Below are 72,089 nucleotides of genomic sequence, written 5' to 3'. Positions count from 1 at the left end.
ATATGCATAACCCATTTTAACCTGTTTTGTTTGATAACTTAAACATTGGGGGTTAACACGTTCGTGTCCTCGGCTCATTTAAGTTACTAATGGCCATTACTTACGCACGAGGTGTAGGCAGACACCTGACAGATGCAAATGCTAAAAATATACTTTTACCCACAAGTTTGGGATAACTCCTTTGTAGGTTTATAAAGTGGTGTGTCGGTTAATCATGTCTCGGTTTCTATACTAGGCCCCATATGTATATGTATTGACAAACATGTAAAACTGTGTACAAGATTAAATTTCTTAATTGTCACATGTTATAAAAGATATTTCGTGCCTTGTGCACCTAAATCAATTTTTGAAATATTTTCAAATGTGTCAGTTAATTGTATTTACCAGTGTAAACTGACGTATTTTCAAAAGACTAAGTGACAGGTACTAAACGCAATAGGCCGGGAGCTGCTTGGTATCAATAGAGGATCTTGCAAATCCTTAGGATGCCCAAAAGTCTGTTAAACATCATTTTATACATTTATTAGATCTGTGGATCCTTTAATACCACCGTCTGTATAATTATTATTTTGAACTTTGAACATTCGGTCTGTAATAATAATTTCATTCCAAGCCTTCCACTGTGCTATATCTATGTTTAATTGTCTATGATGATATCAACTACGTCACGATACTCTCCACCGGGCCCACCGGGTTATGTGGAAATATCGGGGAGTGACAACTCATATACAAGAAAGCGATGTGCACTACTTTGATGCGTATACACAATGAATATGCAATCAACAGTTTTGGGTCCTATCCTAAGAGCCTTAGGAGGTGGTACAATCACCTTTGCTAGGAACCCCAACACTTTCAAGTATTTGTATGAAGGTTTTCTTCCTTTTCCATAACTCATATGGAGTTTCGTCCCTCTTTTTTAGTGGTATCTTGATTAAATGATAATTGGCCGAGAGAAAGGCTTCCCCTCACATGTTTTGGCTCACCCTAGAACTGATTAACATGGCGTTCATCATTTCTTTCAATGTACGGTTCTTTCGTTCCGCCACGCCATTTGATTGTGGAGAATAAGGAGGTGTACACTCATGAATAATGTCAGTTTTTGCGCATAAATCAACAAAAGGTGCAACATATTCGCCCCCTCGATTGCTTCTCACAGCTTTTATCTTCTGTTGAAGTTGATTCTCAACTTCTTTTTTACACAAGATAAATTTATTTATTGCTTCGTTTTTACTTTTTAGTAAATATACATAGCAGTATTTAGTACAATCATCAATAAACGTGATAAAATACTTATTTCCTCCTCTTGTGGGTACCGCTTTTAAATCACAAATATCAGTGTGAATTAAATCAAGGGGTTCGGTTATTCGTTCAACCGATTTTGATGATGATCTTGTAAGTTTGGATTTTACACATGTTTCACATTTTGAATGTGATTCAGTATGGAACATTGGTATACATTTTAAATTGATCAAACGACGTATTGAATTAAAATTTATGTGACCTAATCTATCATGCCATTTAATCGAATTGAAAAACTTAAACATATAAGTAGACGTAGTCGCAATTTTATTCACGTTCTTTTTTCCCGCCATTACATTCAATTTAAACATCCCATTAAGGGCATAGCCCTTACCAACATAGGTGCCACGTTTAGTAAGAACAAACTTGTCACTTTCAAATACTAAATGAGATCCAAACTTATTAAGCAACCATCCCGAGACTAGGGCCTTGCACAAGTCCGGAATGTACAAAACGTTGCTTAGAGTGAGCTCCTTCCCCGAAGTTCACTTCAAAAACACTGTGCCTTCACTCTTGATGTCCGCGGTAGCTGCATTTCCCATGTACATCTTCTCATCTCCCCCAAGCTCCCTGAAGGTGCTAAAGAGTCTCCTGTCTGGGCATACATGACGGGTCGCGCCCATATCAACCCACCATCCTTTTGGAGCGTTGGTCATAGTATTGACCTCATCCATCATGGCGGTTTTGTCAGAAATCATTGCCACCAAAGGCATTCCATCTTCATCTACCATGTGCGTGCGCTCACGCTTTGGTTTCTTGCGTTGGTTAGCCCGATGCCCCGGCTCGTTATAGTTGTAACAAGTCCATTGGAACGCTTGAGGCTTCCTTTTCGCAGCCCCTTTCTTCGGTCCAAGCTTATTAGCCTTTTTCTTTCTCTTTGTCCTTCTTCCCCTTTCCCTTGTTGCCTTTAGAGGATTGCCCATGTTCAACCATATTTGCGCTAGCAGTTGTTTGTGCAAGGCTGCCTTTTTGGGAAATTCTATTGTCATCTTCAATCTGAAGACGAACAATAAGATCCTCTATAGTCATCTCCTTTCGTTTGTGTTTAAGATAATTCTTAAAATCCACCCAACTAGGAGGTAACTTTTTAATCATTGCTGCCACTTGAAATGTCTCGCTAAGTGTCATGCCTTCCGCGAGGATGTCATGTAGTATAATTTGCAACTCTTGGACATGATTCATAACGGTTTTTGAATCAACCATTTAGTATTTCAAGAAACGGGCTACCACAAATTTCTTTGTGTCAACATCCTCCGTTTTGTACTTTTTGTCCAAGGCATCTCATAAATCTTTGGAAGTCTTGACATTGTAGTACACATTATACAATGCATCCCAAAGGTCTTTTAACACATAGCCTCGGCAGATGAAATCCGAATGCTTCCAAGCATCCACCGCGCACTGAGTTTGGGCGTCGATCTCCCCTTCCGCGGGTTGGGGGCAGTTTCAGTCAAGAACATCGCAAGGTTCATGGTGGTCAAGTAGAAGTATATCTTCTGTTGCCACCTTTTGTAGTGTAAACCCGAGAACTTCTCGGGTCGTTCAGTGTGACTGGCCACTGTGGACGCTCCCACAGTGTTGGCGTTCAAAGGGGGTTCCCGTGACAACGTTCATAGTGTTGTTGACATTAACATTTTCAGTCGACATTCTGAAAATTAAAAATCCAAGTTTAGTCCAAATTTTCTGTTTTACACAACTAAAAATAGAAGTAAACTATTAAATTTAATTTTTAATGTCAAGTGGGGTACACCTTCAAGGTTTTGCACGTTGATTTAACAATCAGAGACAACCCGCGGGTTAGGTCTTAGTGCGAACAACCAAGGTGTTTTTAGTCAGTGTTAAACAAACTTACTGTTCTGCTTCTAAGTCCAACTTTGAAGACCAAAACAGAAAGTTTTACAAGTATTTAGGACATAACTGTAAGTAACCAGTATTGTTATCAAATAAAGTCGCTCATTTGAAGATGAAAACAGATAAAATCTGTTTTTAAAACCATTATGCGCGCGCTAGTTTGGCCCACTTTCATGCGCGCGTGCACCAGTCACCAGTGAACCTATACGAGCACGACACACAGTCGCGCAGACCAACCTGGTCATGCCCTGTGTACCCGCGCGTCTGCCTGCCATGTCATCCTCCAAGGTTTACATGTCACCTGGTCCTTGCAGCTCATGTGCTTCAACACGCGCGCGCGGTCAAAAATATAAAATGAAGTGCACGGCGCGCGAGAGTGCTACTGGTGTGTGCTTCCATGAAACATTAAGGATGGAGTGTTCCCACATAAATACCCCTATAAGTTCCATCTATCCTCCTATATGGGACAATGTGCCACTTTCCCATTATTTTAGCATTTAATGTTTCAGACACCAAACTTTGAGTATCGATAACTCATTCATCTTATCTCCGTTTTGAGCGCGGTTTAGTTCGTTGCGAAACTCTTCCAACATAGAACACAAACCAACAAATAAATATATGAAATCTCCTTCGTTTCTTATAATAATATCTAGTACAAAATTAGGAAAAATTCATTTCCTATATTTTTGAAAATTCATATTTTCACAAAATTTCCAACAAATTAATGATGCAATTATAAATTGTGTCAAAATTACAGTTTCGGTTAACCAATTAAAATGCTTTTTGTGCATTAAAATCTTGTTTATTAGCTGAATGTACATGCTAATTTCTTGTTTATTTGATTATGCATGTTACTTCAGAGTTCATTTCTAGAGAAAAAGAAGTCACACTCACATATATATTGTAGAAAGAAGTCACACTCACATATATATTGTAGAGAAACTTTGTAGCAAACTTGAGAAAAAAATTCTCTGATTCATTTCTGTTGGTGCACTTGTGTCTGTACTTTGTCTGTATTAGGTCTGTATGCAAACGATGTCCTTGGTAGTCTGTAAGTTGACCAAGTCAACCATCCTCCGGATTGACTTGGCCAACAGTTAGAATATGTTTGTTGTTTGTCTGTCTCGAAGGATGAGTGATCGAAGGATAATGTAGATCCTTCGATCACCTCGAAAGATATGTTTCGAATGATAGATCTCGAAAGGTGATCTTTCGAGGTCCCTGCTGATCCTTCGAATGCTTTGTCATCGATAGATGATCCTTCGGACCATCTATCGGATCCTTCGGACCAGACATCATGGGCTGGGTATAAATACCCATGCAGTGTGTTGTGTTTCATTTAGACTTGTTAGACACTGATGCACACAGACAAGAGACTTGAGAGCTTGAGAGCATTCTGTCCGAAACACACACACACACATAGTGAGAGTTTGCAAGTTAGATTTGTAAACATTGTGCTTGTAACTGGAACCTTCATACGTATTAATACAGTGGTGTTAATCGGTGAACTCTTGTGTGTTTGTTTCTCTACTTGCTTCATCCCGGTTTGCTTGCTAGCTTGGATTCCGCACTCGCTAGTAGGTTTGTATAACAAGGTTTAGGTTCGTCATCCTCCGGAAAGGGACCTACAAGTGGTATCAGAGCTTTGGCTCTTTACCTTGTTTAAAACCGGGTTTGTTCAAGTTCTTGGTGTGTTTGGACACTAGGTTTAGCACCCGTTTTTGGTAGTTTTTCTTGCATTTTAAACTGGAAAACGTGTTCTAAACTTTCGGGAGTGTTCAAGGTTGGGTTGGGTAACTTGAAAACTTGTTTTTAAGTGACTTTGATTTTTCCGGCCATATCTCCGGTCATATTTTCCGGTACTGGATCTGGATAAGATCTTTCCTTTTTGGGCTTATTTTTTGAAAAGTCAACAAGTTTGGTGAAAAGTTGGTGCCTGCACATCCCTTCTGCCGAAAGTTGTGCACCAACCCATCACCTTTTTCACCAACCTGTCCCATCGTGTCAGTTGTGTCAGAGCAATCGAAAGACATCCTTCGACATCGAAAGATAATCTTTCGATCAAGGAGGCTCGACAGATACCCATCCTTCGAATATCCTTCGAAGCCTGTGTTCTATCTTTCGAGCCAAGGAATCTTGTCGTAGGATACATCTTTCGAGCTACTGTTACTCTACGAAAGATAAGGATCCTTCGTGTTGGTGAATCTTTCGAGATCTGTGTTCGAAATATCAGGAGAATCTTTCGAAATTATCCTTCGAGAGATAAGGATCCTTCGTGTGGTCAATCTTTCGAAGTCAATCCTTCGAAATCATTGTTCGAAACTCAACAGGGATCTTTCGAACCTTGTTGATCGTTCGAACAAGTGTTGATCCTTCGAACAAGTCTTGTATCTTTCGATTTGTGTTTGTGTACACTTAACAGTTTGTGCTTGTGTAGATCTTCAATTAATATTTGATCAAAATGAGTTGTACAAGTCCCTGGGATTGGAGTTTGGACTCACGATCCAATCAAGAGCTAGTCACTGCTGCAGATTGGGCAAAGAGTATGTTACCTTCTCCATCAATCAGTCCAAGTCAATGGGCTTTGGTATCCAATCAAAGTCAAAGCATTCAAAACCTTTTGATCAGTGAAAGCGAAACGGGCAGTAACAATCGTCCACCAAAGCTAAATCATATGAATGAGTTTCCATCATGGAAAAACCGCTTTCACACGTATGTCCAAGGGCAAAGCACCGATCTTTGGACGTGTTTCATCAATGCATTCAATGAAAATCTGGAGACTGCTGCGTCCACTTCTGAGGGTTATGCCAATATGCTTGAAAAAGACAAGAAGGCTTATGAATTGGAGAAAAAGGCCTTTGCCACACTTACTCAAGCACTCAACAAAGACATCTACCATCAGTTCTCATACTGCAAGACCACGAAAGCATTGTGGGATTGTTTAGTTGCTAGAGGAGAAGGCAATGCAGCTGCTCGAAAGTCTCGGCATGATTTGTTGAAGAAAGAGTTTGAATCTTTTCAGTTTTTGGAAAACGAGACTCTGAATGATATGACCACACGTTTCTATCATTTGATTAGTGAAATGTGTGCTTATGGAGTTGTCTCTACTCAACAAGACATGGTGAGCAGGTTTGCTGACGCCTTACCTCCAAAGTGGAGCTCTTTCATTGAGCTGTTGAAGCATACTGGAACTCTAGATCAAGTTAACATCTACGAGTTCATTCAAAAGCTGGAACACAAAAATGATGAAGAAATCAGGAAAGCCAAGAGAGCTCCCGCCCCTCAAAATACAGAAATGTATCTTCCGGGTTTCGATGCTCTAGCTAGAGCAGCTGCAGCCCAGCAACCTAAACTGCAGACTGCATTTGTCTCCAACACAAGTTCCTTTCCATTTCCTCAATCAACAGCTGCTCCACCACAACCTCAATTTGATCCGAGGTCTTACACTCCTGTCCCAACACAGCCACAACCACAACCTCAACAACAACAACAACAGCAAGCTCATTATACAAGCAATCCTCAACCTCAAAATCCTAACACAATCCGAGTCGACAACTCAAATCTTTCACACCTTAGCATTGAAGTTGCTAAGGAGCATATGGAAATTATTAATACCATGGTCAGTGCTTACTGTGGTTTGGTAGCAGGTCAGCTTGGAAACATCAATATGACCAATGAAGACTACCAACAGATCGACAAGGAAATGGAGTTGATGGATATCAAGTGGGCTTTTGCAAGTGCGGTTAGAAGGGCCAAAGACTTCATGGCTCGTACTGGTAGAACTTCGTTAGAAGGAAAGAAAGATACGAAGTATGGGTTTGATATCAATGCCGTTACATGCTTCAACTGTGGTAATAAAGGGCACTTCAAACGTGAGTGCACTCTACCAACAAAACACGGCAATCACAACCCTTTCAGAAACCAAACGAATGTGAATGCCCAACAAGAAAACCGTGAACGGAGGATGGTGGCAGTGAATAACAATCAGGGACAGCCTGGAACTACAAATCACAATCGGGCTTTGGCTGTTCAAGCTGATGAAGGATGTGACTGGTCAGTGCAGTTTGGTGAAGGTGATCAGGGAAGTGGAACAGCTTTGTATGCTAAGGTCATCGAGCATGTTCATAAAGAAGAGTCTTCTGGAAGTGATGACAGTTCTGGTTATTCTGGAAGTTCGGATGAAGAAGGCTCTGTTTCTGGGGATAATCACTCAGAGCCTGGAGTGAAGGAGGAAGGAATTGATGATATTCAGGATCTACTGAATGAAGCTGATGAGCTTAAATGTCAGAAATCAATTCTGATTAGAAAGGCGGCTACTGCATCAAAGGAAATGGAAAAGCTATTTTCTGAAGATGGAGCTTTTTCTTTTCAAACTGCCTTTATGGCAAACGGTTCAGCCTCTTCTAGTCAGGTAAATTCTGAACCTCCTGCTCCTAGTATTTGTAAATCATGTGCTGAGATGAAGCTTGAATCAGAAAAGCTTCATAGTCATAACCAGAATTTGGTTATTGAACTGTCGAAATGCAAAGAGGCAAACATGGCTTTAACCCGGAATGAAAAAGAATTTAAATCTGTAATAGAAACATTAAAGAAAAATGTGTCCGAGGTTAACAAAGTAGTTTACCACAAGCAAGTAAGTATAAATGAATATATTAACATTGTGGAAGAAACTAAAAAGCAATTAGCCATTGCCCAATGCGAGCATGATGCGATCAAACAGAAATTGGATAGTTATTCTAACTCCCAATTTGTGCTTGATCACATCATCGAGGTTCAACAACCGAAAGGAAATCAGAAAGGCATAGGGTATAAGAAATGTCCGCCCCCTTGATGAACAATTATATCAAGATGCCTGATGAGGAAGAAATGCCTCGGTATGAACCCAGTGTGCCTCTTGATGTTGAGGAATTTGCTGCTGGCCTAGGGTTCAAACCGGACAATTCTCCAAATACATCTTCTGAGCAACCGGAAACTTCATCATCCGTGAAGCAAAGTCCTCCAATTATCGAGGACTATGAGACATCGGATGATGAGTCAGAAGTGGATGTAGGTGAACAGAACAAATCACTTAACAAGATGAAAGGAGTAGTTATTCCACGAGAGAATCACATTCTTTGTGATCCTGATGCTCCTGATGTTCCATCTGTTAAGAAGCAAGTGATTGATTCTGTCAAAGTTGATGAGACATGTGTGTCTACTGTTAAAAGCAGTAATGTGTTGTATACACTGGTTGGAGATAATAAAATCTACTCAGATCAAGTTTTTCCAATTAAAAATGTAAATCAATCTTTGATTGACAAAGTCTTTGAAGACAACACAAACAAATTTTTGGGAAAAACACTTCCAGGAATTGTGGTAACACAATGTGATCCAATTCCTAAGGCTGAGATTAGAAAACAGTTTGGTAATCAAAAATCTCCAACCACTCAACAACCTGCTGCTTCTAAGGGTAAACAACAACAACGAGCTCCAAAGCCAAAGGCTAAGGTTGAATCAAAAGGAGCTCGTTACAAGAAGAAAGCAAAAGATGTTCAATTTGTAGCATCAAAAGGTACAGATAAAATTGAGACTTTTGAAAACAAATCAAACACTGATTTTGTACAACAAGTCAAGATTTTGAAACGTAACAGTGATAACAATTACACCCAACACACAAACGGGTGTGATGAAAAAGCAAGTACCTCAGGTTCTACAAGTTCAACATCTGCTAGTCGATCAAGTTCTCCTAAGTCTGTTGAAAGGAGAACTTGTTTCAAATGTGGAGAAATTGGGCACATCATCAGAAACTGCCCAAATGCTCCAAAGAAGAAATTTGTTGAGAAAGCTCCACCTGAAACAGTTCACCCTCAACGTCAGTCAGTTTCATCTAAACATGATAAACGAACTGTAAAAGAACAAGAAACTAAACAACGACGTAAGAACATAAAAAGTGTTGAAAAAGCTTTAAAATCTGAAGTTAAAACAGTTCAAAAGGAACCAAGTGTGTCACAACCTATAAAACCAGAATCTTCAAAAACTGGTAGGCAAAAACGAACTTGGTTACCTAAGTCGGGTGACAATTCAGGGGGAGCAGTTGTTCTTGAAAACCATCAAGAGATCGAGCTCACGTTTCGTGATGCTAAGGGACGACCCAAGACCACTAAGGCTTGGGTCCCCATTCTCAACTGATGTTCTTATGACATGTGCAGGATGTTCTAGGAGGAACTATTAATAGTCATTGGATTGTTGATAGTGGAGCATCTAGGCACATGACTGGCGACTTACGGCTCCTATACGACGTGAGAAATATTAGAGGAGGGTATGTTGCTTTTGCGGGTGACAAAGGCGGTTTTATCACTGGAGAGGGAAGTATCTCCAATGGCATCGTGTGCTTTGATAAGATCAATTATGTGAAGCAAATTGATCACAATCTTCTCAGTGTCTCGCAAATCTGCGATAAGAAATTCACCGTGCATTTTGATGATGCCGGCTGCTATGTGCTGAAACCTGGATTCAAAATTCCACAAGAATGGATTCTCTTATCGGCTCCGAGAGTTAATGATCTTTATATTCTCGACATGAGCCAAGCGATTACAACATCTGCACAAGTCACTTGCTTTGTCTCAAAAGCCACAGAAAAGGAGTCTATATCTTGGCACAGAAGAATGGGACACATTCACTTGAGAAAGATGAACCATTTGGTGAAAAATAATCTTGTGAATGGTGTGCCTGTGAGAAGTTTTCATCTACAAGATATCTGTGTCTCGTGCCAAAAGGGGAAGCAAACGAAGAAGTCTCACCCTTTGAAGAAAATCAACACTGTCAGCATGCCTCTCGAACGTCTTCATATGGACCTTTTTGGACCTATGAAGCACAAGACAACGTTTGGTGATGCCTATTGTTTAGTAGTTACTGATGACTACTCTAGATTTTCTTGGGTATCCTTTATGGCACACAAGAGTCAAACTCCTGGCATCCTCAAGGATCTTCTTACAATGTTGGAGAACCTCTATTCGTTAAAAGTAAAGAGGATCCGAAGCGACAATGGTACTGAATTCAAGAATCAAGTTATGGATGAGTTTTGTACTTCTAAAGGCATTCTTCATGAGTACAGTTCTCGATATACTCCACAACAAAATGGTGTCGCGGAGAGGAAGAATTGGACGATTATAGAAACTGCAAGAACAATGTTAGTAGAGTCGGAACTCCCTATTCAATTCTGGGGGGAGGCTGTATCGGCTGCATGCTACACGTTAAACAGAGTTCTTACAGTAAAGAGACATGGCAAGACTTGCTTCGAACTCCTTCAGAAAAGGAAACCGGATCTTTCTTACCTTGAACCGTTTGGTGCTCCATGTACTATGATTGAGCCGGATGGAAAGTTTGGTGCAAGAGCTATCGAGGGTTTCTTCCTTGGATATGCTACTCCGAATTTTCGTGTTTGGAATCTAGCTACCAAAAAGATTGAGCTTTGGAGCGAAGTTAGGGTTCAAAGGTACACGAGTCCTGTTAGGGCTCCGGGTGATCCGTGGATGTTCGATTATGATGGGCTATTTGACTCCTTCAATCTGCCAACCTTTGACGAAGAATCAGCAGCGGCTAGGATGTTGCTAGAAAGTGACAATGCTGCTGTCTCGCCTTTGGTTAGACCTATTGTTGTTGATCCTCAAGTTTCTTCGTCTGTCAACAATATGGTTCAAAATGAGGTTTATGAAGATGCTGCTGATTATAATGAATCTTCTGAAGATGATGAATATCATGATGCAGCCGAAGGATCCTCAGCTCCAGCTGCTCCTGTTCAAGGTGCCTCTGGTGATACACCTCATACGCAGAATATAGACACTGCTGAAGGGAATGCATCCACCTCTACCCACATTCCTGGTGTGGAGTTGGTTGTTGATCTTAATCTGAACAATTTGGGTATTAATGCTCGTGTGCCAGATAATCCTGAAATGAGGATTCATGATACCCATCCCCAGCAGAATATCATAGGAGATGTCCATCGCGGTGTGCAGACGCGTAATCAGCTGAGAAACAACCGGAATGCTGGTTTGTATTCAGCTATAAGAGAATCTGGCCAACAAAATGACTGGTCCTTCGCGTGTTACGTGTCACAAGAAGAACCAAAGTCGTGGAAAGAAGCGTTGAAAGACAGTGCTTGGGTTGAAGCCATGCAGGAAGAATTACAGCAATTTCACAAGCTTGGTGTTTGGAAGCTTGTTGAAAAGCCTGAGAACTACAAGAAGATTGGCACCCGATGGGTCTTCAAATGCAAGAAAGACGACCGTGGAGTGGTTATTCGGAACAAAGCTCGTTTAGTCGTTCAAGGTTTTCGTCAGATAGAAGGGATCGACTACAACGAAGTCTATGCACCAGTTGCACGTCTGGAAGCTATTCGGATCTTTCTGGCTTATGCCTCATTCAAAGGATTCAAGGTTTACCAGATGGACGTCAAAAGTGCATTTCTACATGGTGTGGTTGAAGAAGAGGTGTATGTCGAACAGCCTCCAGGTTTTGAAGATCCTGTCCATCCTGATCGGGTTTGGTTGCTCAACAAAGCTCTCTATGGTCTTCATCAAGCGCCACGAGCTTGGTATGCAACCTTATCTACATATCTGCTGGAGAATGGTTTTCGAAGAGGTCTCATCGATTGTACTCTCTTCATCAAAGAACAAGATGGAGATCTTCTTCTGGTTCAGGTATACGTTGATGATATTATTTTTGGTTCTACTAATGATGTTTTGTGTAGGAATTTCGAGCGCATCATGCAGGATAAGTTCGAGATGAGTGCTATGGGGGAAATGAATTTCTTCTTGGGCCTACAAGTGCAACAAACGGAGTCTGGGATATTCATCCATCAGACTAAATATGTTGGTGACATCTTGAGCCGGTTCCAGATGTCCGATGCAACGCCCATTGGTACCCCATTGCCAACTAATCATGGAATTACTCCTGACTTGAAGGGTGAACCTGTTAGCCCCTCATACTATCGCGCAATGATCGGATCACTTATGTACCTCACAGCATCAAGGCCAGACATAATGTACCCAACGTGCCTGCTTGCCAGATATCAAGTTAATCCGAAGGCCTCACATCTTGCAGCTGTCAAAAGGATTTTTCGTTATTTGAAGGCTTACCCCGACACCGGTCTGTGGTATCCTAGGGATAATAACTTTGACTTGGTCGCATTCAGTGATTCTGATTTTGGCGGATGCAAAATCGACGGCAAATCCACAACGGCTGGATGTCAGTTTTTAGGAAATCGCCTAGTCACATGGCAGTGCAAGAAGCAGACATGCGTCGCTACATCAACATGCGAAGCTGAATACATTGCTGCCTCAAGTTGTTGCTCCCAAGTTCTTTGGATCCAACAACAATTGCGGGACTATGGTTTTGAATTCCTAACTACTCCTATTTACGTTGATAATTTTGCTGCTTTAGATATCACTAAAAATCCTGTGCAGCATTCAAAGACCAAACACATCGAAATCAAATATCACTTCATACGTGATTGCTTTGAGAAAAGGCTAATCGATGTTGTTAAGGTCCACACCGATGACCAACGTGCCGACTTATTTACCAAAGCTTTTGACAAATCTAGATTTGACTTCTTATTATTGGTAAACGGCATTAAGGTCAAGCAAGAGTAATACCAACATCGGAAAATCATTTTTGTAAATACCTTTGTGTTTTTAAATTTGTCTTAGTTTATTGATTTTAGGGGGAGTAAATCCAAAAATCTGAAAATCCAAAAACATCGAAAAATTTCAAAAACACAAAAACAATAGAAAAACAAAAATGAGTTTCCTGGCGAGCAAAAGAGAAAATGATAGTTCATCAGTGGTCTATCCAAACCTCTTTAAACCTTAAATGAAAAACGATAAGCAGCTCTATATAAGATGTATCGGTAGGCTCACAATCATTTTAAAGTGTGCAGGGTGATATAAATCTTAATCGACTGAAGACCAGGTGGGAACCATTCATTGGCATATGGTCTTAGTACCGAAATTTCGTTTGATAGATTGCCGAGGTTCTGAGATATTCGGTCTTTATGCTGCTTATCATCTGGGTATCATGGTTGTATCTTTTACCGAAAAATAACGGGGACGCAAGTCTAGATCTTCCATGATACTATACATACGTGTACATAATACATACTGCATTCGACCTCAATAAGTGATAAACAATCACATGTCCCTACAAATAAGTGATAAAATATCACATTTATCTGGGTGTCAAGTTCGTCTCTCTGCTGTACGGAAGTACTGAACTGTTCACGTACTTGCACCTGTGCCCTCATGCATATGAAAATCAAGTTCCTCATCAATAAGTGATTATATCACATAGGGCTTGTTTTCAAATCAAAATAAGTGAGAATCTCACATTTTATACGGTCAAACAGATGATAATCGGTATACTCACCGGTAAGATGAACTCTCGTGCATACCTTGATACGGGAATGTGTCGTGATGTGGATGAACACCGGTCGGTAAGTATAAATCATACCTTAACGTATCCCCTCGTCATGATTACATCTGATAAGTTGAGCTTAAGTGGACAACAATACCGATAATTGTTATAGGATGCTTATCTTAATGTTAACTAACTGAACAACAAGAGTGTTTTGGCATGACCGTACACTGATATGATTCTCTTACCCTCGAAACTCGCAAAAAGAATGTTTGTGTATATTTATCTTTTTACTGCTTAACTTTTATTGTTTTCTTTTAAACAGTTTCGTCGTTTGGTGCATATCAGCACTACATTAGCGGTGATGTCGTTTGATAACACTCAAAGGATTTTAAATTGTTGTCTTTTAACTTCAAAAATACCAAAAAGATTTTATGTGTGTTCTAATATAAACTTTATAAAAGACAAAAAGATTTTATTTCTACTTTATTTTCGATCGTACGATGTTGGAGCTCAAGTCTTCGTTACCTGAAACCTGAACGAAAACCAAACTGACTAAATCTTCATAAACGGTCGAAATTTGCATGTTTTGAAAGTTAAAGACTAAAATTGGCAAATTTATTAAACTTTCAAACTGTCGGACGATGGTTGATTGTGACATGGTCATCCGTGTGTCACTTGTTTATATTAACTATTCCAAGCAGTTGTTCTCATTTCACGTTTAGATTTCTTGCATGTGCAGATTCTAAAGGCTAGGAGAACATGGTCGATGACAAGCTTTGGAATGAAGACACGTCGAGAAGGCGCTCAAAAGATGAAGATGATCGAGTTGCCGCTGGCCATCATCAACACCACAAGGATCTCACTTCATAAAGATCAAGTCATTCACGAGCATAACTCAAGGGGGAGCTTGTGTTAAGGGGGAGTTTGTCAACACACTTCCTACATGATTCGGGTAGTTTGTTGATACACTCTCTGCTTTCAAGACGTGAAGACTTTAAAGATCCTCCGACATTGAAGACTTGAAAGGACATCAGAGTTTTGAGAACTCGAAGACCAAAGACCATCGAAGTTCGAGACGAGTCTGCAACTATAGAAGATAAAGACAAAGCTACAGCCAAGGGGGAGTTTGTTGGTGCACTTGTGTCTGTACTTTGTCTGTATTAGGTCTGTATGCAAACGATGTCCTTGGTAGTCTGTAAGTTGACCAAGTCAACCATCCTCCGGATTGACTTGGCCAACAGTTAGAATATGTTTGTTGTTTGTCTGTCTCGAAGGATGAGTGATCGAAGGATAATGTAGATCCTTCGATCACCTCGAAAGATATGTTTCGAATGATAGATCTCGAAAGGTGATCTTTCGAGGTCCCTGCTGATCCTTCGAATGCTTTGTCATCGATAGATGATCCTTCGGACCATCTATCGGATCCTTCGGACCAGACATCATGGGCTGGGTATAAATACCCATGCAGTGTGTTGTGTTTCATTTAGACTTGTTAGACACTGATGCACACAGACAAGAGACTTGAGAGCTTGAGAGCATTCTGTCCGAAACACACACACACACATAGTGAGAGTTTGCAAGTTAGATTTGTAAACATTGTGCTTGTAACTGGAACCTTCATACGTATTAATACAGTGGTGTTAATCGGTGAACTCTTGTGTGTTTGTTTCTCTACTTGCTTCATCCCGGTTTGCTTGCTAGCTTGGATTCCGCACTCGCTAGTAGGTTTGTATAACAAGGTTTAGGTTCGTCATCCTCCGGAAAGGGACCTACAATTTCTCCACACATTTTCTTTTCTTTTTTTTTTTTTTTACGACAAATACTCAAACACCAAATAATCCAGGGCAATATCGACCATTTTGTTCATATCTATGAGAACATATCTTGTAGGGTGTTGATGTTGATTTACACTTGAATTCATATCGCTGTTGAATTACCCTTGAATTTATGACTTCTTGTGTTCGTGAAACTTCTCCTAGTGATTGTACGGTTGGACCATGCCATCGACCATAGATCTAATAGCCCAAGTAAACCGTGCCAAGATATTGTCCGCTTTGCCCCCGATGAGTTTGCCCATCAGCTTTGTTTTCACACGACGCGTTGCTCGCCCAGGCAAAACGCATCTTGGTAGAGAAGGTTTCCACCCCTTATAAGGAAGGCTTCATTCTCCTCAACCGACATGGGACTTACAATAGACCTGCTATGCTTTCCAGGTCCTATAATTATTAAAGGGTCAATGCACGGCTCGGAAATAATATGTGATTAATAGTCGACTATTTCTATTGGTATGCATGGGCTGAGATGTAAAGAAAGACTTAACTTAACGGTCATCAATTGACCTTAAGGTAAAGACGTGATTACATTCAAGAAATGTTTATCAAAAATGCTTTGTCGACACGTGCTATTATATTCTAACAGCGAAAAATGAAATTCTTACATCCATCTACATAAATAAACGGACGTAAATTTATTTTCAAGCTAAGACTTTAACGTGTAAGGTGTCCTCCGATGCTTCAACCACAAAATGCTGAGCCATCTGTGTTAGATTCATATCTTTTTCACTTTGGTATTGATCTGCAAATGAAACTTCATAATCCCCATGAATGAGCGAAGTCTCATAGAACCCGTTAACATCTGTGGTTGCGGTTACTTCAACATTGAAAAATTGTCGAATGATCGTGTCCACAACATTACCCGTGGGTAAGTTGTTAAAGTTGTTATCAGTTAAGCACATTCTATAGCAGCCTTGAGGACTCCATGCTGACCATAAAACTATCCCATGTACCGATGGATGTGCATGAGCTTCTCGTAAAACTTGATCCAAAACTGCAGCCTGTTTGATGTTAAATTAAGACCAATTAAGGTGGATAAGAAAAATAGGGTGTTACTATACAAACACCACCCAAAAAGTGTACATCAGACGTGTTGTCACATCATACGAATACGAGCCATATATGATGTTATAGGGCAAAAAATGGTGATACAATCCATATGACTTTGTCAATGATCAAATTAGTAATTTCTTTTTAGTCAAACAAGTCAGACTAGCCTTATGATTTGTCCCTCATACAACCCATACGGCCATTTTTTCCCTGTCATAATGCACATATGAACCATACATGATACAACGATTGTAACACCTGACTGGTATATATAGTGTGCCAGCGGTGCAGGGGCGGATGTAGCTTTATACTAGGGGTAGCCCTGCCAGTGGCGGAACTAGAACATTAATTCAGGGGTATCCAAAAAAAATTTTTTTTACCGTGCAATCATACAATATTAAAAAAAAAAACAATAATAAATAAATAAAGTAAAACAAATACCTAATAGGGTATTATTTGGTTATTTGGGCTAATCTAATATGCTATTATTTGGTTATTTGGGCTAATCTAATGTGCTATTATTTAGTTATTTGGACTTATTATTTGGGTTTGTATCATCATCAATCAACTGGGCTTATTATTGGTTTGTAAAATTTTTTTTGAGGGGTCTCCTCGTAGTTGTTTAGGGGTGTCCATAGTATAAAAATCGAAAAAAAAAATTAACACTACCGGAAAAAAGTTGAGCCGTAGCCCGTGCTACACCTGGACCTACACTAGGTCCGCCCCTGGCACCCGCTACCCCTTGACGCTCCAGAGGTGGTGTAAATTTTGGGAAAATTTGAGGTTTTTTCGATTTCGCTGCCCATATAGAAAAGAAAATTTTGAAACGTTGCCCCTTGACGTTTTTCTAGATCCACCACTGCAGTGGTGTTTGTTTAGTTGTCCCCGGAAAATATATGTAGATGGACTAATTAAGCGCTATAGTTGTCACTTCATATAAAAGTGTGTGTTTGTTTAGAAATTGAAAATAAATACCTGATTCGGACCAGCTTGAACATCTACTTCAGTGATCCAAATAGGCAGTCCTGAACTTGCAACCTTATCAATTGCGGATCTCATGTAAGGAATGTTGGCATATCGGAAATGACCTTCTAACCCGATTGATAAGGGCCCATGGTAACCCCCTGCCCGAATCTGTCTGATTTTTGATAGGTAACTATCAGGAGAAGACGCTTGGTCCCCAGGTGATTCGATAGTATTAAAATCATTCAAGAACAAACCAGCGGTTCTATCTAAAGCTCTAGCCGTTGCATAGAACTTTGAAGCAGCTGTCCAACCAAGTTTTCTTTCAAAGAAATTAAAATGCAAATTCTCATTCAAAACATCCCAAGCAATCACTTGGCCCGAGTATCGGCGCATGACGGAGCGTATTCTAGTGGTGGCTGCAGCCGCTAGACGTTTTGGTCCAAGATTGTGAACCCAATAAGGTTGATACTTGGGGTCGTCCCAGAACACATTGTGGCCTCGAACCGAAATGCCATTTGATTTTGTGAACTGAAGTAACGCATCTGATGTGTTGTAGTCCTCGCGATTTTGGCGAGCTTCGTTTGAGTACCATTTCATTTCGTTTTCGAATGTGGTGTATTTGAATCTAGAAATGAACCAGTTTTTATAGGCTTGGTTGGTTAAAATGTTCTTGTTAATGGCACATCCAAATGGGAACCTTGCAAACTTTTGAGCAATGATTAGTGTCCTATTTCCCTGAGGTTTCCCTTCACCATCAACTGCTTGAATTTTCACCTTACTTCTCCTCACCTGCCATTCAAAATTAGATTAGAGTGGAACCTTTAAACCCTTTAGGCTTTAGTGTTTCTTTTGAATATATGATTCCAAAACAAAAACCAACATCAAAAAATAAAAGTTATTAATAGTTACTATGTTCCATTTAAGAGTCCCTATATCAGTGTATATAAGGCCCAAGTTGGCCCGATACCCTTGAACCTCGCGCATGCGAGAGCCCTGCTCACTGGGTTTGCTCTTTATATTCCATTTATGTTAACTTGTACTAATAAGATATTTTTTTTTTCGGGGGGGATTTAACCTTCTCAATGCTCTGATACTGGTGAGATTTCCATTCTTCAGGTGTGAAGGGTTGTAATGAAACGCTATCGACCCATATATCAACCAACGGATTTTCACTCTGTAAAGAAACCAAATGTATGCTTAATAACGATGCATCATGTAACATCTCCATCTCTCTTCTAGTTAGAATGAAAAGATTATATATGGATCAAACCCGACCCTGACTGCTAATGCTACAATATACCTGAAAATAGAGATGGGCCGGGCCAGACTTGTTCACGGTCAGGCCGCCTTTAAGCATGGACCAGCAACCAGATTTAGCTCTGGTGGAGCCAGCATCATGATACCCTGTTGGTGTTTTAAATGTAGCAACAACAGCAGCATCCCCATTGCTTATTTGCAACCAAGCTGCATGCATGTGTTCCAAATTCAAATATAATCAACACAAAAAAAAAATGAAGTTGAATATTTTCTTGTTATCAAATTACACCATACCAGAAAATGTGTAGAGTTTATCCTTGTCCAAGAAAAACTCTTGGGAGACACTATCAAATGATCGATTCCTTTGACGAGCAACAACGAATTCATTTCCAGTTTCTGAAACCCGTAATTGTAGTTTTGCGTTGCCGAAAGAAGTCCAACCAGTTGATCCTTGTTTCAGCTCGGGGTTTACAACTATTCCGCCATCATATTGAGGCTTCTTAGGGTTTTCTAAGCACTGTCAGTTTTCCAACAAAATGATCATCAACTACGTTTGGACATTATAGGGTGGTGTGCATGCATATGGTTTCGGTTTTTTGGGATATTAAAAATCGTTTGGTTTCGGTTTTTTAGTTTTCGGTTTAGTTTTCTTTGGGTTTTGTCATTTGAGCGGCAAGTTTTTAGGCTAATTTTTATTTTATTTTTACTTATCACACTCCCCTCTAAAATTTTCAAATAAATACATTCAAACCTTTTATTTTGTATTTCTTATTAACTAAATTTACCTTTTTAAATGATTCAAAAAAGATAAATTAAATTATATAGTCAAAACTCATCTGAAATTTTATACATACTGAATGTGTATCAATTATTTATGTACAATATCTTTTAGTTAAATTTACTAGTATCATCTAAGTGTCAGTTTTTTTCTATTGATTATATTTTTCAAATATACCAATTTTATTTTCAGTCTAATCATACAAACATTTTTTTTTTTGAATTAGAATCATAGTTTTTCTTTCTAGCTTCTCTTTTTTATTCTAATTCATATTTGTTTCTACTCTTAATTACAAACTAGACGCTTTTAGTTCAGTTTTAAATTGTTAAATATCACTTTTACCTTTATGAAGTTCACGTAATATCACGAATGTGAAATTACTATACAGTATGATGACATTAGAAACAGTTCGACATTCTAACCAAATCCTATGAATGGTTTAATGCAGCTATTCATTTATATTTTAATTTGAAATCACTATACATATATAAATTAAATTTTAATATGTATTTATAAATAAAAATATGAGTTAAATGCCATTTTAATCTCTGTGGTTTGGTCCATTTTGTCAGTCTAGTCCAAAGGTTTCATTTTTCACCTGTTGATCTAAAAAGGTTTCACCGTTGCCATTTTAGTCTACTGGGTTAACTTTAACGATTATTTATGTTAACGAGAAAGGCAATTCGGTCATTTTATATAGCCGAATTGCCCTTCTAGTTCACAGAATTACATATAAAATGATCTAATTGCGCTTTTCGTTAACAAAAAAATGGATGATGTTAACTCAGTGGTCTAAAATGGCAACGATGAAACCTTTTTGGACCCACAAGCAAAAAATAAAACCTTTGAACTAAGCTGACAAAATGGTACAAACCACAGGAACCAAAATGGCATTGAACTCTAAAAATATAGTTACACAAGTTTTTTAGTTATTCAATTTCAACTCAATTTATTAAATTATATAACTAAGTCTTATCCAAAGTTTTGTACGGATTCATTGCATATCAACTATTTATGTATAGTATGGTAAAGTAGATCAATGTTAGATTCAAGAACGAGCCTTCACAACTTTGAGCACGTGTCATACGGCTAAACTTCCTTCCTATATCCTACTAAAAAGCTGGATTGGTGGGGTTTCGAAAAGTATTGTAAACATGGGTCGAGCGTCGGGGAACAACTTGAACGTTATAAAAAATAGACTAAGGTTCAACTAAGCAGTGGCGAGAAAACATACTTCTGGTTGGATAATTGGCGTTGCAATATTCCGTTACGAGAACTATTTCTGTACCTCTTAACCCTCGAGGGAGACATATACTACACGGTATGACAGAAATACTCAACTCTCACGGACTGCATCTCATGGAATTTGGGCAGCGTGGAGGTGTCAGAAGACCCCACTACTGCTAAAATGGATGTACTTGTCCAACTGTTGGAGAATCAAAAGATTGAGACGCTTGGTTATGGGCTTCGGGTAGACTAAATGTGGAGTTTCAGGTATGCGACTTAAGGCGTGAGCTCGATAGCATCCCAAAAATTCAGGAAACAAAACATCTGAAGTGGGTCATTGAATCCCAAAAAAAATAAATTGTTTTTATGGAGAATAATGTTGGACTGAATACCTACTTCGGAGGCCTTAATCAAGAGGAGGGTGCAGCTACTTTCTAATCGCTGTGTCATGTGCAGTTGAGCATCCAAATCCGTAGACCATTTTTTAATCACTTGTGAATTTGCTCAGCAAGTGTGGACTGCAATTTCATTTTGGCAAAAAAAATTCCACTTCCGAGGTACCTCTTAAGCGTGGTGGAACTATTGGAATTCTTTGGGAGTCTCCAGATGACCGAAAACAGGAAGAAGGCAATTTATTCTGTGGTGGCCGTTGTATGTTGGTCTCCGTGGTTGGCTCGGAACGATACAGTTTTCAAAAATAAGGTGTATCATGTCTTTAAACTAATGGGAGATATCAAAGCCTTAGCATTTATGTGGGTTACTTCAAGGGTTGCATCGATTAAAACGGAGTGGAAAATTGGTGTGATTTTAGTTTGTAGTCTATTCTGGTAATATGTTTCTTTTCATTTCCTTGTACTGTTTTCATGCTTGAGCATCTTGCTTAAGTTTGATCCTTGTTTTATAAAATTGTTGCCTTTAAAAAAGAAAAACTAAAAAGGGATTTTATAGGGGTAGAATTTGAAAACTTTAAAACTATTATTTTTGGAAAGGTGGTGTGAAAAGTAAAAAGAGATGAAGCATTTAAAAGTTTTTTTCCCAAACTAGTATAGGTGAAAAACTTATTTACCAAAATGGGTTATTTGAAAAATATTTACCAAAATAGGTGTTTTTTAAAAACTTCATTTTTCTCACTCTTAATCTTATTGAATAAAAACTAATTTGATTGTAGAAATTATTCTTTTCAAAAACATAAGAAAAGAGTTTTACAATAAATAACAAAAATATATATATTTTTTTTGTTGGATCGTGATAGTTTGGAAAAAAAATTAAATACTTTTTTAATTCTGTTATTAATATTTTGTTTTAACTCTTTTAAAATAGAAATATGTTTAGTCTTTGCTAAAATTTTTCTACTTATTTTATAAATACTTATTTATAAAGTTTTTTTTTTCAACCCAGTAACTCTACATATGGTTATAACATAAAAAGTGTATATGAAAATATAAGATTTCTCTATTTTAAAAGAGTTAAAACAAAATATTAATAACAGAATTAAAGACACATTAATTTTTATTTTCCAAACTATCATGATCCAACAAAAAAATATATATATTTTTATTATTTATTGTAAAATTCTTTTCATATGTTTTTGAAAAGAATAATTTCTACAATCAAATTAGTTTTTATTCAATAAGATTAAGAGTGAGAAAAATAAAGTTTTAAAAAATACCTATTTTAGTAAATATTTTTCAAATCACCCATTTTGGTAAATAAGTTTTCCATCTACACTAGTTTGGGAAAAATACCTATTAACCCATCCTATTTTTTTCTATTATTAACTTATTGTTTTTGGACTGCACCATTTATTAATTTTCTTATAATTGAACGTAACAGTCAAAACTATTAATTATAATCCACAAATTCAATAATAAGCATTAAAAATAAACTGGTTATTTTTTCTGTTTTTCCAGTTGTTCGGTTAAGTTTTTTTTTTTTTTTTTTTTTGGTTTTCAGAAAACACAAAACTAAAATCAAATCGTAAACTTTGGTTTTCAAAAAATACCGACCGAAGGTTTTTAGTATGAATGTGTTGGCTATTTTTGATTATTGTGTTAAAAATTTAATTAAATGATTTTCTTTTGAAACGCTTTTTAAATTTATCTAGAATGTTAATTTTTTGCATATTCGAGAAAAAAAAATCCGAAGTATCTTTTTTTCTTTTGACAAAAAACATTCTTTTTCTTTAAAACAATTCAAACGAATAACTACTTTGAAATATTATTATAAACTCACAAATTACCTCATTTGTATAGCTGTAATCATACGATACCGCGTCTACAATAAACCCTGTGCACAAAATAATAGTATGATGAAACAATGATAATTTTCTAGTAAAATAAAAGGGGGGAGGGGGTGAATAAGATATAGATATTTCCTTGTCAAACGGTGTGGTTTGACGCGTTGTCCATATTTCGAAAGTTTTCATTGGCACATAGGAATGACATGGGGGTTCACACAATCACCTCCTCTTTCGTGCCTATTACCCTACTCACAAGAGAGTCTTTGGCGCTCCCGGGGTTGTGTTTAGGACGTTAAAAGGATATGTAACTGGGAGCGCTAGAACATATTGACCATCCTTAAAAAACAAATACTTCTAGTTTCTTTTTAATTTAGACTATGTGTTCACTCATCCTTTTATTAAATTCAATTGATTATTAGTTAAATATATAAAATACCTTCTATATAAAAGTAAAAATAAACAAGTTGTGTTTTTAATCATTTATGCTTACAAATAACAAAAAGAAGAAGAAGAAGGAAAAAAAAAAAAAAGAATCATCTTGCCTGTAAGGATGAAAGAGTAGAACACTGTTAAAAAGGTCTTCATGGTAGCAAGTCTCCAAAACAATAATTTTGCAAAAAATACAAAAAAAAATTGTTTTGTTTAGGTGATAATAGCATATTGAAGAATTGGGCCATGGTTTATGTCATATTTATACTCTATACTTTATGCGTTTGTAAATAGCTCGATCAAATATAGACCTTATTTAACAAGATTAATTATAAATACTACAAAACTTTAGTTGCCCCATATCATCGTTACATAATAGGAATATTAGAGTTATTCTTTTACCTTTATTGTAACTAAATGAAATAATATAATCTGTGCGTATATTAAATTATATATCATTGCAAATAAGTTTTTGCTTGATTTGTCGATTGAATTTGATTATTCTCTAAGCTAATTTAGAAATGAATAATTTGATTATTTACGGTCCATATAAAGGCTTGCTATTTGAAAAAGAAAAGGGATAATGGACTCGCTACTTGACAATTGACATACATATTTTCGTTTTTTCTTTAAATTTTTATTACACAATTGGTCTACCAAATATTTTTATTATCATTTATAAGTTAAACATGATGATAACATGTTGCGACCGGTTTAACTGTAAGTTTACCCACTACGACAACTCTATAAAATAATCCGCACTAGTCATAATCTGGTCAAAACATTTTTACTTTCGTCTAATTCGGTCGGGTTGGAGTGGGTTATATATGTCATGCCACAATAGTAATCTTGATATCAAAAGAATATTTAATCTTTCTGTTTTTCTGAAAACATAGTTTTATTATGTTTAAGTGGGTTAATCATGTATAAAGTGTATTGTTTAGATTTAAAGTACAGGATTTAATTTTTAGCATCATATGTTGAAGTCATATATGAAATTTTTGGTAAAATTGGTTAATAGAAGGTTTTCAGATAAAAATCGTATATCCTTTTTATTTGAAACATTGGCACAGATCTAAGCTACGACTCTTTGATAGAGATTGAAAGCAACAAGATGATTTTGATTCTTGTTTTTTAACCGTTTTGGGAATGGAAAGCAAGAAATAATATATTCTGTTAAAGAGATTCCTTCGCATAAATTGTTTTGAATCGGTAAATCAATCATTTGCCTTTGGGGATCCGACATTAATGTGGCCTCTCGGTAGAATCGATGACAGCATCTTTAGAATCGATGACTGCATCTTTGATGCACTGCTAGTACTAGTACATCTGAGAATTCTTAAATGCATAGATGTAAATAGCCCCTATGGAACAAAGGAGTATCCCGGACCTACACTTGGGAGTTAACGGTGATTTTCAAATCTCCCCAAGTAGGATTCGAACCTACGACCAAACGGCTAACAACTGACCATCCCTAAAAACCATATTTTGACTGCGCTTCAACTATATTAACTGTACTTGAACTGTTAGATAATCATAGTAGATGATAACATCACTGTTCTTATCCTTATTTCAGAACGGTACATAAAAATGGCTCGGTGGTATGTTAACGAATTGGTCCACTACAGAAACGAGACTTCATAAGTTTAGAGACTTGAGAACTAAAAAAACAGGGGACTCAAGCATGACGAAACCAAGAAATAACCCCTCACGTGCAAAATTATAGAAGATCCCCTTTAAGATCAAATAATTCCATCGAATTGAGCCTGCCAGAAGTAATGAGAAAAATGATAGAATTGATTGCTACCTATGTTTGGATCGCGGATAAATGGAAATTTATTGATAAAACATTTTCAATTGTAGCCAATATCTTATTACGAATAATTCCGAAAACTTCACGACTAGTCGCCACCGCAGCCACAAAGGACTATGATGAAACAGTGGTTAACCAAGAGAGGTTAATTCACTGGTCTCGTCAAGTAGGGTTATTCCCTTCTTTCCGAGGATCGGTGGCTGGACCGTCAGCTGGGTTGTCTCCTGCACAAGGAAAACACACCATGACTCGTAACAAGGAGGAAGGGGTGGGGGTGCTCCTTGTTACCACTCTCCGGCGTGAGAATCAGTAATTTGCTTGAGAAGCAAAGTGTGTGATAGTAGTAGTTGTGAGAGAGTTGAGAAGAGATACCTCAAACCTGGTTTGGGATCGGTATTTATAGCCGAGGAATGAAGGAGGGTAATCGAGTGGCTAGACTGACAACGTGCCGCCCCTTGCAGGTGTGTCAGGCTTGTCGGTCGCGGAGGTGAAGCCACGTCTTACTGCGATGTCAGTCTATTGCTTACGTATGGGCTGACAGGCGACTGTCATTGGTGCCACTTGCTCTGTGGTGTCAGTCCCACTTGCCTCGTGGGCAGGATGCGGTGCCGCGCCGCATCGCTGCCTGCAGTAACTGCTGTTGTTTCCGCATTCTCACTCTGGCTAAGACTGCGGGATGCGGTGCCAGGCCGCATCGCCACTTGTGGTGACTGTTGCTGTTGTTCAGATCCCTTGTCGTGACGAAAATGTCCATAGGATGCGATGCCAGGCCGCATCGCTATATGTACACCCATTTTCATACACAAGGTAAGGAGATGTCCATAGGATGCGGTGCCAGGCCGCATCGCTATGTATACCTTCATCTTCTCATCACTTGACAGATTAGATTCGACTGCTATGTTCGCGCGTGCCCGCCCGGACACAGATAAGTTCTTGCAAGTGGGGGTTCTTGATAAGGGTAATGGTCATTCGAAGCCATGTTGGTGCGAGATCTGGGACCATACCCCTTCAAGTCCCCCCAGTCTAGTGTTGTTTCCTTAAGTTCATCAGCATCATCTGCTTCAGGATCGTAATCTGGCTTTCACAGGTTCAAGATCGTTTCCTGGCTCAATCCTTTGTCCACTGAGTCTTCAGGTATCGAAAACCGGGCTCTTTAATCACAAACCTTCTCAGGATCGATCAACCTGACTTTTCTATATTCAAATACTCTTTGATGCTGTTCCAAGATCGTAACCTGGCTCTCATCTAGCTCAGAATCGTCACCTGGCTCAGACTTACACCTGCACAATCTCTACCTCAAAGTAAATACACACATTTAAACTATTTCAGATTCAGGTATTCAGACTCTTCCTCAAATTTTACTATATTCATGATGAACCACTTGTAAAAATGATTAAAACACATTTGTTTTCAAACACAGACTCCCTCTTACAAACATGTCATCATGTTTAGCATTTGGAACTTTGAAAATCAGCTTTTCAACACCAGTTGTCAAAAATCTTTTTGCATTTTTCAAAAGTTTATGCTAAAACACACTAAAAATCTTTTTGGATTTTGTAATAAGAGAAATGTAATGCAATAAAGAAAATATTTACATACAATATTTTTGTGAGTTTGTGTAAGAGGATCATATCAGTTTTTGAGACAAATCACCAACACCGTTAAGCTTCATTTCATTTTAAGTTCTAAACAATTCACTTAGATTGTCAGTATATCGGTCCACTTAAATTTTCACACAAAGTTCAACTGTTTCGAGATACGATATTAACGTCTTAAGAACTTAATCTTATTCGCGTGTCCCACTACTTGAATATACTCTCGTATCCAGATCCCAATATTCAGTCTTACAGGTGAGTATACCACAGATGATATCTGTAAAGAGTTAGATGCGAAACTGTGAGAGCTCAGGTCAGAACTTCTGTTCAGCAGAGAGATGATGGCTCGACTTTAGGTGTCTCCCCTTTAGAGGATCTTTTCTTCAACAACATTGATTATCAATTTTATTGTTTCATCATTTTGCTGAGGGCGAGCTTATATTTCAAAGCATTAGCAGAAAGTATTATACGGGGACTAGGTCAGAATTTCCATTCAGCAGAAGTCCCGGAATAATACCCCAGATATCACTGAGTATAAAGACCTAGTATCTCAGAAAGAGGGACCTTTCAAACAAGATTTCGGGGGTTACCCATATATCCAAGAAGTTGTTCCCCACGATATAAGCAAGTTTGAATTTTAGGTTTATATCTCGTCACAATCTACTAAATGTGTAAAAACCTACTGGCATATCCACAGTGAGATTGTTTATCACATTTTATCTTTTCATTTCTTTAGCATGTTGTGATAGTTCACTGATGTACTATCATTTCCCCTTTTCACAACAAAACTCGTTTTTGGTTTTTATCATGTTTTTGGCTTTTTCAAATTTTCTAATGTTTTTGAATTTTCTGAAATATTTACTCCCCCTAAAATGCAAACACATTTAAAAGAAATTTGAAAAAACAAACTGAGCTCTTGACCCACTTTGTAGAAACAAATGTTAAAAACAAACTATACAAATAAAATGACAACCGATATCAAATTGCTTCAATTCGCCATCCACTAGTGTAGGATCGTTTGTCGACCTGTTTGAGTCGTTCAGAGTAGTTCGTGTCCGAATTAAGAGGCGGAAACTAATAATTCGGTGCTATTCACGCTGTATTCACTTTAATATTGCTGTTGTATTGATTTCTTGCAAGTTTACACGATCAGACAGCACTTCGGCAGAGTACCGGAACAATTACACCTCTAACTCTATGATGTGGATCGCTCTTAATGTCCTATATATAGACAAGCTTGGGTCGCTTATATGGCAGTCCATATAAGCGATCCTAGATCAATGCCATATAAGCGATCCAGAACATTTGACCGTATAAGCGATCCATCCTAAAACTGTCACAAAAGCGATCCTAGAGTATTGTATACATAAGCGATCCTATATAAAACACTATTCTAGGATTCTGTGTCATATCCGATCCGTTCAATCTTCAAGACTTGATAGAAGACGTAGTCAGCAGACGTAGGTGCACTAACAAACTCCCCCTCGGATGTTGACGGAGTCTTCATAAATCTTCATAGATCATTCCAGTCTGCATTTGCACATGTCTATCTACTGTCTTCATCAGTCGACAATCTGCTTTTGAAATATCTGTCATTTCAAGAATCCTCGTTCTCTATCTTCATCATCATCAAACTCTTCTCTTTTTGAATGTTGACTCGGTGTCTTCAGACTCCCCCTCTCACACAGCTGGGATCGTAGTCTGGAAATCAAACTTTCACTGGTTCTAAGATCGTAAACAGGCTCCCATCAGGTTCTAGATCGTAACCTGGCTCTTTAATACCTGCACAATCTCTACCTAACCATAAGTTTCTACAAAGATTAAGCTTTTCAACAATTTAGAAACTATGTTGAACCAATACAGTAATAATTTTGCATTCAAGAAATATTACTGGTTCTTATCAAAACAATTTTACCATCTACGCACAAACATTCCCCAAACCAGTTCTTCAAGTTTAGCACTTTGAATTTCGAAAATCAGTATCTCAACACCAGTTGTCGAAAATCTTTTTGATTTTTCAAAATTTATGCTAAAACACACGAAAAATCTTTTTGGATTTTTGAATAAAAGTAAATGCAGAAATGAAATATTTACAAACAATATTTTTGTGAGTTTGTGCAAGAGGATCATATCAGTTTTGAGACATATCACGAACACCGCTAAGCTTGATTACATGATAAGTTCTAAACAATTTACCTAGATTGTCAGTATGTTTGTCCACTTAAATTTTCAACACAGATTTCAATCGATTCGAGATACGATATTAATGTTTTAACAACTTAAACTTAATTGTGTATCACTCCACTTGAATATACTCCCGTATCCAGATCCCAAATATTCAGTCTTACAGGTGAGTATACCACAGATGATATCTGTAAAGGGGTAATGTGCGAGGGCCGTGAGAGCTCAGGTCGATACTTCCGTATACGCAGAGAGATGACGGCTTCGACTTTTGGTGGGTCCCCTTTAGAGGATCTTTTGTTACAACAGCAAAGATTACCAATTTTATCGTTTAATCAGTTTGCTGAGGGCGGCGCTTATATTTCAAAGCTTTAGCAGAAAGTATTATCCGGGGACTAGGTCAGTACTTCCATACAGCGGAAGTCCCGGGATAATACCCCAGATATCACTGAGTATAAAGACCTAGTATCTCAGAACATGGGACCTTTCAAACAAGATTTCGGGGGTTACCCATATATCCAAGAATAGTTACCCACGAATTAAGCAAGTTTGATTTAGGTTTATATCTCGTTTCAATTTACTAAATGTGCGAAAATCTACTGACACATCCGCAGTAAGATTGTTTATCACATTTTGACTTTCCAATTCTTTAGCATGCTGTGATAGTTCACTGACGTACTATCATTTCCTCTTATATGCAACAAAAACTCATTTTTCAATTTTATCATGTTTTTGGCTTTTTCAAATTTTCTGATGTTTTTGGATTTTCTAAAAAATTCTTACTCCCCCTAAAATTCAAATACATCTTAAAGAAAATTGAAAACAAACTGTACAGAACATAACAACTGATATCGAAACACCTCAATTCTCCATCCGTTTGGCTTAAACAATCAGAACTCCCCCTCACAACAAAACTATTTTCCCATAATGATTTCAAAACACTTAAGTTTGTTTTAATCAGAATGGTTTTTCCGGAAAATAAGTTTAGTTGTTTTTACCTTTTGTAAAATGGGGCAAAATCATCACATTGTTTACCAAATTCTTGAATGATAGATAAATCAAGTCCAATTTAATGACCCTGATTTAACCACTTGTAAGATCAATACCATTCACTACTATACAATCACTTGTAGGTTTAGCAATTAAGCTTTTTCAAACCTGTTGTTCAACCAATTACCATCTTTTGGTTAAATTCTCAAGGTGCCGATTCCTACTCCTCGCTTACAAACCTGGGAGTTCCGGCAAGTCCTGCAACTTCACAAACAGATTTAGAAAGATGCCGATTCATGATCCACAATACCATCTTGGGATCTCCGGCAAGTCAGGTTTTCATTCTTGAAAAAATATATCCACCCAAGCCTGACCTTCCTTGGGTGTAACCTCATCGTTTTCATTGTTTCTTTCAACCGACCTGTAAACCCATCCTTTGGAAGCATAAAAATCCTGAATGCTTTGGGCCTTACCACTGACCATTTTTCCAAAGATGCGTTTTACATTTCCGTTGAAAGTTTTTTCAACATCAATTTTCTTCTTGTCAGAATAAAACTGATTTGAAATGTCAACTTTTCCGATTTTAGATTTGTAATTTTTAGCACTTAGTGGCGGAAAATTCACATCGTCCACTTTTGAGACTTTCTTTTCAATCTTTTTCTCAACACGTGGCTCCTCTGATTTTATGGAATCAGATTCATCACCAGACTTGTTACCTGAACCTTTTACAACCCATTTCTGATTTGTAGCATTGTCTATTCTTTTGGAAACACTCTTTGAACATTCTCCTTTCTCATAAGTTGAATTCTCAAAGCCTGTGAACTTCCGGGTTGACAGTTCAGTCTTCTCAACAACTTTTTCTTTCATTTTTCTTGAGACTTCTTGTTTTGGTCGAAATGTCTTTGGACAATCTTTCGCAACATGACCCACAGCTTTACACTGAAAACAAGATCTCTTTTCAACCTTCTTCGGGTCTTCTTTCTTCTTCATATCCTCTTGCTTCTTAGCAAGGAATTCTTAATTTGTCTGATTTCTGAATGATTTCTCTTTGTCAGCTTCCGAAGTTTTCCCTGAAACAAACATATTTTTTGATTTATATATTTTCTCATTTTTATAATTTTTCGGTGGAATAAAACCAAGACCTTTCTTTTTGTGATTACGATTATGGTTTGGTTTCTTTTTGAAACTATAACCACAATTGTAACCCATTTTCTTGTTGATTCTTTGTTGATCTCTTGAAGTGTATTGTTTAGATTTTCCATTAAGATTAAAATCTTTTATTTCAGAAATATTAATTTCTGTGATTTTGAAAACCTTTTGAATCATTTCAATTCTGACACTTCTTATTGGAAAACTTTCATCTGAATATAACTTGTCAGAACCTTTCAAAGTATATGCCACTTTGACTGATTCATCATTAAAATTAGATTTCGAAAGTAAAAACTCTTTGTCATAAACCCGTTTGTCCTTTTTGACTGTTTGCTTTGACGCACTGGACCCAGACTTTGACTCGGGTTTTGACTTCAGTTTTGATTCCTCATTGTCATCTGTGTCTAACACCTGATCGACCATACTTTTTATCAGCTTTGACTCATGATCAGTGTCTGATGACGTATATGTGACATCAATACTTTCTGGTAAGTTATCCGACGACCCAGACTCCCATTTCAAATTGATTGCTTGATTGACTCTTTCTGAATTTGGATTTCGAGGTGAATATCCATTTTCGATCGGGGGCGGACATCTATTATAAGATACACTCGGTTTCTTACCAGAAGCCTTCAAATTTTCTTCTTCAAATATCTTCACTTCTTCAAAAGTCTTCAAATCTTTCACAACTGGATAAATCATGTCAACAACAAAAGTAGAACATGAGTAACTGTCTAATAATTTCTTAACTTTCTCAGTTTCTATCTTTTGTGTTGCCAACTCAAGCTCGAGATCTGCACATTTCTTTATGTTATAGTTCGCCGTATCAAGTTGTCTCAGATAAGCTATCTTCAAAGTATTCATAGCTTCAGCTTGTTCACCATCAGAATCTGTATATTTGTTGATTTCTCTGTTCATAGTATCATATGATTCTTTCAACTTGTGAATATTGTGCAACAACTCATTGTTCTGCTTAATCAGCGAATCACAGTTCATGCACTTTTCTTGGACCATAACCGGTTCAGCATCCACTTTAATTTCAAATTCAGGAACTTTTTTCACTGTCCTGCCTGAATTTAAAAAATGAGCTCTTCTCAATTTTTCAGATTTCGCTTCTTCCTTCAATCTCTCTTCCTCTTCAGCCTCCTCTTGAATCTATCTTCGCCTCTCTTCAGCAGCTTCCATGACTTTTCTGCATCTTTCTGCACATTTTAGATCATAAGCATTAGCAAAGAAAGCATGAGAAGTATTTTTGGCCATAAAGTCTTGATCTGTACAAAAATCATCCCAAGTAAATCCTTCAGCCAACTTCTCGTCATTTTGTTCAGCTACACACACTTTGCTTTCTTTCGGAAGATATTTTTCCCAGGTAAAATTATCATATTTTCCCTGATTAACAACACATGCCTTTTTATCAACCACATCTCTCCCATGAGCTGTTTGTGCTTGATGCTGCTGTGCTGGTTGAGTGATTTGATGATAGATGGCCTTCTTGTGATAATCATTGTTTCCAAAAGGATTCTGGGCACCGGTAGCTTCACGATTTTTTGCATTCCCTCTTGAAATGCCCCTTCTCCCTGCAACGAAAACATGTAACTTTAGATTTGTCAAAACCTAAAGCTGAAACATTTGCATCACGAAAATCATCACGGCCGGTAATTTGTTTGAACTTTTCAGCACGTCTCATCACACTCGCCATACACCATTTTATATCCATCAATTCCATTTCTTCAGCATCAATTTGATCGTAATCCTCTTTCGTGAGCATTGGATTTCCGATCTTTCCTGCAACAAAACAACTATAAGATTCTAATATCATCCCTAACAAAGACATTTGATTTTTTGCAATATCTTCAGTGTAGTCTTGATCATTTTCAAGGCTTAATACAATGTTACACTGAAGTTTTCTACCATTCTTTGTTACAGAGAAGTTAGGATCAAAAGATGAAAATCTTGTGCTGTTGCTTGATCCTTGAGATGTCTTCTTTTCAACAGAATCTTTAACACTGTAAGCAGTTTCGATCTTAGGAGAAAACTTTGTTGAATCAGTAGCACCATGCTTGTAGTACAGACTGATATCCTGCTCTCCATCGTAGTTCTTCATCCTAGCGATCTTTCTCTGTTCCATTTCCTGAGCTTCCAAATGCTTGATAAAATCTCCCAAGGTCATAGCTCTGTAATCTTTTCTGTTAGATCTTAGCATCATCAGAAATGTTCCCCATGTTTCGTGTGGAAGCGCATCTGCAAGTTTTTCAATTAACTCATCAGTATCTTTCTTAATACCTAACTTTGTCATATTTCTCACCAAGTTACAATATCTATCAATAATCTGCTTGGTGTTCTCAGATTTTAAACCACGAAACAAATCAAATTCTTTCTTCATGAGAGATTTTTTGTTCTTAAGCATATCATCACTTCCAATAAACTTTGCTTCCAACTCAGTCCAAATTGAATATGCAGTTCCATCGTGTTGAAGCAGAATCAAGATATCCTCTTTTATAGCTTGCTGAAGCAGACTCGCCATGAGTTTCTCATCTCGATATTTCTTTTTGTCTGTTGCACTCATTTCTCTAAGTGTTAACGGAGTACCATTCACAACATCATCCTTTGTGGGTTTAACATATTGTTCCTCGGTGTGTTCCCACGCATCAAGATGATAAGCTTCAACCCAATTTCCGAATCGTTCCGACCACACATTGTAATCATCAATATCCATGAGTTTCGGTGGTTTCTGAGACGTTCGTGTTTCATTTTCGATCAAAGCACTTTGGGTAATCCAGGCTGGGGTAGCAAAAGCGTTATAAAATTCCGTATCCATCATTCAAAATTTTCAAAATTTGTCAAACTGTTCAAATGAGTGAACTATCTTAATAAACGGTCCAAAAATTTTCAAATAAGCGGTCCACACACTATGTCAGTTCGAGCAATTGTGCCAATAAGCGGTCCAATAAGATTGACTGATAAGCGGTCCGAGCAAAATCTGAAAGAGCGATTCACAAAACTCTGTTCGAGCGGTTCAACCTTGTATGTTCGAGCGAGGCACAATCTGTTCGTTCGAGCGATTCAACTAAAAACCGTTCCTTGGAGCGGTCCTAACACTTAATTTGGAGCGGTCCAGAAGCTGATGTCACCTAATGAGCGAACCTGAATGAACAAATCACCTAAAATGTTGGTTTCTACTTCGATTTTAGTTCTGAAAACTTCAAGGATTTGTTAATTCATGTTTCCGAGTGCACTGTGTGATTTTGAGCTTGTTTTATCGTGAAAAATTTTGAAGAAGTGAAGAAAGTGTAGAATATCAGAAGAATAGCAGCTAAAATGGCAAGAACTCCTCCTCCTGAGCTCTGATACCACTTGTAGGATCGTTTGTCGACCTGTTTGAGTCGTTCAGAGTAGTTCGTGTCCGAATTAAGAGGCGAAAACTAATAATTCGGTGCTATTCACGCTGTATTCACTTTAATATTGCTGTTGTATTGATTTCTTGCAAGTTTACACGATCAGACAGCACTTCGGCAGAGTACCGGAACAATTACACCTCTAACTCTATGATGTGGATCGCTCTTAATGTCCTATATATAGACAAGCTTGGGTCGCTTATATGGCAGTCCATATAAGCGATCCTAGATCAATGCCATATAAGCGATCCAGAACATTTGACCGTATAAGCGATCCATCCTAAAACTGTCACAAAAGCGATCCTAGAGTATTGTATACATAAGCGATCCTATATAAAACACTATTCTAGGATTCTGTGTCATATCCGATCCGTTCAATCTTCAAGACTTGATAGAAGACGTAGTCAGCAGACGTAGGTGCACTAACAACTAGGCATAAACAATCAGAACTCCCCCTTTCAACAAACTATTTTCTCATTAAGATTTCAAAACACTTAAGTTTGTTTTAATCAAAATGATTTTTCCGGAAAATAAGTTTGTTTTTACCATTTGTAGGTTAGGGTTCATCATCTTGCTTTTCAACCACTTATATGAGGATTACATCAAGTTCAACTTAATGACCTTAAGTAATCACTTTGTCAGTACAAACCTCTGTACCACTTGGAAGTAAAATCTTGTAAGAAAATCAAGTACAACTTAATGTCCCTGATTTACCACTTGTAGGAATAAAACATCTACACAAAACATTTTACCAATCAAGATGCCGATTCCTGCTTCACACTTACTAACCTGGAAGCTCCGGCATAGTCCATTACCTGTAAAAATTTATCAACATTAAAATCTTTTTACAAAAGCTCAATCTTAACAAGAATGATGCCGGTTCCTGATCCACGATTACAAACTTGGGATCTCCGGCAAGTCAGATGTTTCAGGGGAAAAGAATTTCCACCCAAGTCTGACCAACCTTGGGTGTTTTCAACTCTTGTTTAGTTGGGTTATAAGTTGCTTTCTTTGTAGCTTAAAAATCTTTAACCCCTTTGGCCTTTCCCTCGACCATTTTTCCAAAAATTTTCTTAACATTCCCATTAAATGCTTTCTCAATATCAAATTCCTTCTGATCAGAATAGAATTGATTTGAGATTTCCACCTTACCAACCTTTTGTTTAAAATTCTCATTCTTCAATGATGAAATTTTAGCATCATCCACTGAAGACACTGATTTTTCTTCTTTTGCCTCAACTTGTGGCTCCTCTGATTTTATGGAATCAGGTTCATCGCCGACTTTTTCAGAAACATTCTTAACAACCCACATTTGGTTGTCTTTTGTTTTCTTTTTGTAAAAATTTTTCTTTGAACATTCACCAACTTCATAACTAGAATTTTCAAAAGTTTTGAAAGCTTCAGTTGGTGGTTCAACATCGACAACTTTTCCTTTAAGTTTTTTCGATACTCCCTGTTTTGGTTTTGTCATTTGAGAACAAGTTGATGCAATATGACCAACTTCATTGCATTTGAAACAAGTTCGAGTATCCTTTCTGTAAAAAAACCCCAGTTCCTGTTCTTTTCTTCTCAGCCAGAAACTCCTGGTTTGATTGCCTCCAGAACGGTTTCTTCTGTTCTTCTTCTGCACTTCCACCTGAAACAAATTTTGTATTTGTTTTAGGCATTTTGTCATTTTTATAGTTTTCGGGTGGAACAAAACCCAATCCTTTCTTTTTGTAGTTACCCTTATGGTTTGGTTTCTTTTGAAAACCAGAACCAGAATTGTAACCCTTTTTCTTGTTTAATCGCTGTTGAACTCTTGAAGTGTATTTTTTAGGTTTTTCAAGATTTTTCAAAACTTTCAATTCAGGAATATTAATTTCTATTAGTTTGAAAGCCTTGTTAATCATTTCTGTTTTGACACTTCTTATTGGAAACTCTTTGTTATAATATAATTTGTCAGAATCATTCAAAGTATAAACTACTTTGAATGTTTCATCTGTCACACCCCCAAATTATCAGAGCTGGCGTGACTGGACTGGTATCTTCATTGCACAGCGGAAGCAAATAAAGCTAAGACTTCTAGAACATGAACGCCCATTAAGCACTCGTATCTCCAATGGTCCTCTTATTCCAACCGTGCCTTGTCTTAGAAATGATACCTGAGAAAGAAACATGCGAAAAAGTCAACATAAAGTTGAGCGAGTTCATAGTTTGTTTGTAAAAGATTTGAAATAAATCTTTTGAATTGTAAAAGATTTGAAATAAATCTTTTGAATAACCGGTTTGTGAAATAATATAGAGAAAACAAATTTTAAAAATCATTTTCTTGTCCAGTTATATGAAAACTTTGTATTTGTAACGATCTATGTTCGTAAAACCATGTATTTGTAAAGTATGTATAACCGTCAATGCCCACCCTGACTTGGACTCCATGCCCGCATAAATCCTATGCTTTGATTTTGTATAAAACATGGTATTTAATTTGTATAAATCAAGTATTCCCGAAAGTATGTATGTAAAACTTTCGAATAAAGTATGTCTGTAAGTATGAAAACCCCTGGTATGTAGCAATAAGGAAAAAGAGATCACCAATGGGTTGCAAAGCCACTGGTATGTGTGAGAAAATGCAGAGAAACTCAAACCTAGCAAATTTGTACCGGGCTTCCGGCTGTAAGACACAGTCACCTCTATGGGCCGCCCCCTGGCCTCACTGGTGTGGGCTCGCTACACCCAAATAGATCTATCACTCTTGTGTCCCTCGGTCCTACAACGAGGATTAATGGCCTCAAGTGTTGTACCCACCCCTCACTTGATCTGAACGTCCTAACCCTCCTTAAGCTAACCCATACCATGTAAAAAAATGTTTGTAATAATTGTATCATGTGTTTTACCCCAGCCCCTAATGTTGAACCTCACATTTCGATAATACGTAATTGTTTTGTAAAAACTGGTATGTTTAGTATAAACCTTTCGTAAATCATTTGAGTTCCTCGAAATCCATTCATTTGAGTTCCTCGAAACCTTTCGTAAAAACTTGTATGTTCTTTCAAAACGAGCTTTGTCTAAAAATATACAGTCTTTGTTTATCGAAAAACTTTGTATGTTTCTGAAAATCGTGCATGTCTTTCCACCCCGAAAACATTTACAAAAAATGTAAAACCGTAAAAAGTGGGGGTTATGAACTCACCTGAATATTCCTGTGCAAAGCTAGCTAATTTACGACTTCGTGATGTCGTTTCCAAGACGTGACTCACTAGCGTGCATTCTACAATATTCCTAATCACGGAATATCTAATAAGTTTCTAAATAAACGCAGTAACTAATCTACGTGTCATCGAGCTCTACCGAATCGTTAGTCGAACGATTCGACGGTAAGTTATTAACTTAACGAAAATGATTAAGTTATACTTGTTTAGTTTCGCTTAATGTCGTTAATAATCAATAATTCTTGAAAAGTCTTGATTCTTGAGAGATTTAAAATAAATAAATATTTATATAAAAATATATAAATATATCGTTGTAATTTCGTTAGTCGCCTCGAGTGATCATACGTGTATAAAAAGAATATTTATATGAAAATATCATATAACAAACTCGCGCCGTATATTACGTCTCGTATGATATTTATCAAAGTATATGTATAAGTTGTTTCGGCGTTTGAAATAAATGTAACAAGTTATATTTATTTTACAAAAGAATCGTCGAGTTATTGTGTTTAAAAATAAATATATAGCTATATTTATTTTTATAAAAGAATTCGTGTTGCTCGATAATTGAAATAAACAAATAAACCATATTTGTTTTATAAAACGAAATCATGTCGGTTGATATTTGAAATAAATATATATAAACTATATTTATTTTACAAAAGCACAATCGAGTCGTTCGATGTTTGAAATAAGTATATATAAACTATACTTATTTTGTAAAAGAATACAAATCGTATGATGTTAAAAATAAATATATAAACTATATTTATTTTATAAGAGTTGGTGTCGTTTGATATTTAAAATGAATACATAACTATATCTATTTGCATAAACGAATTCGTGTCGTTGATATTAGAATTAACATATAAACTATATTTAAGTTTATAAAAGGATCGTCGTTTGTTTGATGTCCGAAATAAATATATAATTATATTTTTTATAAAAAAAGGAGTCGTAACATTCATCATTTGAAACAATATAATTGATTATATTGATTTTGTAAAAGACGTGTCGACTTTTTGGAGTTTAAAATAAATATAATAACTATATTTTTCGTCGTAAATAATTTTCGAATAGTCGTCTATTGTAAGCTGTAAAGCGCCGTCGAAAGTAGTCGCATATTTGTATTTGTTTTTCTAAAAGATCCCTTTTGTATCCGATGGTTTTGGCTTATAATAAATCGCGTCATTTTTACGGATTTTCTCGAAAAACGGGCAGAGTTTCCTCTGTTTTTGGACGCCCCCGACAACATAAGTTGTCGTTATTTATAAAAATTCAATCAAATGCAACCAATATTAACAATATATGAGGTTTTGTCAGTTATGTAAAGATGTAAAGCATATTTAAATAGATCGGTTTGAGCTCAATTTCGCTTATAATAATAACTAACGAACGTAAATAATAATCTTCCTAAATCTTTACCATCCTTGTGACGAAAAAGCTAACTGAGTTGACCCGAGTCAACTGAGTTGACTCGGTATGACTGTGTTGACCAAGTCGAACTGAGTCGAGCCGTGAGGAACCGAGTCGAACCGAGTTGAACTTGTTGACCTAAGACGAGTCTTGACTGAGTCGACTCGCTGACCGAGTCAACCGAACCGAGACCGAGCCGAGCCGAGTCCCAAACCCGAAGCATCACCCAAACTGATCTTGTCGATCACTGCTGACCCGAACCGAGTTGACCCGTAAGCTGAGTTGACTGTGTTTACTTTTCGACTCGAACCGAGTTAACTTGGTTTAACCGAGTTGACTCGAACCAAAACCCGAAGCTTGAAACGAGGCCCGATCCATCACTAAATCTGACCTGATGACCGTGGAACCTAATGGACCGAAGCAAGGACCACTGGTCCGAGACAGGGACCACTGGTCACCACCACCACTACCGTCTGACCACTAGATAAACGACCCGAAACCGGTGTACTTCGCCGGATAAAGAAAATGTCCGGCGGTCAAAGGCACCGACCGCCGGTTCTTTCATTCTTCTTAGCTCTCTCTCTCTCTCCGCCTCGCCTCTCTCTCTCTCTCCATCCTCTCTCTCTCCTATTCTGTTCCGTCGCCGCCGCACCACCACCGAGCAGTGGTGGTGGTGGTTCGTTTCTGAGTCGGAAAGGGGGTGGGGGTACCGGTTGGAGATGAGCAGGGGAGGGGGTTCGGTGTTTCGCTGAGCGTAGACGTCGAATAGAAATCTCAGCTATTCACTGCGGCGCCACCGTCGGAAAAACCCACTGGCCACCGCTGGGCTCCCAGTTGTTGTTGTCGGCTCCATTATCTTGCTCGTTTTCGCCGGAGAGGGAGAAGAAGGGAGGGATCGAGTGGAGGTGTGATTTAGGGGGGTGTCACGCGCCGAGAGGAGCTCGCCGGAGCACCGTCGCCGGCGGTGGCTCCGCCGTGTCGCCGTTGTGCCGTCACCGACTCTTCCACAAATGTTGCCGGAGAGAGTGAAAGAGAATGAGGTGTGTGTCTGATGTTTTTTTTTTTTTTTTTTTTTTTTTGCAAATGAATTAGAAATGGTGAGAACCCCCTTTTTATACTAAGGGTTGTATATTGGGCTTTGGGCTTGGGCCCAAGGCCCACAAGCCCAAGGCTCGCGTTTTTAAGTGGCCTGTTATTCTCTACGAGTCCCGTCTTCAAAACCGAACTTGTTAGAACGCGATAAATTATAAATTTAGTATTAGCATTCATAAAATACTATCGGTTGTCGTTATTCGCGCGTTTGATTGTCGGTTACCATATGAATAGCGTAAGATCGCGTCGTTTATCACTTTGGAACCGTTTTTCGATCTGTTTTCGACTACAGTAGTTAAAATTTAATTACGAATCTAAAATATATCGTAAAAATTTAATATTAGTCGGTGTTGTCAGTATTTATTCGGTTTCGATTTATTACCGTTTAATTTCCAGCAGTTTCTCCGCAGATCGTCACACGTGCACTGTAATGTTGAAGAGGCGTTCCCAGGCACTCCAAAGGCCTAATTAAGTTAATCTACGTTTTAAACACTACTTACTATCAGTTTAATCATCTGTTAATCATGTAATTAAGAGCCGTAAATCACCGGTTGTCACATCATCATCCAAATTTGATTTTGATAACAAAAACTCTTTACTGTAAACCCGTTTAACCATCGGTTTTGAACTGTTGACTGACGAACTTGACCCTCCAGACTCAGACTTTGACTCAGACTCCTCATCAGTATCCAAAACCTGATCGACCACCTTTTTGATTAACTCAGACTCATGATCAGTGTCAGACGATGTGAAAGTGACGTCAATGTTTTCTGGTAATTCATCAGTTGTGTCGGTTTTTAACTTTATATTGACTGCCTTTTCGACTTGCTCCTCATTTGGTTTTCTGGGAGAATAACCTTCCCAGATCGGAGGCGGACACTTGTTATAACTAACAGTCGGTTTCTTACCAGTATCCTTCTTCTTAGGCTTGTCATCTTGAAAAGCTTCCATACCTGCAACAGTCGGATAAATTCGATCAATAAGATAATCAGAACTGGAATAACTCTGTAATAGTCGTCTGATTCTCTCTTTCTCAATTTTTTCGGTTTCCAACTCTTGCTTCCACTTTGCAGTTTCTTCGATGTAGAAGTTAATAGCTTTTTGCTTCGTCATCATCGTCAATGCATTTTCTCGTTCAGAGTTTGTCTTTTGAAGACCAGTTACTGTTCTGTTCAAAACATCATAAGATTCCTTCACATAGTTGAGGTTGAACAGTAATTGCTCCTTCATCTTCTCATACTCAGCCAGCTTTTCGTCTTTAGCTGCACATTCCTTGCATGGTTCTAAACACTTTGAGCAAGGCTTGATGACTTCAACAATCTTTTCTACTTCGATTGTTTTCACTACTTCAACAACCTTTTCTGCTTCAGTTACCTGCTCAGTTTCAACATTCTCTTCAGCAACACTTTTAACTTCTTCTTTTTGAACTGTCTCATTTTCTTGAGCAATACTTTCAGACTTCATCTGTTTTTGTTCTTTTGCTGCTCTTTTCTCCTTCAGCTTCTCCAGACGATCTGCAAAATAAAAATGAAAACTTTCAGGAGAGAGATGAGATTTTGCAATACTAATATGTTTTTCTTCCTCATCATCACTACTGTCATCAGTTGGAGATTGATCAAACTCTACTGATTTGTCAGATCAGTCATCCGAAGAACCAGAATCAGATGTTGTTTGATCAAAGACAGCTTCTCTTTCTGAACTTTCATCACTTTATAAGTTTTCATCTGAAATCTGTGAGCATTCTTCTGATGAAACAGACTTTTCATCTTCATTCTTCACACTCTCACCGATAGACTTCATCCACTCGGTGAACATATCTGGTTCTTTCACAATCTTAGCAATAAAAGCTTTGAAATCTCCCTTTTCATCCGTAAACATATCCGAGCTAAAGCCTTCAGGTAGCCTTTCATCATCTTGATCGATTAAGCATGCTTTGCTGACATATGAAATGTATTTGTTCCAATCAAAATTTTCTTTGTTCACCAAACATGCTCTCTTTGAATCCTCAATCACTTTTCTACCATGAGCCACTTGTGGTTCTTGTTGTTGTTGCTGACCAACTTATTGATAGATGGCTTTTCGGTAGTAGTCATCTTTTCCGAACGGATTCTTTGCATCATTCGCTTCTCTATTCTTGTATTCCCTCTTGAAATGACCTTTCTCCCTGCATTTAAAACAAGTAACTTTAGATTTATCGAAACCTAAAGTAGAAACATGTGCATCAAGAAAGTCATTTCTTCCAATAATCATTTTGAATTTTTCTACTCTCCTAAGGACACTAGCTAGACACCATTTGATGTCCATGAGCTCCATTTCTTCAGCGTCTATTTGATCGTAATCCTCCTTTGTGAGCATAGGATTCCCGATCCGTCCTGCAACCAAACCTTCATAGGATAGTAGCACGGAACCAAGTAATGCCATGTGATCTTTCGCAACTTCTTCAGAGAAACTTTGACCATCAGGAAGATTCAAAGCAATGTTGCATTGTATCACATAACCATTTCCACTTTTAGAACTTTGATGCTGAAAGCTTGATGTTGTATCTTTTGGATTAACACTCGGATATGAAGAGAAACCACTGCTGTTTTTAGAACTTTGATCAACTTTTTCAGATGAATCTCCAACACTAAAAGCAGTTTGGATTTTCGGACTTCTTTCAACTTCTGGAACACTGCCCTTGTAGTATATTTTCACATCTTGTTGACCACTTGGATTGTTCATCGTCGCAATCTTTTGCTGTTCCAGATCTTGACCCTCAATTTTCTCGATAAACTGAGAAATTGTCAACCCATCATAAACTCCAGTGTTCTTCAAGATCATCAAGTAAGTACCCCACTCTTTTTGAGGTAAAGCATCAGCTAACTTGTCGACCCACTCTTCACGATCTTTGGTTATACTTAGCATCGACATGGATCGCACCAAGTGGCAATATCGTTCAATCAGCTTCTTTGTATTTTCCCCAGGCAAACTAGTGAATAGATCAAATTCTTTCTTAAGCAGTGCCTTTTTACTCTTAATCATATTCTCACTACCCTCAAACTTGACTTTAAGAGCATCCCATATTGATTTTGAGGTCTTGTCATGTTGAAGCAATACGAAGATGTCTTCTTTGATAGCTTGCTGAAGTAAACTGATCATCATTTTTTCAGCTCTATACATTTCCCATTCTTTGTCATTAAACTCAGAGATTTGTTTTTCAGTTTGCAGTTAAGTACGTGGTAGAACATATCTTTTCAGAATACACTCCCATGATCTTAGATAGTTAGCTTGAACCCAGTTCTCGAACCGATATTTCCATCCGTAATACTCCTCAATGCTCATTAGCTTCGGGGGCTTTTGTGTAGTTCCGGTTTCATTTTCCAGATTCATGTTTTGAGCAACGGAAGCCGGATTAATTGAAGATGTGGCGAACGCGTTGTAAAACTCTTCACACATGATTCTTGCAAGTTCAAGCGAAATAACTTTCTTAAGTGAAATCAAATTTTCAATCACAAAACTTGTTCAAGCGAAATCACCTGAAAAACAACTTCAAGCGAGATAAGCAGTTCAAGCGAAATAAGACTTTGAAGCGGAATCAGATTTCGAGCGGAAACAGGTATTTCAAGCGAAATTACTGATTTCGCTTGAAAAATTTCAAGCGGAATATCGAGTTTGGAGCGGAATCACCAGAAACTCAAGCAGAATAACAGATTTCGCTTGAAAACTCAAGCGAAATAAGCAATTCTTAAGCGAAATCACAGAAATGTTCGGTCAAGAGGAATCACATCTAAGGTCCATTTTAACCATTTATAAGCTGAATTTTAATGTGAAACTTTCAAGGGTTTGTTAATATACATTTTTACACAATCTGTGAAAATTTGAGTTGATTTTAACCATTAAAACTTTGTTCTAATGAAGAAAGAAGGTGTAGAAGTAAGAAAATGCAATGAAAATCAACTGTAATCTGCAGAACTCCTCCTCCTGGGCTCTGATACCAATTGTAGGATCGTGTATATGACCCGAACGAGTCGTTCAGAGGAGTTTTGATCAGTTTCAGGTGCGGAAAACAAGAAACTGACTTAGACACAGCTTGCAATTCACATTAAACACTTTATAGATTGATCTAACACTGATTACATCCAAGAATCAAACTGGCAGCACCTCGGTATGATTTTCAAGAACTGTTGCAACTGATTTCGCTTCTAACCTATACATACACATCTGATTCCGCTTGAAACAGCTTCAAGCGGAATAAGGAACTTTGGGATTCCGCTTGAAAATGACCAATGTCATTTCAAGCGAAATAAGCACTCTCAAGCGAAATCACATCAAACTCAACTAACTCGACCTATTTTCTCGTACAATGTGCCCTGATCTAACCTATCTAATACAAGACTCGATACAAGACGAAGTCGACAGATGCATGCACTAACACACATCTCTCAACTGAGCCCTTTCGGGATGATTCGGGTTCGAAACTTTTAGTACACCTTTCGTGCTCTTGGTATGGAACCTACCGTCGGAGACTTCCGGCGGTTTTATCAGATGACGGTTTCTATGGGTTTCTTCTCTTTCCGTCAATGAGATGGTAGCCCGAAGCTGATTGTCCCTCCCAAGGGTATTACGAAGTGGAAGACAAAATTCTTCTACATTAAGGTTGTTGCGGTCACTGCCAAGTTGACCTTTAGGAATGCGACGGACACAATCATATCGGTGACCATTATTGTCCCCAAGGCTGATACGGTGGACTGGTTCCCGAGGTTGCGGATCATTGGGTTTAAGAAACTGAGAAACTCGCAGTTGTGCTGCGGATGATGCTGACAAGGATGAGTAGGAAAGCAAGGCCCGTTGTATGGGAGAAAAGTGGTGGTAAGTACCTTTCTTCCTGTGCAGTTTCTTACTTCCTTATCTTTGTTACTGAGTTTTTGTAAATGTACTATCAGAGGATGCTGTATAACAACCCTCGGTAAAACCGACACCCTCATAATATTTCTGTCACCCTAATATATCCTAAAAATATCCCAATATGTCTTTATATGCACCCCATATGTGAAAACCGAGCCCCAAAGTAGATTATAATATATATAGTAAAATAAAAACAATAAATATTAAGCTGAGGCGGGTCGCATAAGCCCACCCCAACCATTCACGCGGGCAGCGCGAGGATATGATCCGGATTCTTTTGGTTTTTAAGTTAAAGCGGGCCGCGTATGAGTTTGTCTAAAGTTCATGCGGGCCGCGAGTGTTCAAAATCTGGCATGGCCCTGGGCCGCCACGTGGCCCAACACCCGGATAAGCTAGTAAACGACTCAGCCAAGCTATACGTTGACCACCAGTTGACGCGGGCCGCGTAGGGCCTAGCCTTACTTAACGCGGGTCGCGAGAAAGTTCGATTTCACAACTATAAATAGAACGCAACGGCCTTCAGTCCGTTTCGCTCATTCCTTTCTTTCTTTCTTAATTTTATGTAGTGGCGTTACTATACCCGGGCATTATACCCCCTAAAATAGCGACGTTCTGCTACGATGTAAGTATTATAACCCCTGGAGACGTATTAGATACGCTGCCCGATTGATCTAGGGTTCCGTAACGGCTGTCGTGGTTCTGCCCGACGTAGTCGTTGGAATGCCGTCTCGGGGAGGGTATTACTAATGTTAAAATGGGTTATTATACTAACACACGTGCATTTGTGTAAATTATAGATATTCACCAGGAAACCCTAAAGAATAACCTAAAACAGCAATATGAGTAATCTCCTTTTTGTAAACTGTTTTTACAAAACCTTACATACTTTTCTATGCGAATAACAGTTATTGAGTATTTGTAAGAATACAATTATCGTGGGTATGTTGGGGTTTTGTATACAAAATTGGTTACAACCTGGTTAAGGAGTAACATTTCCACAAGTCGGGTGTCGACAGTACCAACGGGTGATAATTGATACAACTTGGAAACAAATGTAATTGCGGGATCGCCCTCAATACTGTTCACTGTGAATTTTATTTAAACCTGATTAAACTGGGATTCACTCACCAGTATTTCCCACTGACAAAATGTTTTTAAAACGCGTTTCAGGTAACAAAATGTGAAAGCTAAATAGAAGCCAGCTGGACAGCACTGGAGGCTTGGAAAAGTGGCAATAAAGTTACCTAAGAATAAAATGGATGTTTTTATTAAATAAATAGGATTTATTCCTATGAAACGTGTGTATTGAAAACTTGGATTTTACCCATATGTTTAATGTTATAAAACATGGTGGTTTACTCTGATTAAATATTTCCTAACTACGGTCCTGATGAAAATTTCCGCTGCCAAATTGGATAAATAAATGTGATACCACCAAAACTGGCTCACGGCCGCCCGTTCCCGGGAACTAGGGACCGGGGGCTGTGACAGAAGGTGGTATCAGAGCTATGCCACTGATTCAGCCACAGAAGTGTTCTGCTGACATCAAAATTCCAAGTGTTAGGAAATAAATTATGGAAATACGTGTATAATTGTATTTCTTGCTCTGTGTTATCTGACTATTTGTTAGTTTACAGTATGAGCGACCAAGGACCTTCTGACGCCTATCGTCAACTGTCTGGTTCGCCTAGGAGCGAAGGCACCTCCTCTTCTCAGCCTGCCCTCTCGGGGTATTCTGCTGACACAGAAGAAGGAATCTTTGTGTTTAAGGCTCAGTCTGAAGAGCCATTTCCTCAGAAAAAGAGGGGATGGTTCAGTAGGGGAGCGCACGTGCGTAGGAAAAGAATGAAAAAGTTGCAGGAACAGCGAGTGTTAGCCGCAGCAAAAAGAGAGACTGATGCTTATAATCAGGATATGCTCAATAGGGGTATCGCTAATATCCATATTTTAGCAACCACTGCTGCTGACCCAAACCTGGAACAAATGCTAGCACCCCAACCACAAAATCCTGACCAACCCATGGAAGTAGAAAACCAGATAGAAATGCCTGATTACAACCCGGAGGAGATACCTAGGGTACCTGCACCAGATCCTCTAGACCCAAACAATTACGACCCCTGGTGGGACGATGTTAGGGACTACGTGCAACAAAACCCAATACAGGAAAATGTGCCAATGCCCAACTTAGGAGCTTACCCAGGGTTAGATCCTCAAGATCCCTACAACATTAGTGATGCATATGTTAGGGAAATTTTAGAGAATCCATACCCGTACCATGCCCCTATGCCTCCGTATCAGGAACCCGTACCCCAGTTTCCAAACCCAATCCTAGAACCTGCACCCCCAATGAGTGCAGAAAATGTCCAAGAACTTAGGACTTTTGGGGAGGAAATTTTAGAAAGCAGTGAGAGAATGCGACGGGTGGGAGAACGCCTCGTATGGAAATACGATGAGCGTAATATGGATTTTTGGATGAATCCATATCAATGAATGTGATGACAGGAACGGTAGTAGTAATAATAATAATAATAATAATAAAATAATAATATATGTGTGGATGTGTTAGAAAAAAAAACAATACGGATGCCTACTATTAGTATTGTAGCTTTACATTTCAGTCAGTATTGTAATTTAAATTTCAGTACAAGTGTGTAATGATGCATACTATATAAATAGAGTAAAAGTCGCAATGCTCGACGCTTTTGGTTAAAAGTGCGTGTCATGTGAGTGGCTATATTCAAATATTATTTGTGATATTAATATTTCGTAATTGTGTAAAATTCAGATGGCCGACGAGGGAAATCAAGATAATTTGAATAACGATAACCAGAGTAACAATAACGTGGTTAATGAGAATCCAAACAACAATGGAAACCAAATGGATAATAGTGTCGTTCAACACAAAGTGGCACAAGGAATTATAGATGCAATGCCATTTATTATTCAAACAGTTCAAGAAGCGAATAATAAAAGTAAGAATAGCAGTAAGCGACTAAGTGAACCGGAACACAGCGTGAACAATGGACCCGTACTTCAAGCGCCCATTCCCAAAAGAAGAAGAACCATGCCATATGGTTGTTCTTACAAGGAATTCTGGTCCTGTAAACCAATAGAATTCTCGGGCAATGAAGGACCCATTGCAGCTTTACGCTGGATAGAGAAAACTGAGGCAGTCCTGAAAATCAGCAAGTGCGCTGAAGAAGATAAGATAATGTTTGCTTCAAATCTGTTTAAAAACGCAGCCTTAGAATGGTGGAACACTATCCTCCAGTCAAGAGGAAGTGATAGAATTTATAGCATGGAATGGGAGGAATTCAAAAATATGGTAGAAAGGAAATTCTGCCCTCCCAATGAAAAAGAATAGATAGCAAATAAGTTTCTGAATCTTAGAATGACCGGGGTAGACAGTAAGGGTTACACTACCACATTCTTTGAATATGCTAGGATAGTACCTACCCTTGCATCACCTGAACTGGTATTAATCTCCCGTTATATCTGGGGATTAATTGGAGAGATTAGACATGTAGTCAAGACAGCTAGACCCCAAACTATAGAAGAAGCTGTAGAACTAGCCAATACCTTGACAGATGAGTTAATCCATACTAGAGAAGAAGACCAGAGGAGAAACCTAACCCAAAGGCTTACCCAAGAATTCCGTTCTGGGAATTCCAACCGTAGAAATATAGGTTCTACCTCTGCACCATACTGCAGGAACTGCAAGAAGAAGCATTCTGGAAGATGCTCTACTTACTGCAATTACTGTAAGGCGCCAGGACACAAGGAAGAAAATTGCAGAAGAAAAGCCAGTAATGGAATGTGCTACAACTGTGGAGAAAAGGTCATATTAAGACAAACTGCCCAAAATTGACTCCAGCTGCAAACAACAAGAATACTAAAAATGCTAGAGCATTCGTTTTAACTGCAGATGAAGCCAGGATGATTCCAGACGTAATTGCTGGTACGTTTTTAGTTAATGATATTTTTGCGAAAGTATTATTTGACTCTGGTGCAAACCAAAGTTTTATTAATACTTCATTTTGCAAACTCCTAAATCAATCATTAACTAAACTACCACAAGAATGTCTAGTAGAAACCGCAAATGGAGAAACCGTTAGAATTTCTGAAATCTTGCAGGGAGCAAGAATAGAAATTTTTAATCAAACGTTTATTGCAAACCTTTACCCAATGAATCTGGTAGGATTTGATGTCATGTTAGGAATGGATTGGTTAATAGCCAATAAAGCCAATATCCTATGTGATCAAAAGTCAATTCAGGTAAAATCACCAAGAGGTGAAAAGATCACAATTAAAGGAGATAAACCATCTAGACCCACTAAATTCATCTCTGTGATGAAAACTGCAAACTATATAAGAAAAGGATCTATAGTGTATTTGATTTCTATAATCACTAACACTAAAGGAAAAGAGTTAAAAGACATTCCAGTAGTGTCCCAATTTTCAGATGTCTTTCCAGAAGAATTGCTAGGACTACCACCAGACAGGGAAGTTGAATTCAGAATTCACCTGTTACCAGGGACAACACCGATTGCCAAAGCACCTTATCGTTTAGCACCCGCTGAAATGCAGGAACTGAAGAAACAATTAGACGAATTGTTGGAGAAAGGATTTATACAGCCAAGCTCATCGCCGTGGGGAGCACCGATTTTATTTGTCAAGAAGAAGGACGGATCAATGCGTATGTGCATTGACTACCGTGAATTGAACAAAGTCACGATTAAGAATCGGTATCCATTACCGAGAATCGATGATTTGTTTGATCAACTTCAAGGAGCTCGATTTTTCTCTAAAATCGATTTAAGATCAGGATATCATCAATTAAAGGTACAGGAAGAGGACATTCCTAAAACCGCATTCAGAACAAGGTATGGTCATTATGAATTTACTGTCATGCCATTTGGTTTAACCAATGCCCCAGCCGCATTTATGGACATGATGAACCGAATATGTAAGCCATATTTGGATAAATTCATAATTGTTTTCATAGATGATATTCTAATTTACTCTAAAAGTAAAGAAGAGCATGCAAATCACTTGCACTTACTTTTAAGTTTATTGAGAAAGGAAAAGCTTTATGCTAAATTTTCAAAGTGTGAGTTTTGGTTAGAACAAGTACAATTTCTCGGACATTTAGTTAACCATGAAGGAATTCATGTAGATCCAACAAAGATCGAGGCAATTACCAAATGGAAAACCCCAGAGTCACCAACTGAAGTTAGAAGTTTCTTAGGATTGGCCGGTTATTATAGAAGATTTATCCGAGATTTTTCTAAGATAGCCATTCCTTTAACTAAGTTAACCTGTAAATCTGTTAAGTTTGAATGGGGACTAAAACAAGAAGAAGCCTTTAAAATTCTTAAGCAAAGATTAACCCATACACCCATACTAGCGTTACCAGAAGGAACTGAAGACTTTGTAGTCTTTTGTGACGCTTCTAAGTTAGGATATGGATGTGTGTTAATGCAACGTCAAAAGGTTATAGCTTACGCATCTAGACAGCTTAAGATTCATGAAGAAAATTATTCAACCCATGATTTGGAATTAGGAGCCATAATTTTTGCCCTTAAGATTTGGAGACATTATCTTTATGGTAGTAAGTTTACCATATTCACAGATCATAAAAGTTTAAGGTGTGTCTTCGGGCAAAAAGAGTTAAATATGAGACAAAGACGCTGGATGGAGTTACTTAGTGATTATGATTGTGATATCCAGTATCATGCAGGAAAAGCCAATGTGGTGGCTGATGCTTTAATTCAAAAGTATCATGAAAAGCCAAAAAGGGTACGTTCTCTTAAATTAAATCTACAAGTAGATTTAAACAATCAGATTAGAAAAGCACAAGAATCAGTAATCAAGGAGGATACTGAAAAATTAAAAGGAATGATTAAGGAATTAGAACAAGGAACAGATGGAATTTGGAGGTTCCATAAAAAGAGAATGTGGATACCTAAATTAGAAAATTTACGTCACCGTATATTAGAAGAAGCTCATAAGTCTAAATATACGATGCATCCAGGAAGTGATAAAATGTACCAGGATTTAAGGAAAAATTTCTGGTGGATAGGAATGAAAAAGGATGTAACAGCCTATGCTTCTAAATGTTTAACTTGCTCACAAGTTAAAGCTGAACATCAGAAACCCTCAGGATTGTTACAACAATTAGAAATACCAGTCTGGAAATGGGAATTGATAATAATGGATTTTGTTACCAAATTACCCAAAACAAGGAAAGGTAATGATACAATCTGGGTGATTGTAGATAGACTAACCAAGTCAGCTCATTTCTTACCAATGAAGGAAACCTTTAGTATGGAACAATTAGCCAAATTATATGTAAATGAAATTGTTTCATTACATGGAATTCCTTTATCAATTATTTCTGATAGGGATAGCCGTTTTACCTCTCATTTTTGGTCAAGTTTCCAAAAAGCAATGGGAACCAGGTTAAATCTAAGCACAGCTTATCATCCTCAAACGGACGGACAAAGCGAAAGGACAATTCAGACAATGGAAGACATGCTTAGAGCTTGTGTAATTGATTTTGGAGGTAATTGGGACGAACACTTACCTTTAATAGAATTTTCTTATAATAACAGTTATCACACAAGTATCAATGCTGCACCATTCGAAGCACTTTATGGACGAAAGTGCAGAACCCCAGTCTGTTGGGCAGAAATTGGGGAAAAACAATTATCTGGACCCGAGATAGTACAGGAAACAACTGATAAAATCATTCAAGTCAAGGAACGACTGAAAACAGCACGTGATCGACAAAAGAGCTATGCCGATAACAGACGCAAACCATTAGAATTTCAAGTAGGAGATAAAGTATTATTAAAAGTCTCTCCCTGGAAAGGAGTAGTAAGATTCATCAAAAGAGGAAAGCTTAGTCCCAGGTATATTGGACCTTTCAAAATTCTTAAAAGAATAGGACCTGTAGCCTATCAACTACAACTACCAGAGGAAATGGCAGGAATACATGATGTATTTCATGTATCTAATCTCAAAAAGTGCCTAGCTGATGAATCACTCGTAGTACCTCTCAAAGATATAGAGGTTAATGAACAACTCAAATTTGTAGAGAGGCCTCTACAGATTGAAGATAGAAAAATTAAAAATCTCAAGCATAAGAGATTAGTTCTGGTCAAAGTAAAGTGGGACTCCAAAAGAGGACCTGAATACACATGGGAACTTGAATCAGAAATACAAAAGAAATATCCACACTTATTTCAGTAGATCTCGAGGACGAGCTCTAAAACAAAGTGGGGAGGATATAACAACCCTCGGTAAAACCGACACCCTCATAATATTTCTGACACCCTAATATATCCTAAAAATATCCCAATATGTCTTTATATGCACCCCATATGTGAAAACCGAGCCCCAAAGTAGATTATAATATATATAGTAAAATAAAAACAATAAATATTAAGCTGAGGCGGGCCGCATAAGCCCACCCCAACCATTCACGCGGGCCGCGCGAGGATATGATCCGGATTCTTTTGGTTTTTAAGTTAAAGCGGGCCGCGTATGAGTTTGTCTAAAGTTCATGCGGGCCGCGAGTGTTCAAAATCTGGCACGGCCCTGGGCCGCCACGTGGCCCAACACCCGGATAAGCTAGTAAACGACTCAGCCAAGCTATACGTTGACCACCGGTTGACGCGGGCCGCGTAGGGCCTAGCCTTACTTAACGCGGGCCGCGAGAAAGTTCGATTTCACAACTATAAATAGAACGCAACGGCCTTCAGTCCGTTTCGCTCATTCCTTTCTTTCTTTCTTAATTTTCTGTGGTGGCATTACTATACCCGGGCATTATACCCCCTAAAATAGTGAGGTTCTGCTACGATGTAAGTATTATAACCCCTGGAGACGTATTAGATACGCTATCCGATTGATCTAGGGTTCCGTAACGGCTGTCGTGGTTCTGCCCGACGTAGTCGTTGGAATGCCGTCTCGGGGAGGGTATTACTAATGTTAAAATGGGTTATTATACTAACACATGTGCATTTGTGTAAATTATAGATATTCACCAGGAAACCCTAAAGAATAACCTAAAACAGCAATGTGAGTAATCTCCTTTTTGTAAACTGTTTTTACAAAACCTTACATACTTTTCTATGCGAATAACAGTTATTGAGTATTTGTAAGAATACAATTATCGTGGGTATGTTGGGGTTTTGTATACAAAATTGGTTACAACCTGGTTAAGGAGTAACATTTCCACAAGTCGGGTGTCGACAGTACCAACGGGTGATAATTGATATAACTTGGAAACAAATGTAATTGCGGGATCGCCCTCAATACTGTTCACTATGAATTTTATTTAAACCTGATTAAACTGGGATTCACTCACCATTATTTCCCACTGACAAAATGTTTTTAAAACGCGTTTCAGGTAACAAAATGTGAAAGCTAAATAGAAGCCAGCTGGACAGCACTGGAGGCTTGGAAAAGTGGCAATAAAGTTACCTAAGAATAAAATGGATGTTTTTATTAAATAAATAGGATTTATTCCTATGAAACGTGTGTATTGAAAACTTGGATTTTACCCATATGTTTAATGTTATAAAACATGGTGGTTTACTCTGATTAAATATTTCCTAACTAAGGTCCTGATGAAAATTTCCGCCGCCAAATTGGATAAATAAATGTGATACCACCGAAACTGGCTCACGGCCGCCCGTTCCCGGGAACTAGGGACCGGGGGTTGTGACATGCTGCCCTTTGGAGAATATTTGACCCGGACTTCAAAGGCCAGGTTGAGGTGCTTGCTTGTGCGGAGGGTGAAGAACGGTTCAACTTCACCATTCGTGACAACTTCCGTATTCCTGATCGCGAGGCGATGGAGGTAGAACTGCCGCAAGGCAAAGGTATGGTAGATATACTTTCCTTACTTGTTTTGTAAATAAGTTGGCCTTTGCTGATTGATTGTTGATGATTGAAACGCAGGTGATCTTGGGGCTTTGGGAGACCCTTATGCGAAAGGTGTTCCCAAAAAGCAGGTGGAGAAAGGCGTGCGGTTTCACCAGAAGAAAACGCATGAGCCGGCTGTTGTTCCTCCTTTGGTGCCGCATGTGGCAGTTATCTCTCGTACTCGTTTACGCAGATACACTGATTACGTGGTAGTGTCTGACACCCTTAAGGGTTTGGATGTTCCAGGTGGTGGTGCGGTTGCGGTTGGCTCCTCTGCAGGTTCTAAACCTGCTGGTGAGAAGAAAAAACGGAAGGTAGATACCACTGGTGCTGGTGAGCAGAAACCTCCGAAGTTGAGAACGACTCGGACATCTGCTATCTCGTAGCCAAAGCCTGCGGTTGTGACTGGTAAGTGGACCATAAGTTTACAAGTGTTTATCATTTATAGCTTGTAACTTATAGTTGTTTTTTGCTTTGTTGTAGAACCGCTTGAGGAGACTTTCTCCTTTTTTGAGGCTCGTTCTTCTCCTCCGCGAGACGCGGCTGCGGACGTGGGAGTCAACAAGGAGTTCAGGAGAAGCCCTTCTATCGAAGTTGTTCCTCCGCCGTCTGCGCGTGCGGAGGATACTGGGAAGAAGGTCACGGGTCAGACCATCTTTGATATGGTGGATTCATCTGACAATTTGATTGAGCCGCGGGATATTGATGTTGAGGGATGGGGGGATAATCTGAAGTTTGCTGATGTTGAAAAGCCAAAATCACCCGTTGCTGAAAAAACATCCGGTTCAACTGCCGCGGGCACAGGGTTTGAGGACCAACCGTCCATTCGGCCTGGTGAGACTGAATTGGAGTTTCACTACCGTTCTTACGCGGCAAACCGGAGTGTGAGCTATCATCGTCCCCCTTGGACTGTTATGCAAGGGGATGATATTTCTAACGATCCCTCCGCTTGTCGGGACATCTTGACCGGATAAATCAACTCTCCTCCATGCTTGTTGGGAATTCCATAATGGCGAATGCCATTATGGAAAACTACAAAGTTCTGGGCCGCAAGGAGGAGGAAATCGATCGCCTGCGGGCTGAGGCTGAGGCGATGGCGAAGGCTGCTCGTGAAGGTGCAGAGCAGTTGGAGAAAGAGAAGGCTGCTTTTGAGAAGCAAAAGCAGACTAAAGCTTGGGCTGCGACAGCTGGCCTTAAACAGGTTCGTACACTTGCCAAATTGCTTTCTGATGAGCGCAAGGGTTGGGGGGAAGCTTGCGCTCGAGAAAATGAAAAACTTTTCCGTGTTCGCCAGGAGGTGACCAATCTCAAAGCAGCGAATGCTGCTTTGATGAAGGAGAAAGCCGCAGCTGAGCGGTTGCCAAAGAGGCCAAGGAGGCGGAGGCACGCGGTGCAAGGGCTCTTAAAGAGGCGGATGCTGACCGCAATAATTTAAACAAAGCTGTTAAGGGCCTCAAGGTATGAGTTGCGTTTACACTTGACTTTGTTTCTTTGTTTCACAAGTATAATTGATTATCCTTCTATGCTTGTGTTTTCTTTGTTGTTGATAGGTTGAAGTGCAGAACCGGGTGACCATTCTTGAGGAGGTCATTGCCCGCGCAGCTGAAGCTGAAGCGCGGGCAAGGGAGGCTACTGAGGCTAGAGATAGCCTGATTTCCTCTTTGGATCAGCTTAAGGCAGATCGTGATTGGATGCGTGATCATGGTATCGGGCATGTAAGTATCCGGTGCCTTTGCTATCTTTAGGTTTGCTTTTGTTAACCTTATTACTTGTGTTTTGCAGATTGTTGGAACCATTCTTGACGCGCCTGAAAACGCAAGTGATGTTAATGAGCTTAAGGAGCGTGCGCGGGAGGCGGGGTTCAAGGCTAGTTACAATGAATGCCTTAACCATGTGAACCCTTTCTACAAGAGCAAGTTTACTGATTAGAGATCTGGGTTCCGTGGTGTAGATACTGAGGCTCGGTATGTTACGCCGGTTAATGCATACAACAACTTGTCCATTTCCGTCATTGAGGATATTGATAAATGCTTGGAGGCGGAAGATTATGTGGACCGGTTGCGGTTGTTGTATGATGATCCTGAAGAGGAGGAGGAGACCTTTGGTGGCGCAAAGGGTGATGCGGGTACCAGTGGTATCAAAGAAGACTAGGTTGGCCTGCGTGCCTTTTTTGACTTCTCTTTTTGATGTAAATGTTTCTAGAGGAGAACTGATGTAAACTTCTTCTGCATCTCAACGGTGTAGAAATATTTTGGAATATATAAGGTTTAACCCTTTTGTTCGATTTATACAAGTCTTTTTACTACTTGCATTTTTGAACACGTGTGAGTTAATGTTTTTGTAAATAACATTAAGTCTGAATTTGCCATTTGGATATCTAGGTGATATGCAAGTATGTGCGGCTCAAAGTTCATAAGTAAAGGATATTTACTGTCTTTGTCTGAGCGCAGTGGAAATAGTGTTTATTTAAGGCCAATGTTTCAGGCACATGTAAATAATACTAAGTCATTGTTTGCCATTTGCGCATCTAGGTGACACGCAAGTACATGGATAACTCTGTTGGCTGTAAAGTGCGGATGAGTATACTCTACACCTTTGTCGTGTGAGTATTAGTCAATTCCTGTTTTTATCTCGTTAGGGTTTAGGAATTGTTAAGTTTGTAAAAATTGTATGTACGTATCCAGCCGGATAGACGTTGATGTTTTGCCTTCGCTGGCCTATTACAATATTTGTGTGTGGTCACCACTTTGTGTGGGTATCGCGAATAAGGATTTTGCCAATCTGTTTTTGCAGATACCGCAAAGTGGAACACGCATTTGTAATAGAAGATAAACAATATTGCATTAAATTGTTCATTTATTTATTGACAAATGGCCCGCGGGCCAGTAGGTTTACATGGGAAATGTAAAGGTGGCTTACATATAACAGCATCGAAGTTGCTGTGTGTTCCATGTTGTTGCGATGGGTTCACCTTCTAAAGAGTCCCCGGCAACGGCGCCAAAAACTTGATGTGCTAAAAGTGGTTTAATAAAAACAACTAAAATTAACCCTAATCTAGACACTCTAAGCTTTAAATTTATAAACTTAGACTCGATCTAAAAATAAACCACACAACCGGCAAGTGTACCGATCAATGTAGTATAGCTAAAGTAAGTTCGAGTATCGAACCCACGAGACTCTAATAATTACGCTAGGACTCTATCTAGACTAAGACTGACACGACTTAACTAATTGTTTATTGATTGGGGGGGGGGGTTTCTAAAAATCCTAAATATTAAACTAAAATAATAATAAAATAACTAGACACGAACTTGGACGAACACTTTAACCAGTGGCGATGAAGACTACCTAGGCTAGACGCAAGTTAAACTCGGAATGGATTTCTATTCGATAGTTTTGTGGTATGGAACTGGGATCTTTAAATACTAAACCTACTAAGATACCAATTAAGCCCCTCGATCCTTCTCAAGGCGATTCTTGTGGCACTACCTAGGCTGTTACGCTTACCGGTTTTTAGATTTCCTCACATTCCTCTAACTTCTTGAAAGTGCCTTAATATGACGATCTACCTCACAGCGCGTAAGTCTAAGGCAACTATGGGTTTCAATCTTGGTTTAATAGACAAGAGAATGTTTAAGGACTAGACCGATTTTTAACAAAACCTAGACCTAGTTATAAACCAAACCAAGACCTATTAATAACCCCGAGCCTCACAGCGACAAGATTAGAAGAACACTTGATTTTATTAAATTACCGAATATTACTTCTAAGGTTACTTGCGCGATTTTCACCCTAAAGGATTAATGATCTATTATGTGATATAGACACTCACCTAAATCAAGAACCCTAGCACAACCCTATCATGTGATATAGACCGTCACCAAAGATTATACGAAGTAATAAACAGCGATAAAACAATATCAAGTATGCATATACACCAAGTTAAAATTCCATAGCCGTTTACAATACAAGAAAATCCATAAACTAATTTAAAACCGAATAAAAATCCAAATTTTATTTAAACCATTGTCATGCCTAGGTAGTTAAAAGTATTTAGCCAACAAACATTGTTTTAAAAATAAATAAACAAAGATTAAAAACTGAATTCATTGACATAGAAACAAATAACTAAGAAAACAAGAAAGAACTCGGAGAGATAGAACCCGTTTAATTCTTAATCTCTAATTTTTCCGCTTCAACCCCAATAATTCTCTATCCATCAACCCTTGCAAAATAATGCTCCAAAACCCTTCTTTGCCAAGTAATCGCCTTCTGTGATCTCTTTCTTTTTTCGTTCGTGCGTCGCTGATGTCCAGCCGCCAAGTTTTTATGCGACTAATGTTGTCCTCCTTTTTTATTCGTCTCTTCCTTGATATCTCTCCAAGACAAATATTATATAGCAACCCCTTAAAGTTTGCGTGCCCTCAAAAGTTGTGCCTTCTCCCCCAAGTTATGATTGGCTGCCTCTTTTATAATAAAATCGTATATATGCCCCCAAACAATTCTCTTTTTAAATGTTGATATTTATCTTCACAAAAAGTGGCGTGCAATTGATGTATCACCTAATGGGCCTGCCAAGCTTCCGTTATGTGTTCGTATGCCATCTTTTCCAAGTTTTCAAAGTCCAATGCCTCCAATCCTTAAACCTTGCGCCTGATGTTGTTTGACCGCAGCCCAAGATTTTGTGCCGCCCCTCAAAAGATATATGTTATATGAATTATGGTTCACATGGCCCAATAACTCACTAAACGTAGACTGCTGGGCTTTTCTTATTTGATTTCCAACTCCACAAATATTATAATAATATATAGATAGCAACCCTTTTAGATAACACAGAGATAGTGGGCTCGGCCCATTCGAAAAAAATAACGGCAATTTTACTCCGGTCACTGGCATTCTACTCTGCCCAACTGGCAGGTCATTTCCATATTACTTGTTTTTGTTACATTTGCACCAGAACCTGACCCAACACAAAATAATATAATAAAGCACTAAAACTAAATAAAAATAAATAAAACCTATACAATAATTATATAATTTACACAGGACAAATATGTGTATTTTACCCCACATCAGGTAGTATGCTTGTATGTTTGAAAACTGAATGAACAAATGTGAAATGTAATGAACAATGAACACAAGGATTTGTACGAGGAAAAAGCCATGGATCTCAATGCAATCTTCGGCCTAAAAAAACCTCGGATAGTGAAAACTATCACTATCAAATGTATTAAGCTAACAAGAGTTTACAACTTCGGAAGTTGATCAAGTGTGGTACAATGTTTGCTAAAGTGTAAGTGTAATCGAGAGCTAATGTTCGCGAGAGAGTGTGTGTGTGTTTCTGCTAATAGCACTTGTTGTTATCTAAAACTTGATCAACCCCTTTAAAATGGAAATAACAAACAAGTCCGAAAAATGTGCAAGACCAAGTCCAACCATGTTAACGTTGAACCATTTCCACACGTGCAACATCTTCAACGATTCCAGTCCGATATTCTTTCCATGACTCAGTCCATATTGCCCATGACCTGCATGCCATTACGAAAATATACAAGGAACAACCGTTAGTTAAGTTATAAAAATAATAAGGATCCTTGATCCTCAGAGTTCCTGCATCAGACTTCAAGGATCAGTGATCCAGGCGGGTCTAAGGATTACTGATCTATAAGTGTTAAAAATTAACCCCTAACAATTGCCCCAAAATATGGTTGATTATCAACTAAATTGATCAACCATATTTCCCTTTAATGCGGACTAGCCGTTAGAATAACAACTAAGCGTTACGATGAGGTGACGTTGATGATTTGATCGATCTAGCTTATCATTGCGATTATATAGCTTGGAGATAAGACCAAGAGATCATTTAAATGCAGAAGAGGCTTTTATAATCCTTCATCTGGAGCATTATCACGTATTCTCTTCTTCTTCTACAAAAATCCTCTCTTTTCTTCTTGATCCTTCATCATTCTTCAGCATTAGTTATGATGAAGATGGTTACCAGATCTTCACCAAACAAAAGTCTTGACCTTGACAGTCCTCCCAAGAGTCAAAATTTGTTGAAAACCCCATCTTCAGAATTGTGTCGATTCACTAATCTTGAAGTTGATCAGTTCTACACCTGTTTTCCACCAAACACTGTGTTTCGATCTTTTGACTCTTCAGTCAAAAGTTATTCGGTATCCTCAACTTGGGTTTGTTTTTCAACAGCTCCATTCCAAATAGGCTATTCATACCCTTCCCTGAGTTCACTCAGCGCTTCTTCACATTAACCGGTCTGTCTTACTGTCAGTGTAACACCCCGTGTTACGAAAGTCAAAGTACAAGTCAAAGTTAATGTCAAAGGAAGAAAAGATTGCTAATTGCAATCTGTCACTCCTTGCTTAACTATGAACTGTACACCTTGACTTGTAGTCGAATCTTTTTATTTAATCGCCTTAGTTGTATTATATGGAGTATCTATTAATAATCGAGGTTTGATCGATGTTTATCGCTATATCGCTAATCGCATCGCAATCACATCGCAACTCCAATTTATGCGTTCTGGATATTATTTTACGTGTGTGTGTGCTATTTAGGCGTTACTTGTGCATGTTTATTTATGTTTTGTGGTGATTATTCGAAAACGCAATTGCAACGCAATCAAATCGCAAACGCTAAACGCAAGTTATTTATAATGATTGTATGTTAGATATAGTATTTGTGTGACTATTACTAATTTATCGCATTGCTTAACTTGAAACGAAACGCCGAAACTCAACTCGCCGGACCACTTCGATCGAATGGCCATTGGATCGAATGGTCATCCGAACGGATGACCATCCGATTGGATGGCCATCCGATCGAAGTACCATCTGATCCGACACCTGTGCGCCTTCCTCTTTTGGCAACATATAGATACCCCTGTCACATCACCAACAGTGATGTGACAGCCCTCTCTCGTTCGACCAGCGCTCCAGCCCACTTTTCTCTCGTTCAACTCAAATCTTGTACTTCTATGATCTAAACACACTTCTTCATCATTTTCACCTTTGAATCTTAACTTTTAACCGTGAAATCAACGGATTTGAGGTGTTCTAGGATGACGGCATCATGGAGATCTCATGAACTTCAAGTTTTGACCTCATTCCACCAAGGATATCTCAGATCTGAAAGATTTCCACATGATTAAACAATGTTTTCACGTAGATCTAAAAATTTTCAAAGTTAAAAGGATTGAAAGATACTTTTCCAACTTTCTTTCAACTCTTTTACACTCAATACACTCAATGCCGTTCTTCGCTTATGCTATCGTTAACTGTTCAGGCTAATCTCTCAGAGCTCCCTTCAATCCAAGAGAGTGTTTACTTGTTAAACGCTATCTGTGAGTATACTCGAACCCTTTTTTCTTTACGCACTTTTGGGCGTTACATACGTTAGTTATTCAAATCACAATCGACACACAACGCAACCCTATTTATACGCTGACCATTATTGCATGTTACGTGTTATTCGATGAATGCTTGTATGTTATCTTTACACAGTGATTGTTGCCTGACACCTTAGCAACGATAGTACTATAGTTTGGACTTAGCACCTGTCAAGGACAGGGGTTGTTAAGTGCTTTACTTCACGTGTCCCAGTGGGGATATGTGTTGCGCATTCTACAACTCGCAGTCACGTCTGTGCATATTTCATTGTCGATAACCTACTAGATTTCACTATGCTACATGTTACATACTGGTTATGCGTAAACGCTTTTGAATCTATTATACTATCAAACTTCTATGCTCACCTTTACACTATGTGTATTGACCTCTATTTTAACGTATGTGACAGGTGTTTGAATGCTTAGGATGTCGTGCTAACTAGACTTTATATATATAACTTTAAACTGTTTTGATTAATTAATTAACAAAATAAACGAATAACGATAATTAAAATCTTTCAATGGTTATATAATTCGCGAAAAAATTTCCATGGTTCAAAGGGTTAGGATCCATATTTCAAAACGGGTCGGATTTCGAAAACCCATTTGGACGAATGTTACATACGTTCCTCGTGAATGGTATATCTGCTTCGTGTTTATTTGATACTGGAGCCGATAACTGTTTTATATCGTTTAAATTCGAAAAGCTCCTTAATCGTAAGTGTGCCTATCTCCCCTCGACGTTCGATGTTGAAGTTGCCACTGGAGGAACCGTCACTGTCAATTCTGTCCTACGTGATTGTACTCTCGAACTCAACAATCACATCTTCCCTATCGACATTATTCCGATGCAGCTCGATAGTTTTGACATCATAGTAGGCATGAATTTTCTTCGTGAAAATCATGCTGAAGTCGTTTGCTTCGATAAGATGATTCGTTTCTCGCTCGCTAATGGTGATCAACTTTGTGTGCATGGCGAAACTCCTTCGAAAGTCTCAAACTCATGTCATGCATCCAAGCAAGCAAGTATCTCCGCAAGGAATACAAAGCTTTCTTGGCGCACATTGTAGTAGCGGAGAAGGAAAAGAAAGAGAAGGCAATAGACAAGGTGCCTGTGGTTCGTGATTTTCCTCTTGTGTTTCCTGATGATTTACCGGGTCTACCTCCGAGTCGTGATATCGACTTTCGTATTGATCTCATTCCTGGAGCAAATCCTGTTGCTAGAGCTCCTTATCGATTCGCTCCGTCCGAAATACGCGAACTCTCGAGTCAGCTCCAGGAATTACTTGACAAAGGCTTCATTCGCCCTAGCACCTCTCCTTGGGGCGCACCAATTCTTTTCGTCAAAAAGAAGGACGGGTCGTTCCGGATATGCATCGACTATAGGGAGTTGAATAAGCTGACTATCAAGAACCGCTATCTATTGCCTCAAATCGACGATTTATTTGACCAACTGCAAGGTGCTACATGTTTCTCGAAGATCGATTTACGCTCAAATTATCACCAGTTACGCATTCAAGAGGAAGATATACCTAAAATCGCCTTCCGAACCTGATGTGGCCATTATGAATTCGTCGTAATGCCCTTTGGTTTAACCAATGCTTCTACGGTTTTCGTGGATTTGATGAACCGTGTGTGCAAACCATTTCTTGACCGTTTCGTCATTGTATTCATCGATGGCATCCTTATCTATTCAAAGTCGAAAACCGAACACACGCAACATCTACGTTTGGTTCTCGAGCTACTTCAAGGGAATCAACTCTACGCCAAGTTCTCCAAGTGCGAATTCTGGCTAGAGGAGGTTCAATTCCTCGGTCACATTGACAATAGTCAAGGTATACACGTTGACCCCGCGACGATCAAAGCTGTTAAGAGTTGGGTTACTCCAAAATCACCATCCGATGTTCGTTCATTCCTCGGATTGGCGGGCTATTACCGTCGATTCATCGCTGACTTCTCGAAAGTCGCTGTCCCGCTTACTTCTCTCACGCACAAAGACAAGCCTTTTGTTTGGGGAACTGAACAAGAGACTACCTTTCGGACTCTCAAGCATATGCTCTGCAATGCTCCTGTACTCACTTTACCCGACGGAAATGATGACTTCATTGTCTACTGCGATGCCTCGAATCTTGGTCTTGGTTGTGTTCTTATGCAACGGGACAAAGTTATCACTTACGCGTCTCGTCAGCTCAAGATCCACGAGAAGAACTATACAACCCATGACTTCGAGCTAGGCGCAGTTGTTTTTGCGTTGAAGATTTGGCGACACTACCTTTATGGTACCAAGTGTACGGTCTTCACCGACCATAAGAGCCTACAACACATCCTCATCCAAAAAGAACTGAATATGCGCCAACGCCGATGGGTAGAACTTCTCAACGATTACGACTGGGAGATTCGTTATCACCCTGGCAAAGCAAATGTCGTTGCCGATGCTCTACACAGACGAAGCTATTTGCATAGTGTTCTAATTTCCAAGCCCAGCATAATCTCGAAACTCTTATCCGTGACGCTCAGCATGCTTGTTTCACCGAACGCACCTTGAAGAAGGAAAGGATTCTCAACGGTGGCGTCCAGATAGTGAATAAATCGAATGGGATATTCCATTATCTAGACCGAATTTGAATCCCCAAGCGCACCAATTTACGACAAATTCTGCTAGACGAAGCCCGCAAGTCTCGATATTCTATTCATCCCGGTGCCAATAAGATGTACCAGGACCTTCGCTACAAGTACTGGTGGCCGGGCATGAAGAAAGATATCGCTATCTATGTTTCGAAGTGCCTGACTTGCTCGAAAGTCAAGGCCGAACAACAAAGACCCTCTGGCTTACTCGTCCAACCCGAGATCCCTATGTGGAAATGGGAGAGTATAGCTATGGACTTCATAACGAAACTTCCACGCATGCCTTCAGGTCACGACAGCATTTGGGTTGTCGTTGACCGTTTGACTAAATCTTCTCATTTTCTGCCGATACAAGAAGACATTAAGGTAGAAAAATTAGCCCGAATCTACACCGATGAGATAATTTGTCGACATGGGATGCCTCGTGATATCATCTCTGACCGCGATGGTCGGTTTACCTCGCGTCTTTGGGAAACGTTTCAATCCGCTCTCGGTACTACTCTTAATCTAAGTACCGCTTTCCATCCCCAAACCGCGGTCAGACTGAAAGAACGATTCGTACCCTTGAAGACATGCTTCGCTCGTGTGTCATAGATTTCGGTGGTAATTGGGACGCGCACTTACCTTTAGTCGAGTTATCGTACAATAACAGTTATCATTCTAGCATTCAAATGGCACCATTTGAAGCATTGTACAGAAGAAAATGTCGATTGCCTATTGTATGGCACGAGATCGGAGACGCGCAAATAACCGGTCCTGAGCTGTTGCAAGAAATGACTGACAAAATCCTCCAAATTTGAGAAAATCTGCTGAAAGCTCGGAGTCGTCAGAAAAGTTAAGCCGATAGACGCCGCAAGCCCCTTGAATTTGACGTTGGTGATCACGTACTCCTAAAGGTATCACCTTGGAAGGGTGTGGTCAGATCCAGCAAGAAAGGAAAGCTCGCGCCTCGATATGTTGAACCCTTTAAGATTCTGGAAAGGATCGGCAAAGTGGCCTACAGACTCGAACTACCGGAGGAACTTAGCAATGTCCACCCGACTTTCCATGTTTCAAACCTCAGAAAATGTCTGGTTGAGCAGGATTTACATGTTCCCCTTGAGGATCTACAAGTGGACGAAAGATTACACTTCGTGGAAAAGTCTGTCGAGATCATGGACCGAGAAACCAAGAAGCTCAGGTGCTCACGCATTCCCATTGTGAAGGTTCACTGGGAAGGCAAACGCGGTGCAGAGTTCACCTGGGAACTCGAAAGTGACATGAAGGTGAAGTACCCTCAACTGTTTGTTACGCCTGTGCCTTAATTTCGGGACGAAATTCCCTTAAGAAAAGGGAGGCTGTAACACCCCGTGTTACGAAAGTCAAAGTACAAGTCAAAGTCAAAGTCAAAGGAAGAAAAGATTGCTAATTACGATTTGTCACTCCTTGCTTAACTATGAATTGTACACCTTGACTTGTAGTCGAATCTTTTTATTTAATCGCCTTAGTTGTATTATGTGGAGTATCGTTAATAATCGAGGTTTAATCGATGTTTATCGCTTTATCGCTAATCGCATTGCAATCACATCGCAACTCGAATTTATGCGTTCTGGATTTATTTTTTTACGTGTGTGTGTGTGCTATTTAGGCGTTACATATGCATGTTTATTTATGTTTTGTGTTGATTATTCGAAAACGCAATCGCAACACAATCAAATCGCAAACGCCAAACGCAAGTTATTTATAATGATTGTATGTTAGATATAGTATTTGTGTGACTATTACTAATTTATCGCATCGATTAATCGACACTCGCTTAAACGCATTGCAATGCTCAAAACTCGAAACGAAACGCTGAAACTCAACTCGCTGGACCACTTCGATCGAATGGTCATCCGAATGGATGACCATGTGATCGGATGACCATCTGATCGGATGGCCATCCGATCGAAGTACCATCCGATCGAAGTACTATCAACGAGACAACCAATTTCGGGATGAACAAGAACAACCGTCAAGGACAGTTAATTAGTTGGATTAGGGTGATTCCTGTTCAATCGGACGACTTGGACTTAACGAGGTTCCGTTGTTCAACACGTTGTCATACCGTCTCGATCAAACCGCAAAACTTTTCGAAATAATCAAGTTTCAAGACGATCAGACCGTTGGGACAAATTGTTATCCGATCGAACAATAATCTGATCGGATTGCACTTGAGGTTCCACACTAGAACATTTTCCATTTTCAAACAATCTGAATGTCGAACGGATTGCCGTCCGATCGGATTGCCATCCGATCGAATGACAATCCGATCGGATGGCAAATGACAATCCGATCGGATGACATTTGGGAATTCGCCACTTAACATTTTCACAATTCTCAAAGATCATTAGTTTCTAACGGATTGCCATCCGATCGGAAGACCATCCGATCGAATGACAATCCTGCTGTGAACTTGTTCTCACTAAGTGTCCTGCCGATCGGATCGCTATCCGATCGAACGACCATTCGATCGACGACCTGAAGAGTAGAGATACTTCTCTGATTTTTAAATGTTACAACGAAAACTTCAAAGCCATCATACACAAACACATCCATCCCAAACGAATGTCAATCCGACCGAATGGCCATCCGATCGGATGGCCATCCAAACGGATTGACATCCGATTGAATGACCATCCGATCGGATTACCATTCGTCCCTTGGTTCTTTTGCACCATTTAACGCGCCCTTCTTCGCTTATGCTATTGTTAACTGTTCATGCTAATCTCTCAGAGCTCCCTTCAATCCAAGAGAGTGTTTACTTGTTAAACACTATCTGTGAGTATACTCGAACCCCTTTTTGCTTTATGCACTTTTGGGTGTTACATACGTTACTTATTCAAATCACAATCGACACACAACGCGACACTATTTATTCGCTGACCATTATTGCATGTTACGTGTTATTCGATGAATGCTTGTATGTTATGTTTACACAGTGATTGTTGCCTGACACCTTAGCAACGATAGTACTATAGTTTGGACTCAGCACCTGTCGAGGACAGGGGTTGTTAAGGGCTTTACTTCACGTGTCCCAATGGGGATATGTGTTGCGCATTCTACAACTCGCAGTCACGTCTATGCATATTTCATTGTCGATAACCTACTAGCTTTCACTATGCTACATGTTACATGTTGGTTATGCGTAAACGCTTTTGAATCTATTATACTATCAAACTTGTATGCTCACCTTTACACTATGTGTATTGGCCTCTATTTTAACGTATGTGACAGGTGTTTGAATGCTTAGGATGTCGTGCTCTTTCTTTTGTGGAATCGAGTAGGAGAGTCTAGCAACAAAGACAATTTATTTATTTGAGTTGTTGGAACAATGATTTGCCTAGAGATATCTATGTCTGTAATAACTGATTTACTTGATGGGTTATGGTATGGGACATAATATTAACTATCGGGTAATTTAGTTGTTGTGGAATTTCTCTTGGACAATCTGTTTCGCTCAGTGCCACGCCCTGATGTTTCCGTCATCGGTTGGGGTGTGACACTCAGGCCATGCCAATGTTATGAAGAGTGCTATACACCTTTGAGCGAATCATCAAGGATGAGGGGCTGAGCTTCAACCTTTCTGAACTAGCGTGTCTTTACAACCTGGTCTCTCACGATTCCCACAAATTTTTGTTCAAAGCCAAACCATAGCATCCACTCCCACTCCTCAAAACCACCAAGAATGATACTAACTGGAGAAACCAGTTTTTCTTTGCTAGGAGAGATACCATTCCACTAGGGAACACCCTCCCAAAAAAGTGGGCCTAGAAGGGTAGGATATAGGATCCTTAGGATAGAGCTGTAGGAACTTTCAGTCTTTTTATTAAGGATAACTGATCCTGTTTTCTTTGTTTTTGCGGTAGACAACTTTTCTTCATTGGCTGAGCAACCTGGTACTGAACAAAGATTGGCAGCATTCTTGGATTTCGACATTACCGTCAGGACTTTCCAGCCAAAACCTAAAGATTTAGCAGAAGCATCTTCAACTTCCTTAACAATGTCACGTAAGTGTTAATAAATGATAAAATGTCGCACCCCCCGGCCCCATCCCGGGAGCGGGCGCCGCGAGCACGAGCTGGTGGTATTGGTGTTTATTAATTTGGTAGCGGAATTAAAACATCAGGATCGTAGTTAGGAAATAAGTTGAGAGTTTGCAAAACACCAAACTTTTGTATTTAAACAAATGGGATAAAAAAAACCCATATTTCATTTATAATATCTTTTATTGGGATAAACCCTAGTTTGCTGAAAATATAACTTTTTCTTTTATTCACGTAAAATAAAGCCACTTTCTTTAAGCCTTCAGTGCTCCATAGTTGGCTTCTTATATCTTCACATTAAGTTACCTGAAATGCGTTTTAAAAATATTTTATCAGCAAGAAATACTAGCGAGTACATTCCATTTTATAAAAACACATTTGTTATAACTTCACAGTATTAAGAGCGATTACAATGTTTATATCTAACCAAAAACTCCAAGTACTTGTCACTCGACGGATCTGTAACTATGGTCATATCACACATTAGCTACCCGTGTCCAATTGTGAAGATTATCAAGTAGTGTATACAAAACCCCATAACACCGGCAGTATTTTTTCGAATACAAAGACTTAATCACTGTAAGTATAACTGAAAACATTTAGGGTTTTGTAAAATAAGTTGGTGAAAAGGTGAATGACTCACATTGTAAACTTAGGTTTTTCTACGGGCTTCCTTATGATATTTTCTGATTATTTTCTTTAGTTCATATTAAAAATATATAATGCACGCGCGTTAGTATAATAACCCAATGCAACTTTATCAATACGTCATGAGACAGAACCCAACTTAGTTTACAAAGCATAGCCCTAAACAGGTAGCGCTTTGGCATCAGTTTCTGGGTTCCAGATCAATCGGACAGGCTATCGAATTAGTGATCGGGGGATAAAATACTTACAACGGGCAGAGCTTCGTAATTTAGGGGGTATTTTGGTTAATTTTTCGTTTGAAAGTATAGAGAGAAAGAAAGATTTGAGCGAGGATGAACGGCTAAATGTCTGCTCAATTTATACATTTTTCCGGAACCTGTCGCACCCCGCGACCGCCCTCACCCATGCCTGTCGCGCCCCGTGAGGGCACCCTAGCTACGGCTAGGGTTGCCGATCCATAAGTTATAGACTTGACACGTTGTGACACGTTTTGGGGTTAAAGGGTTAAAAAGATAATTTTACCACAGGTTCTGGGTTAAAAATAAAAACTACCCTTTATATACGCTGCGTAAGACCTATACGCAGAGTATATAAAGGGTTAAAAAGACAATGTTACCCTTGTTTTTGGTTGCGTATAGCCCCCAATGCAGGGGTATATACAAGTTTTTTTAAGAAACATTTATACATTATTGGTTTTAGTTAATTTTATAAAAAAAGGTTTTCTGTTTTAAATAAATTAAAAATTAAGTATTTCTTATAAGCTTTTTTATACAATATTAATCAATTTTATACGATAAATATCGTATCGTATAGGTGTAGTATAGGTCACGTATTGACCTCGTATAAGCCTATAAGTGTGATATCGTATCGTATAGCATAGTATACGTCCCGTATAGCTCCCTTATAGGCCTATTGGTGTCGTTTAGGTCCAGTATAAGCCTATAGGCATATACAAGACCTATACGAGACTTATACTACACTATACGATACAATACTATACGATATCATACTATACGATACGATATAACACCCGTATAGGCCTATAGGTGTGGTTTAGGTCCCGTATAGGCCTATAGGTGTGGTTTAAGTCCCGTATAGGCCTATAGGCATATACAAGACCTACAGGGAACCTATACGAGACTTATACTATACATTATACGATATGATACAATGCAATACGATACGATGCGATACTATAGGATACCACACAACACTCGTATAAGCCTATAGATGTAGAATAGGTCCCTTATAGGCCTATATGTATGGTTTAGGTCCGTATAGGCTTATATGTGTAGTTGAGGTCTCGTATAGGCCTATAGGTGTGGTTTAGGTTCCGTATAGGCCTATAGGTGTGGTTTAGGTCCCGTATAAGCCTATAGGCATATACAAGACCTATAGGAAACCTATACAAGACTTATACTACACTATACGATACGATACGATATGATACTATATGATACGATATAAGACCCGTATAGGCCTATAGGTGTGGTTTAGGTCCCGTATAGGCCTATAGGCATATACAAGACCTACAGGGAACCTATACGAGACTTATACTATATACTATACGATATGATACGATGCAATACGATACAATACTAAAGGATACCATACAACACCCGTATAAGCCTATACATGTAGTATTTAAAAATAATTAACGGTATGATATTTAAATGTTTATAGCATTTGAACCGCACTAGACATGTGTTAGGACCGGTTTTGACACCGTTCGATTGCGTAACGAACGTTCGACGTGCGGAATCCGTGAACGTACGTGACCTAACACACAATAACGTATAAGAAAACGTGATTCTATTGATATGACGTCGTGTACAATGCCGTGAATCACGTAGAGAGACTTTCTCTCTCTAGACTTTCTCTCTCTACAATTAGATCTCTAAATCTCCAAATGAGCTCCAAATCTTCCAAAAGTCTTAACCTTTACAACTTAATGAGCTATTTATAGGCACAAGGGATATAATGAGAAATCTCATTATTTACAAGTTTGCCACCTTGCCTTTCTAACTAGTTGTAACTTAAAAGCTTAGAATCCTTCGGTTTCTGCTATGGAATAGATTAACGAAGGCGATAGACAGATATTGCACTAACAGACTATCCTACGATATTGCCGTAGTCAATCTCGTAGCGCCTTCTCTTTCTCTCTCTCGAACAGAATCCCCGTGGATCTGTCTTCGAGCTTCCGTTGCTCTGCCTCTCTTTAGACTCTTACTTCAGGCTCCCCCTTTCGTCAAGCTTCCGTGCTTTTGGGATCGACACCTGGATTTCCGTATACAAGCTCCTCCAAAATATTTATCTGGCGTTTTGAATCCACGCTTCCTCTTGCGTTGAGCTCGTCTTCAGACCCCCCCTTAGACTCAGTTGTCGGGATCGTAGTCTGGCTTTCATCGTTTCACAAGTTCAGGATCAATTCCTGGCTTTGTTCTGCATCTGCTCAGGACTTGAGACCTGGTTAACATGCATATCCTCTACCTCACCATAAGTTTCACAAATTTATAACAATTGAATTTAATAACCCTACTGGTAGATAACATTTTCAACAAACACATTAGTTACATCAAGTTCAAATGAATGGCCTTGATTAACTAAATCCACAATCTTTCAAACCATTTATATATGTCATTCAAAGAATTTTCAACAAAATTTCCCAATCCAATTCATCATGTTTAGCACTTAGAATTTTGAAAATCAGCTCTTCAAAATCAGTTGCCGAAAATCTTTTTGAATTTTTTGTTTTTGAATGAAAAACAGTAAAGAAATATAGACAAACAATATTTTTGAAAGTTTTGAAAGAGGATCATATCAGTTCACGAGATAAATCACAAGCACCGTTAAGCTTTAATCATTTTAAGTTCTAAACGATTCACGTAGATTGACGATATAGTTGTCCTCTTAAATTTTCACACAATTTTCAATCTATTCAGGATACGATTTAGATGTTTTAGGAACTTAGCTCATTCATGCGTCCCACCTCTTGAATATACTCCCGTATCCAGAATCTCAATATTCAGTCTTACAGGTGATTGTACTAAAATGATGTCTGTACATAAATTAGGACATGCGAGAACTGAGGGATCTCAGGTCGATACTTCCGTATGCGCAGAGAGATATCAGTTTCGACTTTGGTATGTCCCCTTTAGAGGATCTTTTAGCTACAACAGATGATTATCAATTTTATTGTCTAATCAACTGAGGGCTTTATGCTATGTTTCAAGCATTTCAGGCAAAGCATTATCCAAGGACTAGGTCAGAACTACCGTTCAGCAGAAGTCCCGGAATAATACCCCAGACATCAAATAGTAGAAAAACCTAGTATATCAGAATAAGAAACCTTTCAAACGAGATTTCAGGGGTTACCTATATATCCAAGTAGTG

General features: G+C 38.7%; 1 protein-coding gene across 1 annotated transcript; it reads right to left on the bottom strand.

Moving 5' to 3' along the window:
- Nucleotides 1–15,946: 15,946 nt before the first annotated feature.
- Nucleotides 15,947–23,473, bottom strand: LOC110931871 (endo-1,4-beta-xylanase 5). Its single transcript, XM_022175244.2, has 7 exons — nucleotides 23,431–23,473; nucleotides 22,889–22,935; nucleotides 18,939–19,161; nucleotides 18,688–18,851; nucleotides 18,463–18,561; nucleotides 17,397–18,176; nucleotides 15,947–16,372 (listed from the first exon to the last, which is right to left on the bottom strand). The coding sequence occupies exons 1-7, from the start codon at nucleotides 23,471–23,473 to the stop codon at nucleotides 16,013–16,015; spliced, it is 1,716 nt and encodes a 571-aa protein (XP_022030936.1). The 3' UTR covers nucleotides 15,947–16,012.
- Between the last annotated feature and the right edge of the window lie 48,616 nt (nucleotides 23,474–72,089).

This window comes from Helianthus annuus, chromosome 3, assembly GCF_002127325.2.
Source record: "Helianthus annuus cultivar XRQ/B chromosome 3, HanXRQr2.0-SUNRISE, whole genome shotgun sequence".
NCBI classification, from domain to species: domain Eukaryota; kingdom Viridiplantae; phylum Streptophyta; class Magnoliopsida; order Asterales; family Asteraceae; genus Helianthus; species Helianthus annuus.
This window is presented reverse-complemented; position numbering and strand designations above follow the sequence as displayed.

Excerpts from the sequence above, each read along its gene's own strand:
- LOC110931871 (XM_022175244.2), bottom strand. The coding sequence starts at position 23,473 with ATGAAGACCTTTTTAACAGTGTTCTACTCTTTCATCCTTACAG. Across the intron at positions 18,562-18,687 it reads CGGCCCATCTCTATTTTCAG|AGTGAAAATCCGTTGGTTGA; the intron begins GTATATTGTAGC and ends GTTTCTTTACAG. Across the intron at positions 16,373-17,396 it reads TTCAAGCTGGTCCGAATCAG|GCTGCAGTTTTGGATCAAGT; the intron begins GTATTTATTTTC and ends AACATCAAACAG.